The 71723-nt window shown below is 57.9% G+C and overlaps 1 protein-coding gene across 1 annotated transcript; it reads left to right on the top strand.

The window, feature by feature from the left end:
• The first annotated feature begins 6924 nt into the window (after positions 1-6924).
• Positions 6925-55205, top strand: LOC144942881 (nectin-1-like). The gene is made up of 10 exons (XM_078869882.1): positions 6925-7050; positions 8435-8498; positions 8823-9179; positions 12122-12433; positions 15368-15485; positions 17674-17825; positions 19809-19956; positions 30012-30081; positions 31391-31498; positions 50658-55205. The coding sequence occupies exons 1-10, from the start codon at positions 6925-6927 to the stop codon at positions 50904-50906; spliced, it is 1704 nt and encodes a 567-aa protein (XP_078726008.1). The 3' UTR covers positions 50907-55205.
• Positions 55206-71723: the final 16518 nt, after the last annotated feature.

Here is a 71723-nt window from a genome sequence, read left to right on the forward strand (position 1 = left end):
CCGACTCTCACAGAGACTCATCCACTCACCCAGTCACCGCACTGCAGGGCTCTAAGTCGACTCAGCCTTAAACAAGATCCCGGTCCCGCGTGTCTAAAACATCAGCACGGGGAGACAAAGGCAGTCGGGCGTAGTACCCCCCCCTCCCCCCGCGTCGATGGCGCCCGGGAAACCAGATAGGGCAGATCGCTGCGCTTCTTCAGAGGACAGTGGGAGGCGAAACCGCATTATCTGTCTGCCTGTGGGAGCTGTGGGGAGCTGTAGGGGGCTGTGGGGGCAGTGGAGCCTGTGGGGGCTGTGGAGGCTGTGGGGGGACTGGTGGGGGTCGACCCTCGTATCTGGATTGTCCGAGTCGGCGTTTGTTTCCACTTTCTGCCAACTCGGCGATTGTGACGCGGCCGCGGACTATCGTGGTGGTCGTGGTGGCTGTGCGAACCCGGTGACCCGAATTTTATTCCCACTCACAGAGGACACGGGGACTCAGACATCGGGACATGCGAACTTATAGACACAGGGACTCGGAGACACGGGGACTCGGGGACACGGGGACTCGGAGACACGGGGACTCGGAGACACGGGGACTCGGAGACACGGGGACTCAGGGATTCCACGGGCACAGGGGTACGAGGACTCGGACATGGGGACTGTGAGTGAGGGGACAGATTTCCTCCTGCGCCAAGATCACTCGCAATTTTAACACACAACAACAACAACCGCCATTCCTCACTTGGTGGTGGTGACATCACCATGGCGCTCGTGACAGGCGAGGTGCAATTGTAGGCCAAGTGAAGTATCCAGGGTTTACTGGCAAAAGGTCATGGGACAGACCCAGCTGGTTTTGGAGCAACTGCCTCCAACTGTCCAATAAGATCCTTCACGAGCCTCTTCCACAGAGGCCGATCTTGACACCGCTGGTACCGGTCAATTGGCAAGTCCACTCAGCCCCACTGTACTGCATCAGTTCACCTCTTCTCTAGCCCATGCCATGCCCGTTCAGTCCCCTGTTATCCAATCAAAGAGAAGCTCCTTGGGCATGTGGTGGCTTGGACATGCAGGCTACATGACCCAGTCAACACAGCCTCACCTGCCAGAGGAGGTCACTGAATGGGACTGTGTCCAGATCATTCCAGGAACTGTGAGCTGTTCATCTACAAATGTTGAACTTCTTTTTCACAGTACATAGCCAACCACGCTTATCGGAGGTGCGATCCAGCCTGCTTAAACCCAGGATAGGTTGTTGGCAGGCCAGCCTGAATGTTTCCAACTCCTCACGCACACACTGCCACACACACATTTACACATACACAGACTGCACACAGCAAGGCCCACATGAACCCTTTTAGCTCGCCTGAGATCACAAGTGTGAGGCTGCCGTGGGGTAATGGGCCTTGACGTATGATCATCGAACGATGCAATCCACAGATTCGCATTGCTCGCCTCTTCATATCTTTTATATAGATTGCTTTTGTGCCCTGTTTTAAATTGATTTTCTACCGCAGTTTTAACTCTTGATTTTTGTTTGATTTCCAGTTGTTTTTTATTTGCTTCATTGCTGTACTAAGTTTCTATGTGATTATTGTAATTGTGATGACTCTGGTCACTCTTGTAAATTACACCTATCCTGAGTCCCTTGCCGTGAACACAAAATGCACTTGACACGTGAACTCCACTCCATGCAACGTCACGCCATGGGCCCTTTGCAGTGAGTCTCGAGGCCCTCTGATTATTTCCCGGAGAAGGCCAATGGGCTGAGCCATCGGTGGTACGTTCCTTTCTTTTCGGCATCATCATCATCAGCCCTTATTGGGGGGGGGGCTCTCTCAAGCGCCCCTCTAGAGGGGGGTTTCTCTCAGTGGCATGATCACTTGCAGGGCTGCACCTTTAATTTTGCACTCTCCTGGAGACGGGGGCTCTCAGGGAGCGTGGACTGTAGAGGCCGTCGGAGGCCGTTAGAGGCGGTTAATGGGCCCCGCGAGGGCTCGAGCCGATCCCATTTCTGCTGCTTCGGTTGCCTTCATTCACCGAAAGCGTTTGCGTCATAGCGACACTGCACTCTCTGCACTCTCTGCACTCTCTGCACTCTCTGCACTCGCTGCACTCTCTGCACTCGCTGCACTCGCTGCACTCGCTGCACTCGCTGCACTCGCTGCACTCTCTGCACTCGCTGCACTCGCTGCACTCGCTGCACTCTCTGCACTCTCTGCACTCGCTGCACTCTCTGCACTCGCTGCACTCGCTGCACTCGCTGCACTCTCTGCACTCGCTGCACTCGCTGCACTCTCTGCACTCTCTGCACTCGCTGCACTCGCTGCACTCGCTGCACTCGCTGCACTCTCTGCACTCGCTGCACTCGCTGCACTCTCTGCACTCTCTGCACTCGCTGCACTCTCTGCACTCTCTGCACTCGCTGCACTCGCTGCACTCTCTGCACTCGCTGCACTCGCTGCACTCGCTGCACTCTGCACTCGCTGCACTCGCTGCACTCTCTGCACTCTGCACTCTCTGCACTCTCTGCACTCGCTGCACTCGCTGCACTCTGCACTCTCTGCACTCGCTGCACTCTCTGCACTCTCTGCACGCTGCACTCTGCACTCGCTGCACTCGCTGCACTCGCTGCAAACCGCGCGTCGGTGTAACGTGCCGCCATTATGGCCGTAATGGCCATCGCTTGAGTGTGTAACCGCCGCTCGTGTATCGTGCTTTTTAAACAAATGAAACTGTCAGTGATTCTGCACTCCTGCTTCTCCCCCCTTATCTCGCTCCACTCCCGTCCACACGCTCTCATGCCTCTCTCCTCCCGGTGCAGGGTCGCTCCTTCTCCTCTGCTGGCCCCACAGTCTGGAACTGCCTTCTCCCAGCCACGCGTGCTGTTGACTCCCTGCTCCTGTTCAAGCCCAGGCTCAAGGCCTAAGAAGTCCTCCCCTGCTCTGCCTATGGCTATTTACAACTCCTCCTCCCATCCCCAGGAGGCCCACGTCTCACTCCCGCTCTGAAGATACAGTAGCAATTAGGCTCCTGAGTAATCCACACGCGTAGTGCCTGTGCGGTGTTCCTGCTCCTCATGGGGCTGATGGGATCGGACGTGCGTGACCGTGCAGACGACAGCCGAATGCAATTGCGTTTAAATTTCGCAGTGGTGGCTGCTTTAATCTGGCACTCTTTCAGTGAGTCTGGTGTGAATCGACTTAGTTCCAGAGACTCGCACAGAGACCCAGAGACTCACAGACGAATCGACTCGGAGACCCAGAGACTCACACGGAGAGTGTTCCGCACTAATATAGAGAGGACGCAGCAGTGCTGGTCCTGCCTAGGTTCTGTTTGGGGGATGCCATTGCCCCCACGGCTCGCTCCATTGGGTGACGTGTACGCAGGAGAGTGGGGGCGTGCATCCAACACGGGCCTCTCGGTTTCTGATGGGAGAAGGGCAGTGGTGGGGTTTTGAGGTGTGATGTGCGGAGGGGGCAGATTTGGATTTCCAAGATCTCATTGTACTCCCCGAGTGTTGCAGCAGCGTCCCATCGGGTGTCCGTGCGCGACTCGCACGGGAAGTTGACCGAGTAGTGATTTGCATATCACAGGCGGCTGCGAGTAGGAAATCAAGAGACGTCGCGCGTCTGCAGAGCGGAGGGTTCACGACCACACGAAGCCCTTGCATGGCAGCGGAAGAGAGCATCTGGTGCGATGAAGATAGAGGGTGCGTGCGCACGAGTCACGAGTGGCGCCCGTGTTGTTGCTGCGTGCCGAGTTGCACTCTACCTGAGCGCCAGCCACAGAAGCCCCTCCCCCGTGGAGGGCGCTTTCGCGTTCGGAATAGGTCGGGGATGAGGTGGCTGCGGGACGAGATCGGGAAGAGGAGGAGGTTGTGGACACATGGGGGTGGACACGTTCGTAACGATCAGTTCCGTCTCTGCGGTGGGCGTGCTCTCCGGCGTGCTTTCCCTCCTTTGGCTGACGCTCCGTCGTTAGTCTCGACCATCCCTTATTCCCTTGTCGATAACATATTTACCAATTAGTGGGGTTTAGCAACAGTGGTTGTCATATGGATACACTGGGCCCCGCCATAGGTATTTGGAATTTCCACCATGGCTCGGGGCTGTAAATGGGAGATGAACACCAGTGCCTCTCATTGCTCATTTGAGGAGGCAATCACGTTGACTTGTTGAATGCGGATGTAGCACAGAGTGGTTCTGTGCGTGGTTGTGAGCCTTGTGTCGAGTGGCTGACTCATTGCTCTCGGCACACACTGCGAGCAGGTCAATGATTGACCCCCACAAAGCCTGGAGCAACCCCCCGACCCAGTCCCCTCCCCCGTAGAGCCCTGATTCCTACCTCTAGCCAAGGTCTTATTTAATTTATTACAAAATACCTCAGCAGACAATGTATCTCCTTCAGGCGTCATGCATCTGCGCTTCCACATACCAAAATAAGAGTGTGTGCTTTCGTCACCACATCCCGTCAGCAGCAGGTGACCCTCTAGCAGTGCGTAATCACAGCAGCGTTGGAGCAACACGGACATCTTTGGGGACCGGTTTCTAGTTTCGAGTGTTTCATCGGCAGAGGCGCGTCCCAGATTCCCACGGCAGCACTGCCCAGACGCAGCGCGCTCTGTCCGGGCCGCGTGCCTCGCGCGCTCTCTGCTCCGTGTGGCTCCCTTTGTGAGGTCGTCATCATCGTTAGCTGCGTCGTGGAGAATAAAAGTCACAACGTAAATAAGCTGACAGTCCGCTACCTGCTAACAGGGTCCTTGGCTCGACGCATCTCACAGTTCACCAGCATTTCTGAGACGCTCGAATGTCGAAACTGGTTTTTGCTTGCATTGAACCAATGCTGCTGACATGCAAATGCCAGGTGTAGGGCCGTGTGGCTGATGGGATATGCTAAACCAACATACTTGGATTGTTTTTTTTTATATTCAGTGACAGGTACGAGAAGTGGTTGAAAGTTTCCAGTTGATTTGGTCAGCCGGGGTGAGAAGTCGAGGCGCCAGGTCGCCCAAGTGGTGGTACACGCAAAGCCACGAGAGCACGGCGGCGGCAAGCGGCCGTCGTCGTGCCCTGTGGCCGTGCCCTGTGGCCGTGCCCTGTGGGGCTCCAGCAGCAGCAGCGGCGGCCTGGCCACGAGTGGCTGCTGCCGCGCGGCCTCCCACCCCGTGGCGTCTCCGTCTCGCGTTGCGTAATGCGCCTTGACGGCGCACGCGCCTTGCGTAACTTCCGTGCCGCCGTGTTCGCCTGTGTGATGACGGCACACACACACGTGTGTGTACGTGTTTGCGTGATGCCACCTGCACATGACACACTGGCACATTACACACTAGGGTCGTTACAATTGTTTGTTTTGCATTGGATAAAAACGATTACCAGTTATTGTTGTTTACCAACCCTAATACGGACCAACCACACACAACAGGCTATGGAGACACGGACAGCACGTATGGACCCTATCCATACACACCCCATGACCACGCACACAAATCACACACACACAGTCAAGATGCTCATGCCCCTTCCTCCCTCCCCCTCTATCCTCGCGTTCCCTCCCCCACGCCGCCGTGCCGTCTCGACGGCACCCGATTGTGTCCGTCGGACTTTGTTCTCTGATGAAACTTGGACTCTGGATCACGTCGTGAGACTTGGCTCATTGCCCTGGTAGTCACAGCTCGGCTTGAGATCAAGTGACGACCCGAGGTCTAAACTCTCGGTGTTTAGACTCTCGGTGTTTAGACTCTCGGTGTTTAGACTCTCGGTGTTTAGACTCTCGCGGTCGAGATTTTCGGGTTCTGGAGGCTCGGGTTCTAGACTGAGAGCCTGGAGAGTTGCGAGTGGCTGTGATAGTGGCTGACCTGTGCTGTGTGGCCGGGCTGCCGCTGTGTGTGATGCCGTTGTGTGTGATGCCGCTGTGTGTGATGCGTACGTGTAAGCGCGGCGCACGCAGTAGCTGCGATGTCGCGCCGGCGCTCTGCTCCAGCGCCCGAGTCTTAATGACTCTGACCTGCAGCGTCCGCAGCGCCTGCCGCGCAGACCGCAGCCACGCGCCGTAAATCACTCCTCGCTTTACCCCCAATAAACACCCACGCACACGAAGACAAATATTCACCGTGTAGCCGACACAGGCTGTTGGGGCGAGTGCTGTTATCGAACACAGCACAGCTTTGAATGTGTGGTGTGGCCGAAACCAAGTCCGACCACCTTTGTCTCCCCTGTGCTGATGTTTACAAATTGCACCAGGTAGTAATTTAAGGCTGAGTCGACATCGGGGAGGCCCAGGATTGGTTCAGATATTCGTCTACTGCTGTTGAACTCTGGTCGTGCAGTACGCTGACCACTGTGCCACCGCTCTCTACACACACAGAGACACAAACACACGCGCCCAGTGACGCCCAGAGCGACCTCTTATCCCCTCCCCCTCTTTCGCGTCGTCCGAGAGAGCGAATCACCGGAGTCTCGGTGAATTGAGCTGCTGCTGCTGCTGCTTTCACAAACATTTGTCTGGGCTGGGCAGCGACTCCTAGAACAGCAGCCAGGGTCAAGGGAGAGTCCCGGGGGATGCGGGAGGTGGGGGAGGTCATTTTCCGCCTCCTCCTCGGGGGAGCGTGAGGAGGAGGAGATGGAGGTGGTTGAGGGACGATGACCGCGGGTGAATCCGTTTCTTCCGGTGAGAGGGAGCAAAATCTGAGAAGTGCGCAAAGGGCGCGCGCTGGGGGTATTGCTGAGAGACGAGCAGCAGGGAATGCACGCACGTAGGTCGCAGTCATTAAGAAAACTTTAATGCACTTGGGCAGAACGCCAGGAGGGTGTCCGTCGCAGAGACGCGGCGATGAAATCGGTTCGTGTGTGCGCACGCCTGCAATGCACGAGCCGTGTCGTGAGCAGCGGGGAGGGGAAGCATGCCCAGCAGGACCCTTTGTGTCCTTAGTTTCGTCTGCAAATGGCGTGTCCCGCGGGCGCTCCGCGTCCGTCCAATACGCACGGCCCCCCTCCTCCTCCGCGCCACCCGCCGCACGGTCGGCCCCTTTTCGCCGAGCGCTCCGATCCGAGCGGCGCTGACGGCTTCGTGGCTTCCCGGCGCCTCCCCTCGCCTCCCGGGCGGAGGCGCCGGCGGCGGCGGCGTCGCGGTCGGGCCATGGCTGCCGTACGCATCGCGAGACCAGAGCGGGAGATTTAAATCCGAATCTCATCTCCCCGAGCGTGCTGCTAGTCGGGGTCGTCCACTGACCGGGTTTGACCCGGTCAGTGACTGGGTGGGTGACTGGGTGGGTGAGTTGGTGAGTGACTGGGTGAGTTGGTGAGTGACTGGGTGGGTGAGTTGGTGGGTGACTGGGTGGGTGACTGGGTGGGTGACTGGGTGGGTGACTGGGTGGGTGAGTTGGTGAGTGAGTGATTGCATAAGCGAGTGAGAGGATTGCTGTGACCGACAGTGTGGTGGATTAAAAAACAGTGGCGAGATGTGAATTACCTCACATGGTATACAGCAGTTTGTGGGTTCAGTCCCGACCCCGACACCTGTATATTTGTAGCTTACATGTTCTCCTCGTGGCCATGTGGATTTGCCTCCAGGTCCTCCGGTTCTTCACTCCAGATTTAGAATCAACACGCATTTAGAATATTTGGCTGCTATAAATTTCCACGTGATATGCCACTTCGTTGAGCTATCATTTGGGGCCAGGTCCCTTCTAAAAAGAGCTACGTAGCTGGTCAAGTAAGCACAGCGGAGGTTAAACGCACTGTGGATGAGACCAGCGCAGTTACTGGGCTACCAGAGTACTCCGCATGGGAGGAGGAGGAGGAATCAGTGAGTGAGTGTGCACGCTCTCGTGCGCTTTTCACCCTTCTCGCTCCATCATCGGCATCGACGGCGCGCGGACAAACAACCTCCCTCGCTCGCCCGCTCAGTCGCCCGCTCATGCGCTCGCTCCGTCCCGGGGAAATTGAGAAAAATGGCTGCAATGTCCGTACAGGCGTTGGGGAAGCCCGTCACGTACTGCAAAAAATATCGATCTCTCTCACACTCACGCACACAGCGGAGAGAGAGGAGCTGCTCCCTTACTCCCCTGTGCCACCACAAAAAATGAAGACCCCCTTGATTAAAGGCAAATGCAATATGAGTGCACAACTTGGCAAACGCACATACACGCACACGAACATACACACGCACGCACACACAATCAAAGACATACACAGATGCACGAGAGAGAGGGATCTGGCCCCGTGCTTCCAGCGAGTTCCGTAGCTCCTCTCCTCGCGTCGTCGGTACAACCGCCAGGTTGCCCTGGCTACTCGTTAATTACTGCCAATTAAGCGTGTGGGTGGGTGTACTAGGAGAGTTGTGTGGGGGGAGGGGAATGGTGGAGTTGGTGGGTTAGAGGGTGGGTGGCGTGGTCGGATGCTGAGGTGGGGGGTTGACAGGGTCTGCGCTGCGTCTCTCACCCTGTCACCAGCTGCACCTCGTGTTTGACCGGGGTGCACATTCCGTGCTGTTCCAGCGTCCGTTTCTCGTGCACGGTTCCTGTCGAGTTTTTTTTATTGTTGTTGTTGTTCTCTTGTTCACCCAGGAAAATATTAATGAGGATCATGGCTCTTTTTTTCAATAAAGGTCCATGATCTTTGTCTTTGTGTGTTCACCTGCGTGGTTAAGCGTCGCGAAATCACTCGCCACGACCGCCGTGCACGATTGGACGCAGGGCCGTTATCCATCGTCGCGTGACCACCGCTGCCCTGTTCAGCGCCAATGCCATCTCCGCTCGGGGAGAGGGGCACTCCCATCGACGCCTCCGCCAACCCTAACCTCCAACCTTCCGTCTCCCCCCGACTCTCCCGTCTCCCCAGGCTCGCTGGCAGAGATCGTGACGGACGAGCAGGTGACGGTGCTGCGTGGCGAGAAGGTGGCGCTGCTGCGCTGCACCCTGCGGGGCACGGAGAAGCTGTCGCAAGTGAGCTGGCTCAAGGCTGCCAGCAGCGCCAGCCGGGACAGGACCAACCTGGCCGTGTACAACCCGCAGTTTGGAACCTCGTACCCAAACTCGCCCTTCGTGGACCGCGTGCGCTTCCGCAACAAGGACCCGCGCATCGACGCCTCGCTGGAGCTGCTCGACGTGCTCACCAGCGACGAGGGCGTCTTCTTCTGCCAGATCTCCACCTTCCCCACCGGCAGCTTCGAGGGGAGCGTCAACCTCTCCGTGATCGGTGAGGTTCGCTCGCTTGATTTGGAACCGGGGTGATGGGTCGACCGCAGCTGGAGTAGGCGGCGAGAGCTGCGGGCGGTCTCCTCCTGTCAGCTCCTCTGACTGCCACTCGATGGAGCTGCTTTCACTTCCCTCCTCCCCACTGCCCCTTACCAAGGAGGCTCCCTCATTGGCGACGAATCGGATTCGAGAGTCGCGGCGGCAGCGATGGCAGGAGCTCACCTGTCCCTAAACCTCCCAAGTGGCTCCCGCTGCGCAAGGCGCTGCTGGCTCCGATTCCTCTCGCGCTCGGCCCCATTAATGGCCAGTAAGCCGAAGCAGCCTCTAGTTGCCGAGGCTAGCGCTGGCGTCAAATCCAGTGTTTAGGGTCGTCCACCGCACCGGATTTGACCGGAGAAGTCCGGTGGTTGGGGTGCTAGAGATGGATTAGCGCCAAGATCTGGGGGTGGCATTGATCTGGCACTTGATCGCGCGATTTCGCACAGTTTTGGTTTCATGTCTCGGCTTCGAGATATACCCGTTTGGCTTTTGCTCGGTGGATACATGGGCGGTGATGCCCAGATCCTTGGTCCCACGAATCGGGAGCTGAACCTTCTCAAGTCGTGCTCACCGTTTAATTTGTGCAATTAAATATATTTAACCTGGCGAGGGCTCCTCTGCACATGCGTAGCTGCCCATTACATCACTCCACTGCTGGACAGGGGCCTCCCCTCGTCTGTGCGTGGTCGTCGGGGATGTTGTGACCAACATCTACGCACCGCAGGCTCAACCCCCTTGCGCAGCTTCTGAGACGTGACGAGATTGGGCGCTCTCCGGGAGATGCGGTCGTGGGCTGGACACGGAGGCTACAGCAAAATAAATTAGCACGCTATGCACTCATAGACGGCTGTGTGGCTGATGGGATGTGTTAAACGACTATTTTTCTATGGAGGGACAGATCATATGTGAAGGAGGCTTACTGCCTGCTTCCATTCTCCTCCAGGCACCACTGCCAGCCACTCCCTTGCTATCTTGTGGGTGCACATGGATGACATCACATCCCCTATTTGAGGCCCAAGTCTGGAGGATGGTCTCACAATTCTGGCAGCTTGCCTGATGATGCTGCTTGTAAGGATCAGCGTAACGTACTTAGCCAATCGTTACACACGCATGGATCACTCTCCAGCAGCACTAACCATGGTGCTGTTGTAGTTGTAATAAATTGGCACGTTTGTTCACCACGTGATAACTTTATTCATTGGCCGTGTCAGGTGGAGGAGGGTTTACGACACATTCTACTCGCATGATGTGACCCCAACATCAATTATGAAAGTGTCTGCTTGGTTACTCTGTTGCGCATATGCTCTGCGACGATGCGGGTGATTCTTCCATGTTGAATTTACACCGCATCCTTGGCTGTACCGGTCAGAATCCAGTGACACAATCATAGGGCAATCTGATCCAGCACTCACCGATTTGCCCGTCACTCGTTCGCTCGCCGGCGGTCAGTCACCGCCTTATCACTCTTCTATCGCGACTACCATGGTTACTGTTCCACTGAACTACCAGACTGACGATTTTGTTTCATCCACACTGTTCAACCACCACACTGCAGGTCACAACTCGCTCACGAACTCGCCCACCCACTCGCCCACCCACTCGCCCACCCACTCGCCCACCCACTCACTCGCACACCCACACACTCACTCCTGCAGCGGCCCACTCTCCCACTCACTCCCCACACTGCAGGTCACCTCACTTTTCTCTGATTCTTTCCTCGCACCGCTCTACTTTGGAATCCCCTCCTCCCATCATTCCTTTTCCCGCAGCTCTGACAATATTAAGCTTGCTCGGTTCAACAAATGCGTAACACGCTTATCTATTATACCTTTGAGAGTGCTGCTTGTTCCTGGCTGTTTAACGTTTCGGGGCCTTTGGGCCGCTGACCAGAAACTGTAAGAATTTTAAATCTGGCAACAAATTGGCCGAGTTGGCGCGACACGGCTGCTCGCGCCTGTGGGAGCTATGGACGACACGGGCGGCGCTCGTGTGAGGAGATCTCTCGCCCAGACCTCAATCCAGCTGGGCCCCGGGGGGGGGGGGGGGGCTGAGAGAGAGCGAGCGGTGCGGCACCGCTGTCTGCGCGTGTTTGTTTAATATTCCGCACTCGCGAGCTGTTTAAGGTGTGACACGACATCCGTGCTTAGCCCCATAAATATTTAACGCTGCCTCCGAACGTGGAAGCGGTTCATGAATTTCAGATTCAAGCCTGGGCGGAAGAAAGAGCGACGGGGAAACGGTTAGGATGTTTAAAGAAGATAAATCTAATGAAACTGAAGATCCCTTCTTTATTTATTTTCTATGTTTAATATGAGTCGACCGCTGGCAGTAGCCGGAGCTGTCTGTGGGCGCCGTTTGATAATTAATGCGACAGCTCTGGAGCTCGCGCACTTCACTCGCTCGCGGAATAATGACTACAACGCTCACGTGTGTGTGTGCGCACGTGTGTGTGCGCGCACGTGTGTGTGCGCGCACGTGTGTGTGCGCGCACGTGTGTGTGCGCGCACGTGTGTGTGTGCGCACGTGTGTGTGTGTGTGTGCGCACGTGTGTGTGCGCACGTGTGTGTGCGCGCACGTGTGTGCGCGCACGTGTGTGCGCGCACATGTGTGTGTGTGCGCACATGTGTGTGTGTGTGCGCACATGTGTGTGTGTGCGCACATGTGTGTGTGTGCGCACATGTGTGTGTGTGCGCACGTGTGTGTGTGCGCACGTGTGTGTGTGCGTTAGTGCGCCGTGCTATTATCTCATGATGAACGACAGTGGCGAATATTTGAACCGGTCCTGGGCCTTGCCTAGGTCAACTCCGCCTTAAATGAGTACCCTCCCCCGTCCCGTTGTGCGCGCCGCGAGGCACCATCCCTCACCGTTCTTTCTGCGCTCCCCCTCCCCCCGCGGCGCCGCAGTGAAGCCAGTGCTGACCCTGGAGGCGACCCCGGGTCTCGCGGCGTCGGACGATGAGACGGAGGTCGCCGTGGCGACGTGCCGAGCGGCGGGCGGGAGGCCCCCGGCCGCGCTGACGTGGGATGCCCCGCCAGCGCTGCACGGCAACCGCACGGAGCGGCGCGAGCAGCAGGCGGACGGCACCGTCACCGTGACCAGCGAGTTCCGGCTGGCGCCTTCGCGCGCCGCCGACGGGCAGCGGCTGCAGTGCACGGCCAGACACCCCTCGCTGGCCGCAGCTGGGGAGACGATGGCCACCACGCTCAGCGTCCAGTGTGAGTGTCCGAGAGAGGGAGGGGGGCGAGAGGAGAGGGGTGAGAGTGAATGTGAGAGTGGGTGAGGGTGAGTGGCTGAGAGTGAGAGAGGTGTGGGTGGCTGGGGGGGTGGGGAGCAGTGGCATTGTCATTATCGCACTGCGACGAACTCATTCGCCCGAATTCGCATCCCCCTCATGGCCAATGTCAGTGGCGACGATGAGAGCCGCTTATGGATTTTCACGAAAGTAAACCTAAAATTAATACCTGGCATGGTATGTAAACATAATGACTTGGCTACTCGTGGTTCTGGCCACACCACCCTCTGACGCACTGTGCCAGCATTAACAGGTGCTCACTGACAGCACTATCCCCAGTAATCTGTTATGGCTACATGGGGTCTTTGTGTGTGTGGGGTGGTTAATGAGCTGCACCCCACACCCGGTAACCTGAGTCTGCTTATACATCAGTGTAGCCACCTCTATGCGTGTGTGTGCGCGTGTCTGTGCCAGCGTGCTTTGGTGTGTGTGTGTATGTATGTGTGCGCATCTGTGCCTGCGTGTGTCTGCATGCATCGGTGTGTGTGTATGTATGTATGTGTGTATGTGTGCACATCTGTGCCTGCGTGCGTCTGCATGCATCGGTGTGTGTGCGTGCTGTTGACGAGCGCTCGTCCCAGTGCGCTCCAGTGCATGTCCACGGCGCGGTGCCGGACCCGTGGTCTTCACGCTCCGCCAGTTTGAGCTCTCGGCGCATTCCCTCGTCAAACCCATTCACCCGAGGGGCATCGGCGGTGCTACTGCTGTGTCTGTTGCGCGCGTGTGGCATTAACAGCAATATATATTCATACGCGCGTCATTCACACGCACCGGGTCTCATACGCGCGCGCGCATCGAGTGGTCGCGATTGTTCTCCCCGCGCCGGGCGTTGGTGCGATGCCAGGCGTTGGGTACGGCTCGTCGCGGAGGTCCGCAGTTCGGACCTAGCGGCCGCCCTGATCGACGCTGGCGGGCGCGATTATTTTGAGAGCAGAGTATTCTTTGACCGCGCCCCCTACGCCTGCCTTTTGAACCCACGTACGGTCCGGGTTCAGATCGCCACAGGACCGAGAGAGAGCGACGGCTCGGGGGAACTGTTTGTCCAGCCATGGATTGGTCACGGCTGGTGAAGGTGAACCAGACTAACCCTGCAGCAGAGATCCTTCGAACCCTGGGGGTGGATCAAACTATACCGAGTGGATCAGACTCGGATCACACAAGGTTCATAATGCGAGGTTCATCACGTGGACCCTCCGTGTGGCTGAAGCTCGTCCCAATCGCTCCGCTGATGAGGCCCCCCCCATCCGTTACCATTATCCACACCATGATCCACCCGTGGTCAAGTGAATTAGCAGCCAAATTGAGAATTCGGGGTGCAGAGCTTAATCGATTAATCTATTCCGGACTAAGTCTCCTTCCCTGCCCCTCTCTCATTCTCCCCTCTCTTACCTCTCCCATCTCTTCATTCCCCCCTCTCTCTCCCTTCTCCAATCTTTCCTCGCACTCGCTCTCCTCTCCCCTCTCTCCCTCCCTCTGCTCCCCTCTCCTCCCTGCCCACGGCGTGTTGTGGACAGTGGAGGCTTAGGGAGCGCTCCTGTGACGTCTCCATGCTTCATTTGTCTTCCTTACATTTGCTTCGCTTTGCCCGATTAATTTTATTAATTGTATTAATTGTAGTCGTTTGAGTGGCGAGCGTGTGGCGGTGGTGGTTGTTGCGACGGTGGTGGCAGTGGTGATGCTGGTGGCAGTGGTGATGCTGGTGGCAGTGGTGATGCTGGTGGCAGTGGTGATGCTGGTGGCAGTGGTGATGCTGGTGGCAGTGGTGATGCTGGTGGCAGTGGTGATGCTGGTGGCAGTGGTGATGCTGGTGGCAGTGGTGATGCTGGTGGCAGTGGCTGCATGGGAAGAGGAATTTAACCGCCCGGGCCCGGCACACTGTAGCTTGACGTGATCTCACTCCACGCCAGAATAATTAAAATCTCACCATAAACCGGCTTCATGGCAGTCGTGCCAGGCTTGGTGAACTTTGAGACTATCACGTGGAAGGGTTCGGCTGATAGGTCAGGGTCCCGGTCAGGAGAATAAACACCGCTACTCCACCGCACCGTGGCGGACGCTCGACGCGTTGCTTTTTTTGGGGGGGGGCCCTGTTGCACTTTGGGGGGGCCCAGGTCTCGGCCGAGCCGATGAACTTGTGGCCTAGGTTCATTATTTCAAGGCTGGGGTTTTAATTCCACGTCGTCTGTAGCCGCGATAATTGGGCCTCGTGGCAAAAGCGGTAAGGCACACTCGTTGCTGCTGCGCAAACAGAAGTACGAGCGATCACACTGGCGCACAGAACTCAGTGTGTGCGCGTGTGGAGGATCGGTGGCACAGGCTGCTCTACAAACTCAACGACCCGAGTTCGATTCCTTTTTGCAGCACCACTTTGCTGATGGAAATCTGAGCCATTGCTGGGACTCCCCAAAGTCGGCTCGGCCTTAAATGTCTAGGCAGGGTCTAAGGTTTGGAGGAGGGCTCAGGGGAAGGGTTCAATGAGATGGTGATGGGGAGGGAGGTAGAGAAAGGGCAGTATGGTGATGAAGTGCAGATGAGGTGGTGATGAAATGAAGAGGAGGGATATGGTGGAGATGAGGCTGTGTTGGAAGTGGTGGTGGTGGAGTAGAGACACGGCGGAGATGTGGTGGAGACGAGGTAGAGGAGCAGGAGGAGCAGGAGGCGCCCCGCTGGGTCAACGTTGACCCAGCGGCACCACGAGCCACACGACCTCTGCTCCCCTCCCACCGCCACGTCAGCCCCACGGACGACGCTCTCTCGCTCCACGTTCACTCTCTCCTCTCTCACGTCTCCCTCTCCTCACACATCCCTCCCTCTGCTCGCTCACGCCCTCTCTCCCTGCGGCCGTGTGGCTTCGCAGACGTCCCGGAGGTCACGGCTATCGAAGGCTTCGACAACAACTGGTACGTGGGTCGCATAGGCGCCGAGCTGCTGTGCCAGACCGTCGGCAACCCGCCCGCCACCATCACCTGGAAGAAGTACGTACGCGTGGGTTCTGGTGCGCGCTTGCACACCTTGCGTGTGCTTGCGTGTGCTTGCGTGTGCTTGCGTGTGCTTGCGCGTGCTTGCGTGCGCTTGCGTGTACATGGGCACGTGCATGTGTGTGCCAGTATGCCGTGCTTGCTCAACAGCACTTGCCCCAAGAGTTTGTTATGGTTGTAGGGTGTATCTTTGTCTGTTGTTCTACATTATTGTGTAACACGGGGTCACTTGACCTCTCCTAGGAACAATCCGATGGACTAAACTCAGTCTAACATTGAGTTGCTGTGCCTCTCTTTGAGTCTCGGCCTCTCTGTACGAGTCTGGCTCTGTGAGTCTACGCCTTTCTATGGCTCGATATGCGAGCAAAGAGAATGGGCCACTGATCATAGCATGAACCCAACACATGTGAATCTGTGGGAGTCTAAGGGTCTCTATGAGCCTACGGGTCTTAGGATCTCTGCACGAGTCTCTGCGTGACTCATACGTGAGCAGACCGAGGCCATCGATTCGCTCCGTGCGAGTGCCACCTCGTTCCGTCACGAGCAGCGGCTGAAACCCCGAATTGGAACCCAGCCTCTTAGCAGTGCCAGCTCTGACCTCTACCCTCCAATCCACCCGGACGAGGCAGCGTTCGTCAGCGCGCGTCGTTGGCGCGTCACCTTTCATTGCCATTGATTGTTAATTGTTTCATCATTAAGAGTGGAGCTTGTTGAATTGTCGCCCGTCGGTAATTGCCGCGCTCGGTGGCAGAGCAAGCGGCTCGCAATCAGAAGGTTGCCAGTTTGACTCCCAGTTGGGCCTTGACTCGGCCCATCATCTAGGTGGTCCTGTGGATAGACTCACCCCGACCACGTGAATGCGGAATCTCCACCACTGGCTCAGGGCTGTGTGAACTGGAGATACTGACCTTGGGGAGTGAGAATCGAACCCGGGTTCATAACGTAGTAGACTAATTCCTGCACAAGTGCTGTTAGCGAGCACCTATGAAGGCCGGAACTGCACACGAGGGGGTGGGTGGCCAGCACCGCGCCCGACCGTCTTTGTCTCCCCAGTGGTGATGTTTACACACCGCACCAGGTACTCATTTGACGCTGAGTCGACTTAGGGGAGGACCAGGACCGGTTCAGATAATCGTCACTGGTGTTGGCCGTGAGCGGGAATCGAATCCGGGTTGCCCGGGTTTATAGCGTAGCACGCTAACCGCTACACTAAAGCTCCACAACAACAACCGCCATTCGCCACTAAGTGGCGGTGACGTCACCACGACGCTTGTGCCAGGCCATGTGCACCTTGAGGCCACGTGAAGTCGAACGCCCGCTGGCTCCACACACACACACACGTACGCGCGTCGCTGAGTGATGGCCAGGGTTTGCCCCGTTGGCCCAGAACTCATGAGCAACTTAACCCCCCCTGGGCAGGTGACTGCTAAACACACACGCACATGAACACACACATGCACGAACACACATATAGACGTACAAAAAACGCACGCACACACGCATTCACACACACACCAATGCACATACACACACACACATTCATAAGCGCATCATATTTATTAATGATTTTGCTTCCAGTAATTGATCCCGTGTGCGGCGTGCTGCGTGACATCCCGCGTGTCAAGGTCGGCCGTGTCGCCCCTAATTAATTGAATAATTAATGTTTCAGCCATCGAGGTCATTAATCACCGTGGCCACTGCGAAGCGTAGAGGGGGGGGGGCACGACCCCCCACTCACCTCCACCCACCTCCCCTCCGCTCCCTAGAGCCGCACGGTTTCGATAGGAATAGAACTCTGCGAGGTCTGCGGCTTGCAATAGGAAGGTCACGGGTTCAAATTCTGGTTGGTGGTGATGGGAGCGGAAGAAGGAGTTTGACTCCACCCATCATCCCTTTGGGGTCGATTAAATAAATATCACTGTGTGAAATTCAACAGCGGTTGTATGGAGAGACTCCTGCCATAGGAATGTGGAACTTATTCCACCACGAGCTCTCAAGGGCTGCGAACAGTAAATGAGCACCATCGCCTCACACAATGCCCGTCTGAGCAAAAAGTCACCCTGACAGATTTATTGGAATGTCTCTGTGTAGCCATGTCTCCAGCGGTCCGCTCCCCTCTTCCCGCGTCCACGTGCCTCTAACGGTCTGCTCCCATGTCCTACGTGTCCGCGTGTCGTCGTCCAAGGGTGAACGCGTCGCTGTCCGAGGACGTGCGCCGCCTGGGGAACGCGCTGCGCTTCTCGACGGCGCTGTCGCACCTCCACGCGGGCGTCTACGTGTGCGAGGCCACCAACACGCTGGGCACCCGGCTCGGCGTCGTCGAGGTGGAGATCCGGGGTGAGGCGGCCCCCCCCACGCGGCCCCCCCTACGCGGCCCCCACCACGCGGCCCCCACCACGCGGCCCCCACGCCACACACCCTCCACAAGGCCCACCTGCTAGACACGCTACACGCGCTAGAGCCGCGATGCACACACGCACGCGTTGGACACAGCAGCGTGCGTCGCGTCTCTCCGCACATTGTCGTCGTCCCAGCGCGAGCGCTCAGCTGTGATACCACAGTGAGGGGGGGGCAGGGAACGGTGGGGGGCACGGACAGGCTGGGGGGGTTGCTCTCTGTTTCCATCTCCCCACCGCGTGATTCATCATCAGAGCCTTGTCCAATTACTCGCCATGGTGACGGATTCCAGCGCTCCCTTCCTGCTCTCCCTCTACCCTCCCTCCACTCTCACGGCTCTGTCCTCTCCCTCCCTCCTCTGCGTAGACAGACATATCGCGTGCGCACACATACACACACACACATTAATGCAAAGATCCCCTCTATTGCCTTAACTGACTATTGAGGGAAGTGCTGTTAGCGAGCACCTATTAAGGCCGGTATGGCACACGACAGGCTGGTTGGCCAGCACCACGCCCTGTCGTCTCCCTAGTAGCAAACTTTACACACTGCACAGGGTACTCATTTGAGACTGAGTTGACCTAGGGGAGGGCGGTTCAGATATTCGTCACCGATGTTGACTGTGAGTGGGAATCGAACTCTGTTCACTTGGTTCGTAGCACAGCGCGCTAACCACTATTACTACCGCCCCCCACTAGCCACTAGCCCACACCGTTCCCCACACACGAACACTCACGTGCACGAGCATGCACGTGAGTGCTTGAACCTCTCAGCTGCCCAGGGCGAAATAGTTTCTCCAAATGAAAGCCAGTGCGTCTAGAAAAACACCCCGTAATTCAAGAGAGGAGACAGGGAGGGGGAGAGAGGGGGAGAGTGGGAGAGAGACAGAGAAGGGGAGAGAGGGGGTCGGATACAGGGAGAGAGGGGGGGGAGGCAGAGATGGGAGAGAGATGGGGAGGGGTAAGGAGAGAGAGGGGAGAGATAGGTGAGGGTGAGAGACAGAGGGATAGAGGGTGGGAGTGAAGGGGAGACACAGGGAGGGTGGAGGGAGAGGCAGCGAGGGAGGGAGCTGACTCGTTGCCAAACATGGGGCAGTTGGCTTGAGGCCGAGGGGCAATTCCCCAGCGTCCACACCACGTGGGCAGCTCGCAAATTAGCACTGCCCCTCTCCCCCTCGTCCGTTGTACGTGGCTAGAAACTATTGCGAGAACGGGTCGACTGGATGTGGTGTGCAGGGCATGGAAATATTTTCTGGGTCGCCATTCCAGATACTCGCGGCGGAAATGAAGGTGCGGCGCTCCCCGTTCATTGTGCCACAATCATCGCTCAATCCGTTTCCAATCACTTGTGATTGGATTTCACATTCAGTTGTGTGTCCGTGTGTTCGTACGTGTGTGCCTGCGTGTGTGCCTGCGCGTGTGTCCGTGCGCGCTCGTGTTGGGGGAGCGGTGGCTCGACCTGAATTTTAATCCTGCTCATGGCCTACATTCGTGACGAATATCAGAACCGGTCTTGGGCCTCACCCCCGAGGTCCACTCCACTTAAATGAACAACTGTTGTGGTGTGTATACATCAGCACTGGGGAGACAAAGGCGGCCGGTTGTGGTGTGCCACCTACTCCCTCTTGTACGGTACCAGCAGCCTTCATAGGTGCTTGCTAACAGAACTTGCCCCAACAGTCAATTAAAGGCTATACAGGGGATCTTTGTTTTTTGTGTGTCTCCTTGCAACCATGTTTGTGTTTGCCAATTACTTGAATGGTGGTGCAGCGGTTAGCGCACTGCGCTATGAACCTGGTACCTCTGGTGTGATTCCCACTCATGGCCAACATCGGTGACAAATGTTTGAACCAGTTCTGGTGGTTGTTGTTGTTGTGCTACGGCAGCACGGTAACGCTACGCGGGGTATCGTTGTGTCACACAGACAAGCCGGCGGCGCGCGAGGCCGGGGGGGGCAGCGTCGGCGCCATCCTGGGCGGCATCATCGCCGCCGTCCTCATCATCGCCCTCGTCGTCACGGCCATCATGCTCTACCGCCGGCAACAGCGCCGGCGCAAGCCCGAGGGCGCCATGTGAGTCGCTTACCCGCTCACCTCATCGCTCGCTCGCTCGCCTGCTCGCTTCCTCGCTCGCTCAATCCCCTACTACCTCACCTCCTCGCTTATCTTCTTGCCTCGCTCGCTCTCTCGCCCCCTCGCCGTGCGGAGGATTCTCGCATGGTGAGGGGGTAGGGGCACCGGGGTTGGTTCTCGGTGCCGGGAAATGCGCGAGTGGGCGGACAAGCGAGTGAGCGTGCAAGCCCACAGCAGTGTGTGCACGTGTGTTTGTGCCTGCGTGAGTGCGCCTACTTGTGCACGCGAGTGAGCATGTAAGGAAGTGAGAGAGAGCATGTGAGCTGACCCGGCCTGGAGTAATTGTGGAAGTGAGCAAGATTATAGGCGTGCGAGCGTACGAGCGAGCGAACGAGCGAGCAAGGAAGATGGCAAGCGCGAGAGAACACGTATGACCTTGATAGGTGCTCGCTAACATAATTTGCCCCAACAGTCCGTACGGCTCCATCGGGCATGTTTGTGTTGTGGACGGTGGGTCTGTCTGTATGCGAGTTTGTACGTGTTTATTGTTGGTAAGCGTGTGTAGCATCTGTGTGTGTCTGTGTTTGTGTACATACAGAGACATCAGCACTGGGGAGACAAAGCGGGATCGTTATCTTTGTGTGCATGTGTCAGTGCACACGCATGTGTGTGTGTGTAAGCCAGCCAATGCGTGTGTTCGCTTGTGCGTGCGAAAGTGAGTGTTTGGTGCACTTGTGTGTGAATGGATGTTTACGTGTGTTTGTGGGGAGCGGTAGTGTTGCGCTTGGCGCACTATACTACAATCTCACGACCAACACCAGTTACAATTATCCTGGGCCTCCCCAATGTCCACTGAGCCTCAAATGAGTACCTGGTGCGGTGTGTAAAACATCGCCACTATAGAGACAAAGGCGGCCGGGCATGGGGCTGGCCACCCACCCCATATTGTGCCGGCCTTCATAGTTTCTATTTGCTAACAGCACTGACCTCAAAAGTCTGTTGAGGCTATACGGGGGATCTTTGTCTTTTGTCATACGCACGTGCGTGCGTGCGTGCGGGCGGGCGTGCGTGCGTGCGGGCGGGCGTGTGGGCGGGCGGGCGAGCGAGCGTGCGAGCATAGACGCTGAGTGTGGTGGACTGGGGGAAGCCGTGCGGAAACAGCAGCAGCAGCTTCATCTATAATTCACCTTTCTTACCTCCTCTCTGGGCCGACCCTTGTCCATGACCCATGACTGTTGACCTGTGACCTGTGACCGACAAAGTCGAGAAGCAGCGACCGCCGTCAAAGCGAAGGGACCGCGACGTGTTGGGGAGACGCATCGCCACACCGCGCTTTGCGCGTCTCTCCGCTTGTCCACACGGCGCTCTGCATCGGAAAAGGAGTGTCTCTCACAGATATGCTCCTTGTCTAAAAGGAGGTCTGGCAGGTTGCCAGCATTGGTTCGAATGAGCCTGACTGCTGATCAGAGACTGGATGTTAAAACCGGTCCAGAGTTTGCTTTTGTTGAATCAATACCGCTGAAAACATTCACTCCATGTACATTAAGCCGCGGGGTGTGGGGAGGCGCGGGGTGTGGGGGGTGGTGTGGGGAGGCGTGGGGTGTGGGGTGTGGGGGGTGGTGTGGGGAGGCGAGGGGGGTGGTGTGGGGTTTGGGGAGGCGCGGGGGGTGGGGGGTGGTGTGGGGAGGCGAGGGGGGTGGTGTGGGGTGTGAGGTGTGGGGAGGCGCGGGGTGTGGGGAGGCGCGGCGTGTGGGGTGTGGGGGGTGGTGTGGGGAGGCGCGGGGTGTGGAGAGGCGCGGCGTGTGGGTGTGGGGGGTGGTGTGGGGAGGCGTGGGGTGTGGGGAGGCGCGGGGGTGGGGAGGCGCGGGGTGTGGTGTGGGGAGGCGCAGGGTGTGGGGAGGCGCGGCGTGTGGGGTGTGGGGGGTGGTGTGGGGAGGCGCGGGGTGTGGGGGGTGGTGTGGGGAGGCGCGGGGTGTGGGGAGGCGCGGGGTGTGGTGTGGGGAGGCGCAGGGTGTGGGGAGGCGTGGGGTGTGGAGGGTGGTGTGGGGTGTGGGGGGTGGTGTGGGGAGGCGCGGGGTGTGGGGAGGCACGGGGTGTGGTGTGGGGAGGCGCAGGGTGTGGGGAGGCGTGGGGTGTGGAGGGTGGTGTGGGGAGGCGCAGGGTGTGGGGAGGCGTGGGGTGTGGAGGGTGGTGTGGGGTGTGGGGGGTGGTGTGGGGAGGTGCGGGGTGTGGTGTGGGGAGGCGCGGGGTGTGGGGAGGCGTGGGGTGTGGGGGGTGGTGTGGGGAGGCGCAGGGTGTGGGGAGGCGTGGGGTGTGGAGGGTGGTGTGGGGTGTGGGGGGTGGTGTGGGGTGTGGGGAGGCGCGGGGTGGGGAGGCGTGGGGTGCGGGGGGTGGTGTGGGGAGGCGACGGGTGTGGGGGGTGGTGTGGGGAGGCGTGGAGTGTGGGGGGTGGTGTGGGGAGGCGACGGGTGTGGGGGGTGGTGTGGGGAGGCGTGGGGTGTGGGGGGTGGTGTGGGGAGGCGTGCCTCGTTAGTCTTAATTGACTCTGGGCTCCAGAGGGATTGTGGGAGAAGTGGTCGATTTGTTCCAGGGTCTTATGACACCTCGGGGCTTCTCCCAGACTCCTCGTCCACACAGACATGGAGACACGTGCAGACACACATAGACATGCTGACATAGACAGACAGAGCCAAGACACTTAGACACCATCCTTTTCCACCCATTCTTGTATCCACCCATCAACACAAAACCCAGTCGCCCAGTCACATCGCCACCACCACCCCCTCCATCTCGGTGAACTGCTCCCCCGAATTTACAATTGGGAGGCAGCCCCCTCCTCTCCACCTCAGCCCTGTTTATTTTATTTATTTGTATTTGAGTCTAAGCGGAATAAGAGGATGAATCTCCACAGCAAATATTGACGAAACAGTTTTTTGGCTGGTCAAGGGCTGGAGGGTGCGTTTGGAGGGAGGAGGGGAGAGAGGGAAGAGGGAGGAGAGGGGGGAGCCCTGAAGAGGCTTCGCGCAGGAGGCAGCGTCGTGCCGCCAGTTGCAGTCATTCACTTGACAGGGACGGCCACACGGCGACCCATGCGTACGCGCCCGTGTCCAAGCCACGGTCATCTCAGTCGACCCAGCATGGCAGCTGCTGGCAGCGAGCATTTCAGACTTCATGGGGTGACCTGAAAGTGCACCTCGCATGGCACGCACTGTGGTGATGTTACTGCCTCTTGGTGGAGAATGGTGACTGCTCGTCAACACACGCACATGACAACAGTGAAGACAAAGATTTCCCATATAGCCTACACAGGCTCTTGGGTCAAGTGCTAATTTAGCGAGCACATTATAAAGGGTGGTGTGACCACCGCCACACCTGGCTGCCTTTGTCTCCCCAATGCTGGTCTTTACACACCGCAGCATGTAATGATTTAAGGGTGAGTTGACCTAGGATAGTCCCATGAGCAGTGGCGAACCACTGCTCTACCACTCCCCACTAAACAGACGTACGCACACAGACACGCGTACATGGTGCACTCGCGATGCCAGCAGCGATGATTCACTATCCACGGGGGTGAGGGGGGGGTGGGGGCTGGGGTGTGATGTCCCCTCCCCCCCCGCGCCGCGTACGTCGATTGTCGCGCCGTGCGAATCGTCGAGATTGCCCAGGCGGTAATTTCTATTGATTCCCGCGCCTCGCGATATAGCGCTGGCCTCGAACAGCCCCCCGGGCCTCCCCCCCGCCCCCCCCTCCTGCGTCGGGGTTCATTACGGGGCGGGAGGGGGCGGGGGGGGTCTCCGGAGAGCCGAGCTTTAGGGTTTTACAACCGCGCCACTCGCGGCGCGGAACAGCGGCGGCGACGTTCGTCGGCGCTGTGCGTTTATGGCGTCCCGGTCGCTCGGCGCGGTGCCGCCGGGCTTTCTTTATTTACTCGTTTGTGGCATCGATCGGCTCCGCACGGCCACCGGTCTCCTCCTCCTAGGAGGCTCTCCCCGTCCAGGAGAGCGCTGCCGCCGCGATGGCGCCATCCCAGGGTCCACCACCTGCTCCTCGCCGGCTGCAGCGGCGGCGATCGCGGTCGCCGGGCCACCGTCGGGAACGTCCCTCTTGGACGTTGCCCCGAGCCGGGCTTCCCGAATGGGCACGGCCCGCGACCCGCGAGCGGCGCCGGGTCGAGTGCCATGGCCGTCCCCGAGGTCCGACGGGGCCCACGCTCGCCCGGGTCTCGTCGCGCGTCCGTACGCGCCGTCGCGCCGCGTGGCGAGCCGGAACATCCGGCCGAAGACGAGCCGCGTGCCCCGACTCGGCCCCGATCGGCGCGGCGGGTTTAGGATGGAGGTTTTGGCACCGTGGCTTTTGCGTGGTGATTTTGGGACGGCGGTTTTTAAAGCGCTCGTCGGCACGGTGGCCGCCGAGCCGCACGTTTGGGGCAGCGGTGACGGCGCGGTGCGGTTTCGAGGTAAAGTTAAATCGTGGCGCACGTCCTCCCGCGGGGGGTGGTGGGGGCGCCAGGCCTCGCCGTGCCGGGGCCCGCGCACCGCATCCCGCCGCTCGCGGACACCGCCGTTCCCGCGTCGACGCCGTAACGAGGGAGTTATTAACGCCGCCGCCGCCTGCCACGGGCACGGTGGTCCCTCCTCCCCGCCGGGTGGAACCCCGGGAGGGCATCCGTCGCGCCGCCCCCACCGCCGCGCGCCTCTCGGCGGCAGGTGTGCCGTGAATTATTAACCGCAACGATTCGCTCCCTTCGTCAAATCTGCGTTCATTACCTCCGCCACCACCGGTTGATTAACGGCAAACCCCGTTTTGATTTTGGGCAGGACGCGCGCGATGATTGAAGATTGCCGAGCGACCGCGTTGCGCTCGCGTAAATTTGTTATTGCGCTCAAACGTTTCCGTCCCAGCCGTAACGAACGCCGCGGTAAATCACCGGCGCCGTGCCGCGCCAGGACTCGACGGGGGCGGAGGGGGCGGCGTCTCGTTACCGCTCGCCGGGCGCCGAGGCTTCATTAGCGGCGCCGCGATCGATGCTGCCGAATCGCGATAAAATCAACCCCGAGAGCGTTTGATTCGCATCGGTCACCCCGCGTGGAGAGGGAGTCCCCGGCGACGGCTCCCGGCTCGCGGCGCGGCATTGGGAGCGCCGATCGGTGGAGAGAGCGGCGCGGAGCTGCCGGGAGCGCCATTCGTCACCTTGCGGACGGTATCCTGAGGCACTCCTACTCCCCCTCTCCATGTTTTGCGCTCGGCACACCGCATCCAGTATACCTTCTCTCGCAATGGCTGCGACTATTTGTCACGTGCCATCGGCTCTGATCCCCCCCCCCTCCCCCGTGCGGCACGGGTTGATCATCGCGCTTGCGATGATTAACCCGTGGGGCACGGTAATTAAAGAGCGTGCTCCGAAAGTGGCGTCTTCCCGGTTAAACGTATCGTAAACGTATCCGCCAAACAATTAGCGATCGGGATGGCGCCGAGCGCGGCGCTTTGCGATCACTTTAATTATTGATGCACTTTGCGCCGCGCCGCCCGTCAGCGCCATCCCGGGTGGATTATGCCTCCCGCTAATGTGCCGATCAGTCACCGCGCGAACACCTCGACCCGGACAACCAACTCACCCCCCCCCCCCCCCGCTCGTTAACCGCCCTGGCTACCCGGCGAGCCCCTAATGGATCCAATTAAAAGATCTGGCGCCGTGGCACTCGCCGCAAACGCGTGGGTGGCCGGGTTCCGCGGGAGAGATAAATCTGTGAGCGGTGGAGTCGCGGTGGAGGCCGCGGTGGAGCCGCGGACAGTCCCCGGTGTGGAGTGGGGGGGGCGGCAGGCAAAGGGGATCAAGGGGAGGGGCAGGTCGAGCGACTTGTCGGCTTGTAGCAGGATAGCGGCGTGGGTGGGATTGCAGAGAGGGAGGTTGCGATGGGTGGGACACGACATGCGCAGGGCGGAGGAGCAGGAGTGTGGGGTGAGCGACACGCGGACATTGGGTATTGACCGTGGGGGGGGGCGGCCCGCTCGCAGCGGCCCGGTCTCCGGTGGCGGCACAACAACGTGGTGCTCGATGTTGCACTGTGGCCATCCTTGCAGCAGTGCACAGGGAACACGTATCCTGGGCCCACTCAGAAGTAGTTCTGAGGTATACACTTCTGCGGGCCATTCTCTTCAATGGACTCACCCGCATCACTCGCCTGCATTTCTCACCCACATCACTCGCCCACATCACTCACAGCAACAAGAGCAGTTCAGTTCCCACAGCATCTGCATGTGATTGTATCTCAAGGCACTTGACACAAATACAACAATAAGCTGCATTGGGAAGGTGGAGTGGAGCTGCACCGCGTCCCGAGAGAGGAGAGAGAGAGAGTAGCGGCACAGCACCGGCTGGAGAACGCGGTGGCGCTCGCAATTCTTCCCCCGCAAACAGCAAACACAAAGAGCCAGTTGTTGTTTTTTTTGCCTTCGAACACGCCACCTCTAGATTTCCAGAATGAAGGGAGGCACGGGGTTCATAGCGGTTACAGCTGTGGCTGCGTGGGATTCGTGGAGGATCGAGCAGGGGGGGAGAGGGGCGGAGGGCGGCTGCCTGCGCCAAGCCTCACTGCCGGGCGGGCACGTCTGAGGAGCTTGATATGAACACAAACAGGTAAATACAGAGCCATGGGGTGAGCAAGACAGGTGCGAACAGCGCAGGGAGGGAGTTGGATCGTGAGCTCTGACTCCACACACGAGGGGAGAGGGGCCTCCTCCCTCTCTCCGTGGGGCAAACCCAGAGGGATCTCGGATCTCTAATCATCACGGCCTCGGTCCGCGATGATGAGAGCCGTGCAGTGCACTGTTTGGTGCAATGCCACCATCTCGGTGGGTGGGTGGGAGGGTGGGTGATTAAGACAGGTTGAGATTGTGCTAGGGGAGAAGAGAGGGTGGGGGTGAGTAGGGTGGGGTTGGTGGGTGGTGAGTAGGGGTGGGGTTGGTGGGTGAGTAGGGTGGGAGGGTGGGGTTTGGTGGGGGTGAGTAGGGTGGGAGGGTGGGGTGGGTGAGTGAGTAGGGTGGGAGGGTGGGCTGGGTGGGAGGGTGGGGTTCGTGGGTGAGTAGAGTGGGAGGGTGGGGTTGGTGGGTGGGTGAGTAGGGTGGGAGGGGGGGAGCAGGACGTGACTGTGAGGCGCAGGCTGTGTCCCGGGGCTGCGCTATCTCGCCCGGCCGCTCTGTCGCGAGGCCGCAGCTGTGCGCGGTGTGGCCGGGCCCTCGCCCCGGGCCCGGCACGCGGGGGGAGTTCGCTCGTTCGTCTCTCGCCGGGAGGGGACTGCGCTCGTCGTGTGTTCTCCGCTTTCCTTCTCTTCATTTTTGAGATTCGTGCAAGTACACACGCGTGTGTGCGCGTACGCTAATGCACACGAGTGCACGCGCCCACGTGGGCTTTCACCTCCGGCGTGACACGGTCTCGTCATTGGAGCCCCGGCTCGGGATGTGACGCCTCGCTTCCCCCTCCCCCGCGGCCGAGAGTTCTATTTTCTGCTCGCGGTTTTAGCCTCGAGGATGACACTTTGTATTATCCTGCCCCCCACATCCTCCCCGCCACATCCCCTCCACACCCCCACTGCCCCCACCGCCATCGCCGCCAATGCCACCGCCCCCGCCACCACTACCGCAACCACCACTGCCGCTACCACCACCGTCAGCGCCACCTGCATAGCCACCAGCGCCGCTTTGAAGGACGAGCTCATTGATCCGTTTTACGAGGGCGCGGGAAACTGCCGCTGGCGGAGGCACAGACGCATCTTCGTCTCTAGCCCGATACGTTCTCTCTGAATATCGGCGTCATCATCATCATCAGCATTGCCAACGTGGTCATCCCCGTCGCCAGGTCTTAATTCCTCACTAGATATTTATCTGATGGCTGCTGGACTGGAGCAGGTGGCACCAGCAGCAGCAGTGATTACAACAGCGATAGGCGTAGGGGCCACAGGCTGCTGGAGCAAGGGCTGTTTGCGAGCACCTATTTGCAGTAATGTGCACGAGGGGATGAAGCTCCACTTCCGGCCGCCTTTGTATCTTATGTTATTAGATTTATATTACACCTTTACTTGAGGCGCTAACATAGTTTGATGTAATAGAATGATTTAGATGGCAGGGGCGTGCGGGAGCTGAGGACTGATTGACCTTGATGGAGGGTTCTTAGGGGTCACGAAAGGGGAGGACAGGGATGGGAAGGAGTGCTCATTTTAGGCTGAGTCGACCTAGGGGAGGCCCAGAATTGGTTCAGATATCACTGGTGTCGGGCTTTGGACACAGGTCGACAGGATCACGGCGCTGCGCGCTCACCACTGCGGCACCGCTCCCCATGCGTGCGCACGGCCATCGATGCGTGTGCACGCACCGCGGTGCCGACGTCCCTTGCTTGCCAGACACGTACCTGCCTCGTAACGGATAGGCACGTGACGTGGAACCTGACACCTACCTCACAAGTACCTCGCACGTAAGCTGACATACAGTACCGACACACGCCCTGAATTGCGCCGATTAGGGCGTTGGGCCCCCCCTCTCCGAATCGTCCCCCCCACCCCCCTCCACCTCCAATATTTCAAATGTATCTTCCTCCTCCTCTACTTATCTCTCCTCCCTCCTCCTCTCTGCTCTCCTCTCTCTCCCCTGCTCTCCTACCTCCTCTCTCCCCCTCCGCTCTCCACATTGCCGCACCAGATGGACCGGCGGCATTGTTAGTCTCCCATTCTCCCCGGCACACTCGGCACTCAGCAATTTTTATTTTGTTTTGCCGAATCGACGAGTTTTGTCGCTTGCCATTTTCACCGCCGCGCCGGCGCCCCCACGCCGAACCCCGAGGGCGCCACTGCCGGCGATGGAGGCCGCGGCACCAGCGGCTCATCACGTGGCACAGCTCGTTAAGCACGCCCCGTGGAGGCCGCATAGATAAATAAATAAATAACTGGAGAACCCCGGTTCTTCACCGACGCTGTGCCGATGGGCGGCGTCCTGGCGAGCAACGGCCCACACCTGCATCAGAGGCCGAGGGGTCAACATGCCCGTCGCCCCGAGCGGCGGTTTATCTGTGATGGGGTAAAGTGTGGGTACTCCAACCTCCCTCTTGCTGTTGAGATCTTAGCTGTTGAGATCTTAGCTGTTGAGATCTTAGCTGTTGAGATCTTAGCTGTTGAGATCTTAGCTGTTGAGATCTTAGCTGTTGAGATCTTAGCTGTTGAGATCTTAGCTGTTGAGATCTTAGCTGTTGAGATCTTAGCTGTTGAGATCTTAGCTGTTGAGATCTTAGCTGTTGAGATCCAGCTATTCTCCCTTGCCTATCCTGCTCCTGCTATTCCATGCCCCCGCCCCCAGCTACAACCACCCCCATCACTACCCCAACCCCTATCACCACCCCTATCCACTACCCCTATCACCACCCATATCACTACCCCAAGCCCTATCACCACCCCTATCACTACCCCAACCCCTATCACTACCCCTATCACTACCCCAAGCCCTATCACCACCCCTATCACTACCCCAACCCCTATCACCACCCCTATCACTACCCCAACCCCTATCACCACCCCTATCACGACCCCAACCCCTATCACGACCCCAACCCCTATCACTACCCCTATCACCACCCCTATCACTATCCATCCCCCTACCCCTCCTTAGCCACTCCCACCTGTCCTGTCACCATAATTACACCACCACTTTTAATAACCCCAATCTTTATCTCCACCACTATCATCTCACGTAAAATTTCACAATTGCTGTGAAGCTCCATAGAATAAGGCGCTATATGAGTCTATATAAGATCATATTGTGGCGTTGCAAGTCGCGTGGCCGCGAGTGGCCTGCTTCTGCGTGGCGCTCGCGGTTTTGCCGCGTGTCGTTTACCACGTCGCCTGCTGGAGAGCCGTCCGGCGTGAGCCGTGCGATCGCACCGCGGCCGGTCGTGTGTAGCCGCTCCTGCTACCGTCGCGCGAACGTCTCGAGATTGTCCGCCGTGCCCACGCGGGATTGTCTGTGTGACGAGCCGCCGCTGTGCCCCCCCCCCTCTCGTCCCGTGCATGCAGGGAGGAGCCTCCCCCCTCCCACAAGCCACCGCCCCCCAGCAAGAAGGGAGACCACGGCAGCAACATCCGCGTGAGTGGGGCACGGGCACCGAGAGACTGAGCGGCAGGGGCCACGTTGTCTGTGTCTCTGTCCGTCTCCCAGTCCGTCTGTTCCCCCAGCCATCGGCCCAGTCGCCCGTCCGTCCGCATGTCAGTCTGGGTGTCTCTTTTGACTGAGATGACTGGCAGATGCACAACCTGTGCCCCCTGCTGTGCCAACTTGCCGTGTTTTAGCCGCCCGGAACTTCGCTCGTTGTTGGAGCGTTGCTTCTCTGCCGTCCTCTTGTTGGAGTGCGACTGCCTTCAATTGCCGAGTAGCATCACGAGCCTCCTCTAGAGAGGCCCATCTTGACGCCGCTGCTACCGGTTATTGCTCCACATCCTCTTGAACCACATCAGCTTCACCTCTTCACCTCTTCTGTAGCCCTTGCAGCACCAGCTTAGCCCCCTCGATCCAGCCAGATGGGCACGCGGGCGACGTGACCCAGCCAACGCAGCTTCGCCTACCGGCAGAGTTCACCTATGATGGGACTGTGTCCAGATCTGCCAAGGATCTGCGAGCTCCTCGCACAATCTAGTGTGCAGGTAAAACCCAGCATGGATCGAAAGTAGGCAGGGCCAGCCTAAATATTTCAAACCTGCGCAGATGTTCCTCCTTGTAAAAAGCTCCACACCCCAACACAGACACGTGTATCGCCTGTCGCTCTAGCCGGCTCTCCCACAATGTCGCCGTCTCTCTCTCCCTCCTGTCACAGCACGCCGCTCGGTGCTGGCGATGCGACATCGCACTGCATGGCGTTGCATTCCCAATGCGCGCTCGCTCCACCAATCGCCTGTCGGTCGGAGAGGTCCTCCGTGGGGAATCGCGCACCGCTCTATGGAGCCAGTCCCTCTGATGACAGTCTACTGCTGATGCTACTCGTAGTAGACTGTCTGCTACTCGTAGCAGCAGTAGTAGCAGACTGTCTAATACTTCTCATAACAGCAGTAGTAGCAGACTGTCTACTACTGCTTCTCGTAGCAGTAGTAGTAGACTGTCTACTACTACTACTACTCATAACAGCAGTAGTAGCAGACGGTCTGCTACTCGTAGTAGCAGTAGCAGTAGACTTTTAAGACACTGACGCCTTCACGACTACCAACGTCGGCATGTTTCCACAGCTGGAACACCACGTCCTGTAGACCTCCTCCCACTATAACTGCGAGTCACGTGGCACCTATGCCAGGAAAAGTCCTGATGACGCCGATAATGGTGATTATGTTGGCGATTATGATGGCGATAATTTTACTGATTATGATGACGTTGTTGATGCTGGCGATGCGGATAACCCCGTGTGTAGATGATGCCGCTGGAGAACGACAACAAGGATGAGGAGCTGCAGAAGATGCCACTGCAGTCGCAGTACTACGACACCGGAGCGCCCAACTCCAACTACCCGGACCACACGGTGAGGGGGAGCGGTGGGGAGCGGTGGGGAGCGGTGGTGAGCGGTGGGGAGCGGTGGGAGGAGATTGAGGGGCACGGGGAGGGGGGCTGGCGAGGAGACGCGGGCGAGTACCGGTGTGTGACGACGTAGCGAGTCGGCCGTCAGAATCGTCTTTCTCTCCGTCTCCACTCGTGAGTGTTTGCGATCGTGATGATGATGGCGGCCCGTGTCGCGACGAGCGACATTGTCGGTGCCGCGCTCCGCGAGCCGACCGTACGAACGAGGTGGAGCGAGCCGACGGAGGCAGCCTCCGCCGGAATGAGCCACTCGCCCCCCCCTCCCACCCGGCAACCCACGGCCACCGGTCCCGTCGCTCCGCCGTGGCGCTATTTGAAGACTCAAATTCTGAAACGCCGTGGAGGGTTACTGGACAAATGCCCCCGCCACCGCCCTCCCACCCCCATCGCCGTGTCATCAGGTTAAACCCCCGCGTCGCACTGCCCAGCGGGTTGACTCGTTCAGGGGGAAAAGGGGGACGAGAGGGGGGGGGTGAGGGTGGAGCGAGGGAGAGAGGAGGGTGATGCTGCTGCAAGGTCACCGCTTCTGCCTCCTACACCTGCATGTGTAGGAGGCAGGAACTGATCGGTACAGAGATCTGGTGCAGGCGGGGCTGTGTGGGGCTGTGTGGGGCTGTGTGGGGCTGTGTGGGGCTGTGTGTGGGCTATGTGGGGCTGTGTGGGGCTGTGAGCTGTGTGTGGGCTGTGTGTGGGGCTGTGTGTGGGGCTGTGTGTGGGGCTGTGTGTGGGCTGTGTGTGGGGCTGTGTGGGGCTGTGTGTGGGGCTGTGTGTGGGCTGTGTGGGGCTGTGTGTGGGCTGTGTGTGGGGCTGTGTGGGGCTGTGTGTGCTCTGTGTGGGGCTGGGCTGTGTGGGCTGTGTGCTCTGTGCGGGGCTGTGTGGGGCTGTGTGGGGCTGGGCTGTGTGGGCTGTCTGGGGCTGTGTGTGGGCTGTGTGGGGCTGTGTGGGGCTGTCACAGCCACTGATGTTCGGCCCAGGCTGAGTGAGAGATCTGTCCAGGATTGCCGTGTGTAGAAGATGGCCACCCTCGACGGGAGAGAGGGGAGTGGGAGTCACGGGAGCAGCCGGGCCTGTCCCCCACACCCCGCCCCCTTCCCCCCCCGCCCCCTTCCCCCCCCGCCCCCCTCCCGCCATTCCCTCTTCCTGCCACATTGACAAATCGGTGATGGCGATAGCCGCGATCGCCACTCATCGATCAAACACGGGACGATCAAATTGTTCCCAGCCTCTCCTTCCCTCGCTTCTAATCGCTCACTCATTCACTCACTCACTTGCTCACTCACCATTTCGTTCACTCACAAATTCACTCACTAACTCACGCATTCCACCAGCACAAGTCAATGGTTTTTCATTACGTTGGAATATTTGTTTGTTTCGCAAATTCCAGCTCCGACGACTTTGCCCGTCGTGCATGAATCCGTTTCCCTCTTTGCGTCGCGTTCGTGACGAGCGTGTCGACGCCTGGCTAGCTGTGCGCAGCGGGGATGGCGAGGCCAGTCGGAGCGCGACTCGAGGGAGTCGTTTCTTGAAGTCGTCTCCCGGGGCCACGGGACGGTGCGCCGCTCACTGCCGAGTCTCGCAACGACGCGGCGGTCGCTCCCCGGCGAGACGGATGATCGATTGTGGCCGCGATCGCAACCCCGGCGGGCGAGTCGCATGGCCGGCGTGCGTGGCGTGGGGAGAGACGTGGGCGGGGAGGGAGACGTGGCGTGGGGAGAGACGTGGGCGGGGAGGGAGACGTGGAGTGGGGAGAGACGTGGGTGGGGAGAGACGTGGCGTGGGGAGGGACGTGGCGTGGGGAGGGACGTGGGTGGGGAGAGACGTGGCGTGGGGAGGGACGTGGCGTGGGGCGGGACGTGGGCGCGGAGGGAGACGGAAGAGAGGGTGGGCAGCGATGGAAGAGAAAAATGAAGGAGCGGAAGATGGAGGAGAACGATGTCGAGGAAGATGAAATGGGAGAGAGGGGAGAGAAATATTGAGGAGGGAGAGTAAGAGAGATGGTGGAGGGGAGAGGGAGGGAAGGGCCGTTTCTGGGGCACAGGCTGCGGCGGCTGCGAGCTGCCTCCATTACGGCGGCAGTCATCATTTTAAGAGACCAGATGAGACGTCTCCAAGCGCGCTCCACAAACCCTCAGCCCGCGAGACGCGGGCACGGGAGGTGGGGAGGATGGGGGAGGGAAGGGGGAGCAGATAATGCGGGAGGGAGCCGCGGCCACATCGTTGGCGAGCGTGGCGATGAGGGTGTTTGCCGGCGAAGTCTCGGTCGAGTCGACGATGACCAAGCCGACGGAATCGCCGAGCTGCGACGATAACGAAGGCTCCGGCCGTTGCCACCGCAGACGCAGTTCGCCCGCCGTGCCGAGATGGGAGCGGCGTGTTTTGGTTGACGCGCTGTGGGGTGCCAGAGCTTTGGTTCCGGCTCGGCGGGAGGCTCAAGAGCGGTCGTTCTTCCGTTTGGCGGTGACGGTGACCGGCGTGGCGTTCAACACGGACATTGAATTCGATTGCCCACGTCCGGTCGTGGGGAGGAACTTGCAACATAATTTTTTTTTATTTTGGTTTCAATCTTTCGTGACTGCAGCAATTCATATTCTTTGGTTCTTTTGTTCACAACACAAGCGAGCGTCATCCAGAGGATGACGCTTGTATTGTGATCGAAACGTAATTTTTATTTTATTTACTTTTATTATTATTTTTTCTTCTATCTACATGACTTTACCAAAACAACCAAAGAATATGCATTTTGCCAAAACAATATCTTGCGAATCGCCGGGTGATTTGGTGGCATGAGAGGATCGGAGCGTGCCCACGAGGGTGCCTGCCTCGGAGATGGCTCGGCGATGTCGTCTCCCGTGTGGGCGCCGCATGGGTTATCGCATTGCAGAGCCATGAGGGGTCTGAGGCTTTGATCCAACAGTGGATTGATCACGGCTGGTGGAGTTGCCGCTGAGAGCGAACAAGCGAGGGTTGACGTGTCACGAGGAGCCGCGGGGGCAGCGAGCGCCATCACGTGCGTCACGCTCGCTCCCCCTCGCTCTCCCCCGCTCTCCCTCGCTCTCCCTCGCCCTCCCCCGCTCTCCCCTGCTCTCCCTCGCTCTCCCTCGCCCTCCCCCGCTCTCCCTCGCTCTCCCTCGCTCCCCCCCCCCGCTCTCCCTCCCTCTCGCTCTCCCCCATGCTCGTTATCCCTAATTGGTAAATTGGTGGAGCTGGTTCTTCATGCCGCGACGTTGATCAGACTCCAACTGGCGGCCGTGATGGCACTTCGGTGACGCCAGCGCTAATAGCTGCTCGTGTGACGCGTTGGTGAGCGGTGTGAGGGTGAGCGGGTGGGTGTGAGGGTGAGCGGGTGGGTGGGAGGGTGAGCGGGTGGGTGCGAGGGTGAGCGGGTGGGTGCGAGGGTGAGCGGGTGGGTGCGCGGGTGGGTGAGCGGGTGGGTGTGTGGTTGGGGGGCTGTATAAGTGGGTGGGTGCGTGGGTGTCATACGGTGGTAAGCTTCTATTCTCAGCCACGGCTAAAATCGGCGGTGATTACGAACCAGTTGTGGAACTTCCCTAGGTCGACTCGGCCTTAAATGAGTATCTGGCACTTGTAATATATCAGCATTGGGGAGACAAAGGCGGCTGTGCGTGCCGCTGGTTTTACCGCCCTCCCTGCTGCGCCGTGCCAGCCTTCATCGGTGCTTGCTAACGGCACTTGGACCGTCCAGGAGATGACCTGAGAGATGTTTGTCTTGTTCTCACACACGCGGGGTGGGGCGAATTGTGGGAGTGGAGTCTTCAACAGTGGGGGGGGGTCTCTGAGGGGGGCAGCTCTTCACAGCTGGGGGCTCGCAGCGCCAACACGCGTCGCGCCAATTAAACACGCGGCTCCACGCCAGGCACGCACGTGCGCCACGCACACTCGGTGCTCCCGGGAAGGTCGCTCTCCGCTCGCTCTCCGCTCGCTCGCCGCTCTCCCGCTCCATCGCTCTCCACTCACTCGCTCGCCGCTCTCCCCCTTTCGACGCCCCTCATTTTCCACGAACCGTTGACGATCGCCGCGCCGAGATGCTCGCGCGCCGAGATGCTCGCGCGCCGTTGCCGGGGGTGAGCGCCCGAGCCACGGAGCTGCGTTGTAGCCGCACGGCGGCGCGACCCCCGAGGAAAGGAGTCTCCCCCATCGTGCCGGCCGACGGCGGCCGTCCGTCTCAGGTGCCCGGTGGCACCGCCGACCGCGCCGCGGCCCCGCAACTCGCTCGCGAGTCCGGCGTGAGCCCCTGACCCCTCGCCCGGTGCGGCGGCTCGCGTGGGGCGGCTCGTAGCCGGACCGCTTCGCGCTCGCACCGGCGGAATGGTGTGGTCCGGCGATCGATGTCGGTTTGCAGACCTGCGGAGCCCGTGGTGGAAACTCCCTGTTCCTGTGGTGGGGCCGAGTCTATCCTTCGGACAAACGCACTTGATTTTCCCCACAAAATGGAATTTGTTTTATCGACCCCGGAGGGAGGGATGATGGGCTGAGTCAACCCCCCAACCAGAATCTGAACTCGCAACCTTTCGACCGCTGCGAGCCACTCGCTCTGCGGCTGAGCCACCTCGCGACATTGTCCTTAACGAGGGTCACACCACACAACCACACAATCACACCACCACACAATCACACAACCACACCATCACACAATCACACCATCACGCAACCACACCACCACACCACCACACCATCACACCACCACATAATCACACAATCACACCATCACACAACCACACCACCACACCACCACACAATCACACAACCACACAACCACACCACCACACAACCACACAACCACACAACCACACAACCACACAACCACACCATCACACAACCACACAACTACACAACCACACCATTACACAACCACACAACCACACAACTACACAACCACACCATTACACAACCACACAACCACACCATCACACCACCACACCACCACACCACCACACAATCACACAACCACACAACCACACCATCACACAACCACACAACCACACCACCACACCACCACACCATCACACACATGACGAGGAACTTCGGGGGCAGCGCGCATCACCACGTGCGTTATTCCCCCTTGGTGAGCGGCGCGTGATGGGAGTAGGGGAGGTCACGGTCACCGCGGCTGTGGCCGGAAGGTTCCGCTCAGACTGGAGGCGGGGGACACCGGTGGGGGGAGTGGGGGGCGGAGGAGGGGTGGGGGGGGCGATGGTTAATCTGTTGGGCGACGCACGGAAGCAGAGTGATCGTGATGATGATGATGGTGACAACCCACGGCTGGAGAGTGTTGCTGAGTGACTAGTGTTGTGGTGACTAGTGTTGTGGCTGGGTGACTAGTGTTGTGGCTGGGTGACTAGTGTTGTGGCTGGGTGACTAGTGTTGTGGCTGGGTGACTAGTGTTGTGGTGACTAGTGTTGTGGCTGGATGACTAGTGTTGTGGTGACTAGTGTTGTGGCTGGGTGACTAGTGTTGTGGCTGGGTGACTAGTGTTGTGGCTAAGTGACTAGTGTTGTGGCTGGGTGACTAGTGTTGTGGTGACTAGTGTTGTGGCTGGGTGACTAGTGTTGTGGTGACTAGTGTTGTGGCTGGGTGACTAGTGTTGTGGCTGGGTGACTAGTGTTGTGGCTGGGTGACTAGTGTTGTGGCTGCACTATAGTTGAGAAACCTCAACTTTGACAGCGTCAGCATCGAAGGGAATTTCTTCTCCGTACTCCTTTGGGGGAGCCGTGTGGTTGAATTCCTCGTTTTGCTCGGGAGCGATCGATGCATCCCCGTGGCGCGCCGCGAGCCCGGACAGAGCCCCGCTATTACGAGCGCCACTCTAATGGGATCTGTGCCGTGTTGCTAACAGCCTGGCTGAAGCCCGATGGGAAATGTTAATGTGCGTAATTTTGTTCGCTGAATGTGAAGAATAGCGTAAGCGGGTTCAGTCGCGAGAGAGACCCGGAGCGAACGCGGTCGGAGCCCCTCGTCTAGCCTGCGGGGTGGGGGGTGGCGGGGGGTTGTGAGAGGGGATATCGGAAACATTCGGCAAGATGGATCGTCGCTCCGGCTAGAACAAACCGTGTGCCGGGTGGAGGAGGAAGGGATAAGCAACTCGAAGGTTGGGAATAGAACGTGGCGGCGCAGCGTTGCGGCAGGGCAAGTGGAGGAGGTTGTGCTGGGCGGTGCCGGGCGGGAGCAGGGAGGGCCGGGAGGGGCGTTGGTCTCCACGAGGCCGGCACCGCGGGGAGGGAGAGCGGTGGAGAGACGGCGGCGGCGGCGCACGACTCTCGCGGGGGAGCTGCAAGGACGCTGCTCCTGCTGTGTGTTTCTCGCTCGCTGCGATGGCATCGACCCTGGGGAAATTACTCGGGATCGAACCGGTGACTCACGTTGCGGCCGGAACCTGTGAACGCCAGGCAGAGCAGCTGCTGCTTGAGAGCGTGCGGCGCGTGTGTGTGTGCGGCGCGTGTGTGTGTGTGCGTGTGCGGCGCGTGTGTGTGTGTGCATGTGCGGCGCGTGTGTGTGCGTGTGCGGCGCGTGTGTGTGTGTGTGTGTGCGGCGCGTGTGTGTGTGTGTGTGTGCGGCGCGTGTGTGTGTGTGTGCGTGCGGCGCGCGTGTGTGTGTGCGCGTGCGGCGCGCGTGTGTGTGTGCGTGTGCGGCGCGTGTGTGTGCGTGTGCGGCGCGTGTGTGTGTGTGCGTGTGTGGCGTGTGTGTGCGTGTGCGGCGCGTGTGTGCGTGTGCGGCGCGTGTGTGCGTGTGCGGCGTGTGTGTGCGTGTGCGGCGCGTGTGTGTGTGTGTGTGCATGTGCGGTGCGTGTGTGTGTGTGTGCGGCGCGTGTGTGTGCGTGTGCGGCGCGTGTGTGGCAGCGTTATGGTCCAGACTTGGCAAATTTGAAAATGACTTTGAACACAGAGTAACATCGCCCCTCTACTGGCAGACGAATGCCCATTTGAAGACCAGTGGTGCTCTGTCACCTTGTGCTCCATAGAGACAGCTGCCACTGGGATGCCTCTTGGCTAGCCTGCTACAGCTCATTGCATGGTTGAGGTGAGAAGTGATTTGCTGAGGCATCTCAAAGTGACAATTGATGATGGTGACGACGATAATGATGACGGTGATGGTGACATGGTGACGATGGTGATCGTGTCAGTGTTGTGATGAAGACGATGACGGTGGTGACGATGACGGTGGTGACGATGACGGTGGTGACGATGACGGTGGTGACGGTGTCACTAGTGTCGATGATGACGATGGTGATGATGACGATGGTGACGATGACGTTGGTGATGATGGTGTCACTAGTGTCGATGATGACGGTGGTGACAATGACGGTGGTGACGATGACGTTCGTGATGATGGTGTCACTAGTGTCGATGATGACGGTGGTGACGATGACGATGGTGACGATGACGTTCGTGATGATGGTGTCACTAGTGTCGATGATGACGGTGGTGATGATGACGGTGGTGACGATGACGATGGTGATGATGACGCGAGATTTGATTGACCCCAAATAATGGAAGTCACTGCCCCCCGTGGAGCCACCGATGTGCGATGATGCCTCTGTGTAAACGGCACTCGCGTTCGTCCGTGGGGGGAGGGAGCAGGGGGATGAGGAGGGGTCTGGTGGAAGCCCCGAGGCGGCGCTATTGAAAAATCACAGAGGCTTTATTTACACGGGCGTGTGCGTGCGTGCGTGCCGGGGCAGGCGGGCGAGCGATCGAGTGCCGTTCTCTCCTCTGTGATGAGGTCGTTTGGTGGAGGCTCCCGCGAGGCCGGGAGGGGAAAATGAAATGTTTGTGGAAAGCGGCTGTCTTGGGGAAACGCCTCGCGTGCACACGTTTGGTTGCGGGCATGAGGTTTGCCTCGTGGCCTGGGGCTCGCCCGCCTCTGTGCCCGTTCCCCGGCTCTCCGCGTCAATTCGGCTTCATTATCAGAGGCATTCACTAAGCCCTTCTCCTGCTGTCTGTTGATGATGATGATGCAGTTGATGATGCAGTTGATGTTATCGTGCTGCTGCTGTTCAATGGCGCTGTAGCTGTGCCGATGCTCTTTGTGTCTGTCCACACAATTAGGGAATGATCACAAATCTCCATCACCAGGGGGGGCCTGAGACCTCGGTGAGGGAGGGGACAACTCCGTTCCTTCTCGCACACACAGACAAAGATCCCCCGTGTAGCAGCTGTTGGGCGAGTACTGATAGCGGGCGCCTGTGAAGGCCGAACACGGTGGACCAGACGGCGGTGTAGCCGGCACCTTCACCTCATTTAAGGCTGAATTGACGTAGCGGAGGCCCAGGACCGGTTCAGATAATAAACCTCTGCCGTGTTCATAGCGCAGTGCGCTGACTATCTACCGCGCCACAGTTCCACACGCACGTCCGCCTGCACGCGCCCGTACGCACCCGTACACACGCGCACACACACGCGGGGAGTGATTGACAGGTCGTTAGTGTCGAGAGCCTCGCGCCGCGGCCGCCCTTTGCGCTGCGGAGAAAATAAACGGGAGAGGACGGCACCCCCAGCCAGAGCGGGGCGGGCCGCCTCAACCCCGCACGCGACCCCGCACGCGACCCCCCGCGTCCCACTGGGCGGACGCAAAACATTCGCCTCGTAAACAGAGCTCAGCCCCCACCCCTACCCCTCCCGTGCCCCCCACCCCCCTCGCCTCTCCCCCCACCCCCGTGCCCCTGAACTTGCCGGAGTCGCGGCAGCGGAGCGGGGTTTTTCCGCGCGTGCGTTTTTTCAGATTTCCCTGATGGATCGTGGCTGCGCGGGTGAAAGGCTGAGAGATACTTTTCATTTGAGTCTCCGTGCCCCGTCTGCCGAGGGTTGTAATGTTATTATTGTCGGTGTTATTATATTTTTAACGAGGTGCGCGGAGCCTGGGCGGAGATGAAAAGTGAGCGGCGCCGTTATTGCCGACGTCCGCTCGCTTTTGTGCCGGCCTCGGCCAAATCCGCCGCGCTCGCTCGCTCGCTCTTTGTTGCCGAGTCTCTTATCTGCGTCTGTCAGGGTGGCGCCGAGCGAGGTCCCTCACCGGGAGCTTCCCGTCCGGCAAAGGCGGCCGACGCCGGACTCGCGGCGGCTCCCCTCGTTATCTCCGGCGGCAGCGGCGACTGTGGTGGCGGCGTTCGCCGAGTTTGAGGTTTAGTTCGCAATTTCTGTGTTCGCTGCCACGTGGCCGGGGATTTGTCAACGATAGAGGAGGGAGAGGAGGTGGGGGAGGGGTATTCCTCCGTGCCGTGGCCCAGGCGACGGCGTGCTCCCGGCGGCACCGAGGCCCTGGTGGCGAGAGCGAGTTGTGGGCGTCGCGCTCGCTCCGGCGCTCCGCTCCGTCTCGATCGTCTTTGTCCGCTCGGTCACCGTCGACTCAAATCTAAAAGAAACGCCTTGTTGATTCACGAGAAAATTCATTCTCATGGCGTTCTGGATCCCACTGCAGAACTGGCAGTGGGGAGCTGTCGAGGGAGGGAGCTTCTGTTGGGTGATGCGGGGGGGGGGTGCTGGGAGGTCGCGCTCGTGATGACTGATAACGACGACGACGGCGGCGGCGATCGTGACGAGATGGACGAGGGACGTGGGCAGAGTGAGCCGAGCGAGACCACGCAGCCCCCCCCCCATGCCCCCCTCCATGACAAATGTTTGGTGGGCAGGAATCTGCCCCGTGCTGTACAAACTCTCCCTTACGCTGTAAAGCGGTTGTTGTTGTTGGGCCGGGATTTTGTGTTCCGTTGAAACATTCACTGCAGCAGCTCGTGACGCTTCACAAAACGACGCTTAAAACAGAAACATTGATATTGAAATTCACGGCATGAATTTTACTTTTACTTCCTAAAATCCGTCTGGATAATCTCTGGAGCTGAAGCATCTGGTTTGTAATGATATCCAGGGCATCGATGAGGACGCGCGCACCTAGAGAAGAACGTGTGATGACGCTCGCATGTACGCATGCACGCATGCACGCACGCATGTGCGCACGTCGTCGAAGACGCGCCGTAGCGACGCGACGCACCCAGCGCCGAGCAAACTCTCCGTCCAGCTCCTCCACCCTCCCTGCACCGTACAATGCGTCCCCGGGGTTCACGCGACGTGCCGCAAATTAGCCCTGGAAAAGTGTTGCTAATTGCGCATTCACGTGCAGGAGTCGTCAAATGAGAATGTACAGGGTGAGCGACAGCAGGGAGAGAGATCGGGGGAGTGAGGGTGGGGGGGCTGGGGGGTCGTCGGAGGCGTTTGTCGATGCGGCTTCGTACGCGGTCGTCCATAATTGCCGGCGGCAGCGGTAACGGTGGTGGGCGGTAATCTCCTCTTCCTGCTCCTCCATCACGAGGCGTCGTCAGCCGCCCGGGTGATCGACTCTGGCACAATTTCTGCCGCCGCGCGTCGTTGAGCGAGCGTGCGCGCGTGGGGCGCTGTTATCCGATTTGAGACGGAAAACGAAGGACAATTGAAAAAACAACAATCGTGATGACAACGGCAACAACAACAAAACGAGATAGCTGCTGAGTGGGAATGCAGATGTCTCTGTTTTGCACTAACGTCGTTTTCTTTCACTTGACTTGCCGATCGGTGATGGTCCCAATGTCCTCGTTCCTCATCGTTGTCTCTCTCTGTCGTCTCCTTTTTTTCCTCTGGCCCGTGTCTGCCTCTTTGTGTCGGTCTGTCTGTGTGTGTCTATCTGTGTCTGTCTGGCCATGTGTATTCCTGTCCCCTGTGTCTGTCTGTCTGCTACTCTGTGTCCGTCTGCCTGCGATTGTGTCCTGGTCTGCCAGCTCATGGCCTGTCTTGTGTCTGCTCGTCCACGTGCCTATCGCTTCACGTCCATCTCGACCTGTCTGTCGCTCTGCTCCTGTTGGTCTGGCCGTGTCTGTGTCTGCCCGTCGGTCTGCGTCTCCGTCCCTTTCCGCCCGTGCACGTCCGTACCGCGCTGTTCCTCGTCTCCCTGCGTGCGTGCCGTGCGTCTGTGCCCGCTTCCTCCTTGCCGACGCGCGTTCACACACTCGCGCGCGTAACTCCTCCACTCGTACCTCCATCGTGCGCTCCCTACCGTGTGCCCACCTCACCACCACGATGACGCCGTGCGCTACGCACCCATGGCCTGATGCGTACGCACGCTCCGACGCCATTCATGCGTGCTGCGCGCGTGTGCCCGTGGACCTGCGTGCCCATGCGCTTGTACTCCTGTACGCTCCGTGCGCCCGCGTGCCTACCTGCTTGTGTGGCAGTGTGCCCATGCATGTGTGATTCTGTACCCATACGCCTGTGTATTTGCGTATGCCTGCGTACCTGTGTGCCCGTGTGCCCGTACGCCCGTACGCCTGTACGCCTGTACGCCTGTACGCTTGTATGCGTGCGTGCGTGCGTGCATCCCCTCCGTCGTGGCCCTGCTGACCCCGCGCAGGGCTCGGACAAAGAGTATAACATCCAGTATGCCGAGCTGGACACGGCGGCTCTCTCCGCCAGCGCCAGCGCCACTGCCCCGACACCACACTCTGCGGTGCTGGGGGGCCGCGACCTAGTCGAGTACGCCACCATCCAGCCAAACTAGCCGCCCGCCCCCCCCGCTCGCCACCACCACCACCCCCGCAGGTACCCGGCGCGACGGTCACGCGCAGAGGCGGAGTGGGGAGAGGGCGCGGGGAGAGGCGGCGTGGGGAGAGGGCGTGGGGAGAGGCTGAGCGGGGAGAGGCGACGTGGGGAGAGGCGGCGTGGGGAGAGGGTGCGGGGAGAGGCGGAGTGGGGAGAGGGCGCGGGGAGAGACGGAGCGGGGAGAGGCGACGTGGGGAGAGGCGGCGTGGGGAGAGGGCGTGGGGAGAGGCGGAGCAGGGAGAGGGCGCGGGGAGAGGCGGCGCGGGGAGAGGCGACGTGGGGAGAGGGCGCAGGGAGAGGCGGCGTGGGGAGAGGGCGCGGGGAGAGGCGACGCGGGGAGAGGCGGCGTGGGGAGAGGCGGCGTGGGGAGAGGGCGCGGGGAGAGGCGGCGCGGGGAGAGGGCGCGGGGAGAGGCGGAGCAGGGAGAGGCGGCTCCGTAGGGTGGGGTGGGAGACTTTGTAGGGCTATGGGTGAGTGTACAGGTGTTGAGGGTGCGGGTAGGGCTAGTAGTGTCTGGTTGGCTAGGGTGGTTGGGGTTATGGGTAGTGCTTGTCGTTAGTATTGTCTGAGCTTGGGGAAACGAGACGATGATGATAGGAGGGAGTTCCAAAGTGGAGCGTTGCGAGGGAAGAAGCGGAAAGAGCAGCGGGGTGACCTGCAGTGTGGTGAGTGGGCGAGTGGGCGAGTGAGTGTACGTGTCATTCGGCCTTTGCCGAATCTCTACTCTCCATTCTGGCTACGCAGCTGTGGTCGGGAGATTGGGTCTACGGCTCTCGGCTGAATCCCGATGAAGGCGGTGGCCGTGGTGGTCGCGGCCGCTAGCGGTGACCATTGGGGCGGAGCGAGAGAGACGCGGGGAGAGACACGGTGGGCGATGGAGGAGAGAGACGGAGGGACAGAGATGCACAACGTGTGGAAAATACCAATTTGCCCTCCGGTTGTGTGCTCTGAGCGGTGCATGATGGCGATGTGTCCTGTCCCTGGTGACAGATGTGCACCGACGCACGCGGCGGGGTGTCTGTGTACGCAGTGTTGTACACTGCAGTGTGTGTGTACGTGTGAGTCTGTCGGACGACGTCTATCTGTGTGTTTCTGTAAGAGTGAGTGACCTTGGGAGTGGTGAGTGGCAGGGTGACTGGTTGAGTGAGTTTGTGGATGTGGGTTCATGAGCGGGAGGGTGCGTAGGGAAATGAGTGAGTGGGTGAGTGGGTGAATAAGTGATTGGGCGAGTGGGCGCCCCCATCTTTCACTCTCCTCTGGGCCATCACGGCCTCTAATGTGCATCAGTAGGGGAATGGAGGGGCTCTGTGATCTGGAGAGATGTGGGGAGTGGGTGGAGAGAGTTTACAGCGCCATCATCCCGTGCATCAGCCTGGTGCAGCAGAATCACCCAGACACGCCCCAACAGACTGCTGATAGCAAGCCACCCCTATGAAGGCCGGCACAGCGCACGAGGGGGTAGGTGGCCAGCACCACGCCCGGTCACCTTTGTCTTCCCAGTGGCGATGTTTACACACCGCCCCAGGTATTCATTTGAGGCTGAGTCGACCCAGGGGAGGCTCAGGACTGGTTCAGATAATCATTACTGGTGTTGGCCATGAACGGGAATTGAATCGCACACAGTCCCAGTCACGCACAGTCACAGACAGTCATGCACAGTCACGCACAGTCACAGACAGTCATGCACAGTCACGCACAGTCACAGACAGTCATGCACAGTCACGCACAGTCACAGACAGTCATGCACAGTCACGCACAGTCGCAGACAGTCATGCACAGTCACGCACAGTCACAGACAGTCACGCACAGTCACAGACAGTCACGCACAGTAACGCACAGTCGCAGACAGTCGCAGACAGTCACGCACAGTCGCAGACAGTCGCAGACAGTCACGCACAGTCGCAGACAGTCACAGACAGTCACGCACAGTCACAGACAGTCACAGACAGTCAAGCACAGTCGCAGACAGTCGCAGACAGTCACGCACAGTCACAGACAGTCACATACAGTCACGCACATTCACAGACAGTCGCAGACAGTCGCAGACAGTCACGCACAGTCGCAGACAGTCACGCACAGTCGCAGACAGTCGCAGACAGTCGCAGACAGTCGCAGACAGTCACGCACAGTCACAGACAGTCACATACAGTCACAGACAGTCGCAGACAGTCACGCACAGTCACGCACAGTCAGAGACAGTCACGCACAGTCACAGACAGTCGCAGACAGTCACGCACAGTCATGCACAGTCACAGACAGTCACAGACAAGTCACGCACAGTCACAGACAGTCGCAGACAGTCACGCACAGTCATGCACAGTCACAGACAGTCACAGACAAGTCACGCACAGTCACAGACAGTCGCAGACAGTCACGCACAGTCATGCACAGTCACAGACAGTCACAGACAAGTCACGCACAGTCACAGACAGTCGCAGACAGTCACGCACAGTCATGCACAGTCACAGACAGTCACAGACAAGTCACGCACAGTCACAGACAGTCGCAGACAGTCACGCACAGTCATGCACAGTCACAGACAGTCACAGACAAGTCACGCACAGTCACAGACAGTCGCAGACAGTCACAGACAAGTCACGCACAGTCGCAGACAGTCGCAGACAGTAGCGCACGGCTGTTGCCTCGCCATAGCTGGACGTCTCTGCGACGTTGGGATGAGCGGTGGAGCTCTGCGCTGCCCGGGGCCTGCAGCTCAGGACTCACCGAGGTTTCTGCTCCGCTGCGCGTGACTCATTTATCCGCTCGGACAAAAAAAAAAGATTTGTGTATCTCCACTTGAGCGCTGCTCCTGATTAAAAAACGAAACGGAGCGAAGCGGCTCGCAGGGCGGGCTGGCGGCGGCGTTAACGACTCCCCACCGAACGCCAGGCAGCCGCGGGGTCGGCGGGCATGGGTCCAGGCTGTGTGGGGGTATCGGTGAAGACGTGTGGGGTTAGAGGTCGATACTGTGTGGGGTCAGGGTAGAGAGGATTCAGGGCTGTGTAGGGTCAAGGGTCAGGAGGGCAGGGGTCAGAGTTCAATTGGGTCACAGACGATTGACTGGTGCACCTTAGTCGGTCATGAAAATTCCACATTCCCATGGCAAAGACCAGACCTGGGTTCAATTATAATTACGGTTATGGCAGCATTATTGGCTGAAATGATATTTTGATTCTAAATGATAATAAATTGCACAATTGTAATTATATCCAAGTCTGCCAGAGATCACGAGTCTCTCCATAGGATAACCACTGTCAATGTCCCACAAAGCGGTTCTGCTCATTTTATTGACCCCAAAGGGATGATTGCCTCAGTCAAATGCTCGTACCATGGCTCAAGGATGAGAGGGGGAGATGCTCGCCTGCTCAGAGCAGCCCCCAAAGTAAATGCAGCCCTGCGACTGCTCCCTCACGCTTCCCCCCCACTGGCTCTGTCCACCCAGCCGCTCGCCGCCGCCGGTGCAGGAAGCGTGGCCCCGTCGCTTCAACCGCCGCCACGCAGGGAGATCAAACCGGCGGCCTCCGCACCGCGTGCCCAGCGAGCCGGCGGCGTCGCCACCCTCTAGGCATAACAGCCGTTAAATAAAACTCGTTTTGAGAACGCCACCGCTAATGGAGCCTAATCGTGGCTCTCCGCTAATAATGTTTCGGCGCAAACGAACGTGAGGAGAGAGAGAGACGCCGCCATTAATGAACGCCGCCCGGGCGCCGTCCTCGTGGCTCGCGCCACCGGGAGGCGCACGGACGCCGCGGCCACCTCCAGGGTCTCTCCCGGCAAAGAACCACCGCGTCGCAGCTGAGTGCTCTGTGGCAGCACTAACACGAGGGTCGCGTTGATGGCTTTTTTTTATTTCTTTGGTTCATGCCGCACGCCCCGAGCGCGAGTTCGTTTTGGCATCTCGCGCTGCGCATCTCATCATCTCGGCTTGTCTCAAAGGGACCCCCCCCCCCGTGGCAGCTGTCCCCGTGCGGCACGGGGTGACTTGGCACCTGCCCTGCAAGCGGCCATCGGTCTGCTGCCAGTAGGGGGGGGCGATGACTTTTAGCCGCGTGCATGACCCCGAGCGAGTCGTTTGCGGCGTGACTTTTAATTTGGCAATCGTGGACCGCGACGGTGGCACGGCGTGGCCCGCTCTCGCCAACGGCGTCGGGGGGGGAGGTCGCTCACGCCGGCCGTGCGATGGACGCGGGCGGGGCGGGGGGGGGGGAGTTCGGTGCGGGGGAGGGGGCAATCCGCCCCTCGGTGTCGCAACCTTTCCGCCGCCTTGTCGTGCCTCCAACTCTCAACCCATCGTGTGCGGTGTTCAACATCCACGCGTTTGAGACTTAACGCCCCACCCCCCCGCCACTCTCTTCCTCCCCAAAGCCACCTCTCCTCATTACTCTCTCCTACCCCCCTAACGATGATGATAACGAACTGAACAAAAAGAATGATCGTGAGAGACCACGTCTCTGAAGTGGTTATCTGCAAGTCTGACTGCCTGGAATGTCTGACAATTCATTGCCACCATTATAATGTTTGGCCAATTATTGGCAATGACGTTTCTGCTTTGCGTGGGAGGGTGACCGAAGAGCCCGGAGAACACCCAATCAGTGTGACGGCGGTGACGCTCACAAGCCCTGGTGCAGGTCGCCCATCCCCGTACTAACCAGGCTCAAACCTGCTGAGCTTCCGGGCTGGAGCAGATCGAGCTCCTCTAACTTGGTGCCTAGACAGACACGCGTGGTTCATCACTCAGTCCGGCGTTGAAAATCATCCCACCCCTCGTCTGCCACGCGCTGAGCGCTCACGCGCCGTGTGCGGACAGAGAGACGTCCACCGGAGTGAACTCTGCAGTCGGTAGTCCCGTGACGACACAAGCAGGTGCACTGCTAGCTGCACTGAAATTCCTTCATTGCGTCGCGTGGCGCAGGTTGCGCGATCGCGACCCAACTGGGGGGGTGGGGCGAGGTTGTGAGAGAGGTGGGCCTAGAAACCAAACGGGGGTGGTGGGGCCCTGCGTTAATAATCACGAGTACATCCATGTTTTGTCTCCACTCTCAGATTTGCCACAGGCAGACAGATCCATTGTGGTGTCACCTTGCAGACATTTTGCGAGTCCACCGCCGCAGTTAGAGATGCAAAGTTGCGCGGCAACGAACGTTCGCTTGAGATCCGTTGTGAACACGCGCGCTAAGCGCTCGCCAGGCACAGCGCTGTGATCTGCAAATGAAAGTCGTTGCCTCCGTTTGAGGTTTAAGATTAAATTTGAATCTGGCGTTGGCTTGCCTCCCACCCCTGCGGCCACTCCACTGCCCCCCCCCATCTCCACTGCCCCCCCCCATCTCCACTGCCCCCCCCATCTCCACTGCCCCCCCCCATCTCCACTGCCCCCCCCATCTCCACTGCCCCCCCCATCTCCACTGCCCCCCCCATCTCCACTGCCCCCCCCCATCTCCACTGCCCCCCCCCCATCTGCACTGCCCCCCCATCTCCACTGCCCCCCCATCTCCACTGCCCCCCCATCTCTACTGCACCCCCATTGCAATATAACACAAGAGTGGGTGCATGTGCAAATGCACATCTATGTGCACGTGTGTGCGTGTGTACACTTGGCACGGTATGTCAACATCACCTCTGGGGAGACAAAGGTGGCCGGGCATGGTGTTGGCCACCAACTACCTAGCCATGCTTAATAGGTGCTCACTAACCCCACTTAAAGAGGAGATATGGGGATCTTTGTTATGATGCATGCGTGCTCATGCGTGCGTACCTGTGTGTTCACGTGCGTGTGCTCAGGGCTATTAGGAATCCTGCCGCATTTCAACCCCTACCTGGACCCATTACATTCCTATTTGCATCTGTCCTCCTAAAGACCCCGATGCATCTCGAGCGCATAGTTGTGGTGTGGGGAAGGGGTGGTGCTGGTTGTAGTGGTGATGACAGTGGGGGGTAGTGTATCGTGGCTGGCTGGGTGGCTGGCTGGGTGAGTGGCTGGGTGAGTGATTGGCTGGGTGGCTGGCTGGGTGAGTGGCTGGCTGAGTGGCTGGCTGAGTGGCTGGGTGAGTGGCTGGGTGAGTGGCTGGCTGAGTGGCTGGGTGAGTGGCTGGGTGAGTGGCTGGGTGAGTGGCTGGCTGAGTGGCTGGCTGAGTGGCTGGGTGAGTGGCTGGCTGAGTGATTGGCTGGGTGGCTGGCTGGCTGGGTGGCTGGCTGGGTGGCTGGGTGAGTGGCTGGCTGGCTGAGTGGCTGGGTGAGTGGCTGGCTGAGTGGCTGGGTGAGTGGCTGGCTGAGTGGCTGGCTGAGTGGCTGGGTGAGTGGCTGGCTGAGTGATTGGCTGGCTGAGTTATTGGCTGGCTGAGTGAGTGGCTGGGTGAGTGGCTGGCTGAGTGGCTGGGTGAGTGGCTGGGTGAGTGGCTGGCTGAGTGGCTGGCTGAGTGGCTGGCTGAGTGGCTGGCTGAGTGGCTGGCTGAGTGGCTGGGTGAGTGGCTGGCTGAGTGATTGGCTGGGTGGCTGGCTGGCTGGGTGGCTGGCTGGGTGGCTGGGTGAGTGGCTGGCTGGCTGGGTGAGTGGCTGGGTGAGTGGCTGGCTGAGTGGCTGGGTGAGTGGCTGGCTGAGTGGCTGGCTGAGTGGCTGGGTGAGTGGCTGGGTGAGTGGCTGGCTGAGTGATTGGCTGGCTGAGTTATTGGCTGGCTGAGTGAGTGGCTGGGTGAGTGGCTGGCTGAGTGGCTGGGTGAGTGGCTGGCTGAGTGGCTGGCTGAGTGGCTGGCTGAGTGGCTGGCTGAGTGGCTGGGTGAGTGGCTGGGTGAGTGATTGGCTGGCTGGCTGGGTGAGTTGGGAGTATAGGCAGATGGATGGTATTGCTCCTCAAGCCACCGCATTTCATTTCCTTTCACCGAGGCTGTCACTTGGAGTAAATGAAACACGAAGTCGATTAAGCAGTCGCCGCCGCTTCTCGGTTCTGCCGCGCGATGAGAGGCGATGGCCACACCGAGGCGCCCGTATGGAGTGGTGGCGGCGTCAGCAGGTGAAGCAGCAGTGGCCTAGGGGGGAAGGGGGGAAGTCATCCGCTTGTTGACCATCGTAACGATCAGCAACCTCTCCCCGCCGTTGCCATCTCTCACGGCCCTGCAGTGCAATAATCCGCGGTCGTGACCACCCACGGGCTGATTTCATCACTCCATCTTCACGGTGAACGTGCTCTTGGGTGCGTTCCCCTACCTCGGCCGCCGTGTGTGTTCACGTGTGTCTCTGTGTGTACGTGTGGGGAGCGCAGCAGCGGTTACCGCTGCACTGTTCTACGAACCCAGCGACCCAAGTTCGATTCCCGCTCGCAACAAATAACAGCGGCGGACATTTGAACCGGTCCCGATCCTCCGCTAGGACGACTCGGCCCTGGGGCCACTCGTCAGCGCTTGGGATACACAAGCAGCCGGGCGAGGCACTGTCCGCCCTATCCCTTCTCGCGCCGTTCCGGCCTTCGCAGACGTTCGCCAACGGTCTGTTAAATACAACCCTGGGGATTTTCGTCTTTGTCCGACCCCGCAGGTTTACGACAACGATGAGGACGGAGACGAGAAGCAGTACATGACGTTCCCCGAGCGAGAGCGGTACCCGGGCACGCGCCACGACTACGGTTACCAGGGCGAGCAGGACGACGACTACGAGGGGCTCGAGGAGCAGATGAACCCCGTGTACAACGCGCTGTCCTACGGCGACCAGCCGGGGCCCTACGGCAGCCCCGAGCCCAGTGACACCCGCGGGCCCTACATCAGCCCCAACGTGCACTATGTATAGCAGCAGCACACACACAGCAGCACACACACACACAGCACACACACACACGCAGCACACACATACAGCACACACACAGCACACACACAGCACACACACACATAGCACACACACAGCACACACATAGTACACACACAGCACACACACAGCACACACACAGCACACACACAGCACACACACAGCACACACAGCACACATACACAGCACACATACACAGCACACACAGCACACGCACACACAGCACACACACACAGCACACACAACACACACAGCACACACACACAGCACACACACACACAACAACACACAGCACACACACACAGCACACACACAGCACACAAACACAGCACCACGCCGTGATGATGCTCGCCTTGTCACGAGGAGGGAAAGAGGCACGGGGTGGCTCAGGAGGTGAGCGGGGGGGGGGTGAGTCCCGGGGCTGACTTGAGTGTAACAACTTGCTGGGCGATTCATTTATGAATACCCCACTGATGTCTAATGACCCTCTTACTTTCGTCTCAACCACTGATTGAGTCGAGTGAATGCCACAGTGGCTCGTCTTAAAGGAGAATGGAGTTAAGCGATTTAATATTTTTGTGAGTTGAGATTGCTGGGAAACGTGTCGAGGTTTTGAAGAACTAAATGGGTTTTTTCCTCCATTACCCCCCACCGCCCGTTCTTTTAGTGGGGTATCTGTAAATGGATCACACTGTAGATTCCTCCCCCCCCCTCTACTCACGTCAAACCCTAATCGATGCCCGATCTTGGCGAATATGTCATTTTTAAAAACTCTTAAGACGTGAAATAAATAAAAATGTTGATGGCGTGGGCGGCCGTCACGACGATCTTCGTAGCGACGATGGAGCGGCCATTTCCTCCGTGCAGCCATCGTCACGTCGGGGGGGGGGGGTCCTAGCGGTGGGATGTGGCTGTCACCTTGGTATTACATTTTTACGTTTTCCTGTAGCTGTGCTCGGTCAAGGTTTTGAGGGGGAGCCCAGGGCAACGATGATTCGAGGCCCTGAACACGTCCATCCCTGTGGTTGGTGGGGGTGGAGGTCTTCACGCATTGCCGTGTCCCCGGTATCCCAATTGACGGGTTGCATCCCAGCTCGGTTCCCGATGGCTTCACGCACCTCGCCTCCGATTCGTCCCATTAACTGCCTGCTTGGCTACCCTCTCAGCTGCTCCACACGGACCCACCTGGCTACCCGATCACCCACGACTCCCAAATCGTCCCCACCACATTCCCCAGGAGTTGTGTAACACGGGGTTCGTCGTTCTCGGAGGATTGCATGGGCTGGTATTGAACCCCCACTAGATAGTTGCGTGGCACACAGCACGTGGGCACCACCACCGTTCACAGTCGGTACATGACACAAGCTCATTGTTTAAAATTGATTTTTTTTGTAACGCTCACAATACCAGCGTCGGATCGTGCGCGTGGGGATCTGTTTAATTGTTGTCGTCTCGCGTAGTAGCGCATGCAGGCGCGACCCCCAGGGGGGCGCGACCCCGAGATGGGCGCGACCCCCAGGAGGGCGCGACCCCCAGGGTGGTGGGGACTTTTACCCATGCCGACGTTGACGAGGCCCTCTCTCGAACGAGGATGGACGTTTTGGAGAAACGCACACACAAAGGTGTGTTGCGTGTGCAAGAACTCTCAGCCTTATGCAGACAGCAAAACCAGCAGTTCAGAAGAAATGCGTTATGATGATGATTTTGTCATTGACAGCCATAAATTGGTCGGCCACATTTTCTTAAACATACGAATGAGCTCTCAAGACAAATTTCCACAATAGTTCTTCTGAAGAGGCGGTTTTGCTTCACACGTGAGGCTGCACGCTGCAGTCGACGCAGTGCTGCACACCTGTGTGTGTGTGTCTTGCTTAATCTTTGTTTTTCTGGCCTGCACTGATTCTATTTCCATGGCTTTACTATCAATTAACGACGTAAATAGAATAGTTGTAAGCACGATTACATGCACACGTATGTAGTCGTTACTCTGTCCAGGGAAGGCTCGCCGAGTCTGAAGGCTTGCATGCAGGAGGGTCCTGCTGACCTGCGATGTTTCACACATCCATTTGACATCCCGGAGTGTGCGGCCCCCGTCCCTCGCCGCCGTCCGTGAGCGTCGCCGCGTCGCGCGGCTTTGGGATGAAATCTGCGTTGGGGGCTCGGCGCGCCCACACCCTGCGTCGGCATGTGCGGACTGCGGTAATTAGGAAGAAATAGTGCCCCCCCCCTTAACCCCCCCCCCCCCCCAGCCTCAACACCGCACCCCCATCCTACCCACCCACCACCCTTCCCCCACGGCCCCCATGTCCACAACAATCCCCTAAAACATTTAAATGAGGCCATCCAATATTAATGCGTCCGTATCTCGCAATTCCGCGACTCTCGGGGTTCATTAGCGAGATAACAGAGACGATGCTCATAATAATCGTCGCGCTGCACAATGGTGCGTTTAAATACTCGGGGCCGCCTGTAATGGCGGATTGTGCCTGGACAGAGCCAATTAGACGAAGGGGATTGGCAGGCGAACGGCGTCGTTGCGATTGCGCCGTGACTCGAGAAGGGATCTCTGTGCGGGCGTGCGTGTGTCGCGTAACGATGATGGGCTGCGTGATTTTAAATGGGGATGATGTTGCTCTGAGATTAGCCCGTCTCGACGACATCGTCGGTCGCGGTCAATCCACTGCTGGATGATGGCCTCCCGTCACCATTGCTCACGATCCCGTGATGACGGCAATAACCCATCAAGCACCGGCACACGAGAGAGCTGCTTCCGTCGCTCCGTCTCTGCGCCGGGACGCGCGTCAACTCCGTCGTCAGTTTTTGACCGCCGTCCCTTGTGACCGTGACCTGCCCAGTGCCACGTGTCCTGGTCTCAACACCGCTCGTCCTGAGTAGAGCGATACCCGGCGCGCGCGCACACGCGGCTTGTCATCTGTAAGATTCTTCCACTCTGGTGGTGGGTGTCTATCTCGGTCCCCGAACTAAATGATGAAAGTTGCAAGCGGTGGTGCAGTGGGTGGGGAGCGTGCTGCACTACAGACGCGGCAGTCGGAGTTCGATTCGCTCTCATGGCCAACATTGTTGAAGATTATCCAAGCCGGTACCGAGCCTCCCCTAGGTCGACTCAGCCTCAAATGAGTGCCTGGTGCGGTGTAAACATCGCCACTAGGGAAACAATGGTGGCCGGGAGTGGTGTTGGTCACCCACCCTCTAATTTGCCGCGCCGGCCTTCATAGGTGCTTGCTAACAGCACTTGGCCCAACAGTCTGTTAAAGGCTATACGGGGGTGGAGGGACCTTTGTGTTTGTAAGTGCGCGTGTGCTTCACGGGCTGCGCCAGACAGATCCAATGCCATTGAGGATGCATCAGCTGACTACGAACACGCATGCCGGACAAAGGCGCGTCTTAACTGTACCGCAGTCGTGTGAAATAATCGCGGTGAAATACTTTAACTACAATTCCCACGAGTGTAGTGGTGGCGTTATCAGAATGGCGATGCCTGGCCAGCAATGACGAGTCGGCCAACATTGCCCTCTCGTGGGGGGAGGAGGTTCTCTCTCTCCCGCCACCACTGCTGCCCCCCCGAGCCAGCCGCAGGGCAGTGTGGGTACGATGCGCCGTGCTGCTGCTGCTGTCGAGGAGGAGGTGGAGGCGAGTCGGGGCTCCTTCTGTTGTCGTTGCGCACCTCCCTCTCCTTGTGTCGTGAGTGGGGGCCGCCCCTTGAGCTACTTGGGGGGGACCCTAAAATGTTGCTTGCTTTGCTTGTTCCCAGCACCATCACTATTGTACACAAAATATGAACATTTAAATATAAAAAACGAGAACTATTTCTTTTTGTAAATGAATGGCTAGCGTCACGTGATGTAACGAGGATGGCTGTAGCAGACGATAGCTGAATCACGTGCGCGCGAGAGAGCGCGGGATCTTTTATACGGGCGTCCGTGCGCGCGCGGTGTACCCATGAACTGTGATCAAGCCCGGTGATGGTTCGTGTTGTGATTGAGGGGTTGGGGGTGGTGGGTGGTGGCTATGGGGGCTGTGTGACTCGCGCTCTGAATCTAACGCTGTTCATCTGTCCCACGTGTCCGGGGTGTTTGGCTTTCAGTACTTTTTCGTTACCGTTCGTCGTGGTGATGATGATGATTGTTGCTGTTATGATTTTTCCATTGTCTGACACTCGTATTCCCTCCACCCGCTTTTTAACAACTGCTGTACATATATATTCACGGTTATTCCGGGAACGTTTAGCCAACAGGCGGTGTCTGAATAAAGTCTGTAGTCGGATACGTTGATTTGCTTCATCTGATTATTTCTGGTGTTATTCTGCTTGTTTATGCAGCCAAGTCTCAAGACTCAGGAGGGTTCCGTTCTTCGCACGTGGAGGGCCATGTTGTTGTTGCTGCTGCTGTTGCATGATAACAACTGAGTGCAGGTATATTTTTCAGCATTGGAGATGTTCGGTCAATGTCACTCACAATCTGTGCCACGGTTTAGATTGTAACTTTTTGGGAAATGTACGTCGAGATGTGTGTTACTGGATGTAGTTTTATCGATAACCTCGCTTCCTGTGTGAGCCATTGGCGAGTGGACCGAGACCATCGACTCGCTGAGCCCGAGTCCCACTCCGCGACATCGCGGAGTGGGACCCAGGCTCGGGGCTCCGCATCTCACGATGATCGGTGAATACAAACAAAAACAACATTTAAATGATTCATAAGAAACTTGAGAGTTGTTGTTGCTTGACAAATGAGCAGCTTTGCATGGTTAATGCATGAGAGCATTAGCGAGCTAAGACGTGTGTGTGTGTGTGCAAAAACCGATTTGAATTAAAAGTAACCTTACCTAAGTGTGACTGAAGAAGTGATTCATCCGAAATACATCTCTGCCTTAACGAGGCAGTGGTAACGGCCAACGCGGCGAGGGTGAGTGATGTTCACGCGCCGCTGGCGGAGCGGTCCTATAATTGAAACGTGATTAAACGGTTCCACTTAATTGGGATGGAGAGCGGTGGCGCCGTGGTTAGTGCACCGCGCTGCGACAGTAGGTTATGTTTTGGAGACCTCCCGTACGGACTTTGATTGGGGCTTGGGCAGGCTACGTGACGACGAGAGGCGGTGGTGGTGATGGCCGGCGGTCGAGACTCAAGACGAGTGGCAGTTAAAGGAGCGGGACGTGCCCGGCAGCCCCTCCAAATGGGAAATGGAGCGATGAAATTGTCTCTCGTGCGGGATCTCGGATGGAATGTTGCAGTTTGGGATTGAGGAAAGGCGGTGACGTGGAGGGGGAAGCTTTCATCCAGCAGTGCATCGATCATGGCTCATGATGAGACCGTAGGCATGCAAAACCGATGCACCGAATCATCGCGATTCCATTCTGAAATCCGTGCCTCGTTCGTGCCCTCTCCTTCGCCATGTCTCCCGTGCTCCCTCCAGGCGTCGTCTGGGCCCGGTGGTTATTCCTCTCCACGCAGCCAACTCGCGCGCGTGAACCGCCGCCGTCGTCGCTCCACTGCTGGATGACGGCAGCCCCATTTACCGAACCATTTGGATGAATGTTAGTGTACAGGATGATGCTCGTGACAAATGCGATCACTGAGCAGCAGGGGTCGACAACCTGCGGCTCTAAGGACCGCTTCGTGCCGTTATTTATTAAGCACCGTCTCGTATTGTGGCTCTTGAAATATTGAGTTTTTTAAACCGATTTTGATCAAATGTCTCTTTTTGTTATTTTGGTTGCTGGCTCCTGCTGAGCCAGGAGCGATTGAAGGCGCCACGGGAATCCGCGTCTCGCAGGAAGAAGACCCCGAGTTCGAGTCACGTGGGTTCCCTCCGGGTTGTCCAGTTTCCTCCCATTGCAAAAACAAACATACAATGTAGCTGGAATTGGCAAAACATCCCAATGCTGAAAAATTATCGACAGATTATTCAGTTGGGATCAATACCAAAACCCGCCATTCACCACTAAGCGACGGCGACATCGCCATGGTGCCCGTGCCAGGCCAGGTGCACTTTGAGGCCACCACGTGAAGTGTCGAAGGCTCGCTGGAAGGAGGAGGTCACGGGACAGACTCGGCAGGTGCCATGGGTTCACTCACTGAGATGACTGCCCGATGCACCACCAGCTGTGCCCTCCTACTGTGCCAGGCTAGGTGCAGGAGGTTACGGGACAGACCCAGGTGCCATGGGTTGACTCACTGAGATGACTGGCAGATGCACCACCCGTGCCCCCCACTGCGCCAACAGTCGGGGTCACGCAGCAGCAGTAGCAACATCACCTGCGGAATCTCGGCAGGACCCTCCCGAGTCTTGAAACTCGATGAGGCTTTCGTGGCTAAACGAGCGGAACGATGATCATCATAACACAAAAAACGGGTGAATGATTATCGAGTTACAGATGGGATCCCCTGGAGAGAGATGGAACCATACATCTCGAGGTGAATCCGAACGCTGCCATTGTTTCATCCCTGCAGCCACTCGAGGCGCTGTATGGATATCCGTGTTCATTTGAAGGAATCTTGAAGGGATCGATGCGACGTGGTGAGGGCGAGAGCCGATTGCGACGATTCACAAGGAATGGGACAGCGGAGCGCTCCCACCGCCTAGATCCCCAATCAGCCTGAAGCTGTTCGCGCGGGCGTTGTTAGCGAGCGCCTATTGAGGCCACATCAGGGGTGGGGTGGCCAGCTCCCCACTGTCCGACGGTTTACACCCCGCACCAGGGGTACTCATTCAAGGCCGAGTCGACCTCGCGAGAGGTCTCAGACCGGTTCAGATAACAACTTGTCAATGTTTAACACGTGGCGGGCTTTCGCGACCATTGGGTTAGATCGCGTCAATATATAAATGTGTCGTTAAAACCCGCCGACTTGCCAATGATGTTAGCCGTGGCCAGGAATCGATCTCAGGTTGCTGGGTTTGCAGTGCAGTGTGCTGCTGAACCACTGCGGCGCCCACGCATGAACACGCATGAACACGCATGAACACGCATGAACACGATGCAAAGACAAAGGTACTCCCGATAGTTTGGCACACTGCTATTAGCTACACACACTCACTACACACACACTCACTACACACACTCACTACACACACACTCACTACACACACTCACTACACACTCTCACTACACACACTCACTACACACACTCACTACACACACTCACTACACACACTCTCACTACACACACACTCACTACACACACTCACTACACACTCTCACTACACACACACTCACTACACGCACACTCACTACACACACACTCACTACACACACTCACTACACACACTCACTACACACACACTCACTACACACACTCACTACACACACACTCACTACACACACACTCACTACACACACACTCACTACACACACTCACTACACACACACTCACTACACACACTCACTACACACACACTCACTACACACACACTCACTACACACACTCACTACACACACTCAATACACACACTCACTACACACACTCACCACACACACTCACTACACACACTCACTACACACACACTCACTACACACACACTCATTACACACACACCACAGATCATACACACACTCACTACACACACACCACACACACACACTCACTACACACACACCACAGACCATACACACACTCACTACACACACACTCACTACACACACACACTCACTACACACACACCACAGACCATACACACACTCACTACACACACACCACAGACCATACACACACTCACTACACGCACAACACACACACACTCACTACACACACACTCACTACACACACACCACAGACCAGAGGTGGGACAAAGTCATTGTTATGCAAGTCCAAGTCGAGTCGCAAGTCATCAAATTCATGACTCGAGTCTGACTCGAGTCCAAGTCACATGACTCGAGTCCACACCTCTGCCACAGACCATACACACACTCACTACACACTCACTACACACACACCACAGACCATACACACTCACTACACACACACCACACACACACTCACTACACACAGACCATACACACACACTACACACACACCACAGACCATACACACACTCACTACACACACACCACAGACCACACACACACTACACACACACCACAGACCATACACACACTCACTACACACAGACCATACACACACTCGCTACACACACACTCACTACACACACACCACACACACACTCACTCCACACACACCACAGACCATACACACTCACTACACACACACCACAGACCATACACACACTCACTACACACAGAACATATACACACACTACACACACACTCACTACACACAGACCATACACACACACTACACACACACCACAGACCATACACACACTCACTACACACACACCACACACACACTTTCTACACACAGACCATACACACACACTACACACACACCACAGACCATACACACACTCACTACACACACACCACAGACCACACACACACTACACACACACCACAGACCATACACACACTCACTACACACAGACCATACACACACTCGCTACACACACACTCACTACACACACACACACCACACACACACTCACTCCACACACACCACAGACCATACACACACTCACTACACACACACCACAGACCATACACACACTCACTACACACACACCACACACACACTTTCTACACACAGACCATACACACACACTACACACACACCACAGACCATACACACACTCACTACACACACACCACAGACTACACACACACTACACACACACCACAGACTACACACACACTACACACACACCACAGACCATACACACACTCACTACACACAGACCATACACACACTCGCTACACACACACTCACTACACACACACCACACACACACTCACTACACACACACCACAGACCATACACACACTCACTACACACAAACCATATACACACACTACACACACACTCACTACACACAGACCATACACACACACTACACGCACACCACAGACCATACACACACTCACTACACACCCACCACAGACCACACACACACTACACACACACCACAGACCATACACACACTCACTACACACACACCACACACACACTCACTACACAGACCATACACACACTCACTACACACACACCACAGACCACACACCATATACCCCCACCGTATACCCTAATGTACTGCTATATGTCATATACAACACATGCAACCCAACAAAACTCCCCCCTCCGCCCCTGCCGTTAAACACAATCAGTGCCGCCTGTAATGGGATATTCATGATTTAGCCACAATCACGGCCCCCCCGCCCGCACCCCGCCCCCCCCCCCACCGTGTCTGCAGCGCACGCGGAGCGGACATTAGCGCGGCACTCAGCCGAGCGGCCCTTGATTAAAGCAGCCTCCACTTAATTACCCCCCCACCACAACAACCTCCCCCCACCACAACAACCTCCCCCACCACCACAACCTCCCCCCACCACCACCACAACCTCCCCCACCACCACAACCTCCCCCCACCACCACCACAACCTCCCCCACCACCACAACCTCCCCCCACCACCACCACAACCTCCCCCACCACCACAACCTCCCCCACCACCACCACAACCTCCCCTCCACACGACGCTTCCCCAGACTCCAGTGCCCCCGACCCCTACCGCGCTGCGTATATCCACGTTCACCAAATTCACTTCCCGTTTAAATAGAAATCGACTCGTTTCACGCTATACGCGCCCGATGGTTGTTAAACACGTCCCACGTGACGCGCTAAACAATTAACGCTGCCTGCGTGAATAGAGCCGATTCGCATTAATATTGAGATGTCAGTGTGCGCGTACACGTGTGCCATCCACGTGTGCCCGTACGTGTGCCCATCCACGTGTGCCATCCACGTGTGCCCGTACGTGTTCCACGTGTCGCAGACCCACAATAGGCTGGTCTCGGCTCGCTCATAATATCTTCTTGGTTCTTTCGGTAAAGTCACGTAGAAGGGAAGTAATAAAATAATAAAAATAAAACCTGAGGACGGCTGCTTGCGTTGTGGCCGAAACGTCGTGAGAATTATTTGATTATGTTTTATTTGTATTATTTTATTATTTCCCTTCTACGTGACTTTACCGAAAGAACCAAGAAGATGAATCCCTGCAGTCACGAAAGCTTTAAATCGAAATTTCGCTCATAATAGTTGCGAGAATGTCATCATCGCTTGCAGCTTGGGGTTGGCGCCGTCTGCTCCCCCTGCTCCCGATGCTGAGGGGAGGGGATGAGGTTGAGGACTGTGGCTGCGATGCCTGCATTAGGTACGCGGTCCACAACTCTCCAGAGATCCTGGCTGACGGAGGAGATATCCTCTGGCCCCTACATGATTTAACATCTGTTTTGTCCATGTAGATCAAGAAGCGTTCCATAGCTGTACCAGAGTAATCTCCATCTGGTACAGCTTATACAATGGGAGGCTGTAGATCGATGCCCGGGTGCTGTCAAGGAATGTGTGGTTAGTGCAGACATGGTTCCTTGCAAAAGGTTTCAGTTTGGTGTTTTAACATCTGAACACACCTGTTTTTATTGCCAGAAAGGGTCAAACGTATTCTTATATGAACGGCTCACTATTGTTCAACCATGTTATTTGTGTCTGCTGGTCTGATGGTTGCTGCTCACTGAGAAGTGCTGAACCTACAGCGTGCCACTCAGGAATGGGGCCTTACCATCAGCCCCTCAAAAACAAAGCATCTGACTGGGTATTCTGTGTTTTCCAACATTCCACCCTATCAACTCCCGATGAGTGATAGGCCAGTTGTGGAGAGAGTGGAAAAGTCCCCATACATGGGCATTTAACTGAGACCAGCTTCGCTTTGGCAGCAGTGGTCTCACTCCGAATCAGTCGAGCGGCATTATATTTTCATCAGCTGCGTAACCCTGTGGGTATTAGCTACGTGGCCTGTCCTGTACAGGCGATGCAGACGGAGCAAGTGGAGGAGACCTTGCGCCACGTGAATGGCTTGCTCCTCGACCCCATGGGAAGGGAATTTCACAGCCATTGCGTGATCCACCAATCATTGCTGCCTCCACAGTCGTCAAGCCACGCCCATCACCTCCCGTCCAGCGGCACACTTGGGAACAGAAGTGAGACTTCCCCCCCAAACTATTGTCGTGTTATCCGATTATCGTAGTTGAGAAACCGATAATCGGTGCGATAGCCAATGAGTTAAACAATCTCACAATGAATGCGTCGCTGCGCTGGCAGTGACGCACACATTACTTAACACATTCATCAATACTCTAACACTGCGGCCTTGCAAAGAAAACAAATCAATAGGCAACGTTTCGGGCACAAGTGTAAATGAAGGAGAGCACACTTTCCCACCACGTCGCCTCTGTACTGTGTATCCGCTATGAACGCCGCGGTGTTGCTGACCAATGTCCGACATCACCCGCCTCGAGCTGATGCCGGGAACCGGCAATCTGAGACCTGGAACGTGAATCGCTGAGTCAAGCAGAGCCCCCCCCCCTCTTCTTATCCCCCCCTCTTCTTACCCCCCCCGCCCCGCGTTTGTCGCGGGCGCGTGTAGGGACCCAGTGGGGGGCGGGGGGGGGCGATGTCTGACAGGGGGGGGCGATGTCTCCTGAGCCTAACGGGGGGGGACCCTCGCTGTGTTTATGCAAATAGCGAGGGGGTCGTTAGTGCCGAGTCAGCGTTCCCCCTCCCCCCACTCACCCCTCCCCCCACTCACCCCTCCCCCACTCACCCCCCCCCACTCACCCCCCACCCCCGTGAGCTCAGCGCTCAGAGAGCCGCTGCTCCGCTTGTTTCTCTCTTCGCGAGGCAAGCCCGGGATTTGTCAACACGATCAATAATCAAACAACGCGCATTCTAATCCCCTTGCCCGTCCCCCCCCCACATGCACCACCAAGCGTGCTCCTTGCGCATTCCACGAGGCGTCAGGCGCACTTGTGGAGGAGCTGCATCGTCTCCGCAGCGTCACCGCAAGGCCAGCAACACTCTGGAGCCGGTTCGCTGCAGGCACCGGCGGGGCACTGCCCATGGGGTCGACACGGGAACATCCCCTCACGCTACGGGGGTCCCAGTTCCATGGCAATCATACAGTACACTCGTACAGTACACTCATACAGTACACTCGTACAGTACAAACATACACTCATACAGTACACTCATACAGTACACTCGTACAGTACAAGCATGCTCATACAGTACACTCATATAGTACACTCGTACAGTACACTCATACAGTACACTCACACAGTACACTCATACCGTACAATTATACAGTACAATCATGCAGTACACTCGTACAGTACAATAATACAGTACAGTGACACAGTACAATCATACAGTACACTCGTATAGTACAATGGTGCCGTACAATGATACAGTACGTTTATACAGTACACTTATGCAGTAAAATGATACAGTACAATTATACAGGACAATGATACAGTACAATGAGCCATAACTCAACACGCGGCGCTCCCAGAAGGCCGTGCGAGCGGCTGATGTGATTCTCATCTGCAATGCTGCGATTGTTGTTTCATGTGGAGAGACCGAGACTGAGGCATTGCTTATTTATTGTGTTCTTTCTATTCCGCACAACGCGGCTAATGCTTAATGTGGGTTGTATGTGACCAGAGAAGAAGGCGTCGAACTCCGATGGGCAGCAGCTCGCGAGGACCGTCTTCAATACCTGAGCCCAGAACGGCACAAAATGAGCCCGCAACCCCCCGGGCAGCCGAGATGAGGCCGGTGTGTCTGAAGCCGTCCAGAGTGTCCGCATGTTGCAGTCTCTGATGCGGGGCAGGATGTGTAATAAAACACGTTTTATATATTAAACATAAAGCTGGGCAGCAGCTGACCAGCACGCACTCACGCATTTCTCTGCTGGTGCTGGTGGTCTCCTTAACAACAACAACAAACACATTCACATTCTACACGCATCAGCTCGTTAACTCAGTATTACGCAAACCTATCCACGTATTAACAGAACGCACTATTAACACATAAACCCAAACGTCTTAACAGGTAAGGTCATAAACCTTTTAATAATAAAACCGAATAAGTAATTAACACACAACCGCCTAACTCGTTAATGCACGCACCCACTAACTCATAAAATCGATAACTCAATAACCCATCATAAAAGCGAGGCACGGGCCGGCACTGGTCTGCGACTCGCGGCTCCGAGTCGCCTGGGGCACGGGGGGAGAGAGACCCCATCCAGAGGCAGAGGAGCTAATTGCTCAGGGGCCCAGGAAACTCGATGGGGGCGCTGATTCAGGGGATACAATTGGGGTCACTGAATATTACTTTTTCTATTTGTTTGCTCTTTTTCTCTCTCACTCTGTGTGAATCCAACCGATTAATGAATGTTAAAAACACTATTGAAGGCAGATCGGTGCTTTTTTTAATTAACTTCGGCTGTAATGAAGCGTTAATGAGTTCACCCACACTGCGAGCTCGTGACGGTACCCAACGAGCTCAGCATGAATCCCATTCTCCACTGACACACCCGAGCCGAGCCAGCGCTGGGCCTGCACGGTACGGGTGGTTTTGCACGAGCCATTTGGCGAAGTCTGAATCTGACTCAGGGGCCAAGCAGAGCCAGAGTTGGGGTTAATGACGCGTTCATTGCGTGCAACGTCAGCGAGTACGCTGTGAGGACGCAACATCATTACCACGTCTTCTAAATACGACTCGACTCATTCAATGCACTAAACGTTAGCGACACGGCTCGGTTTCTGATTCAGGGGAATCAGAACCCAAGCCGAGCACACTGGGACTCGGGGGACACGGGGGTTCAGGGGACACGGGGACAGGACTACATGGGGGACACGGGGACACTGAAAAATATAAACTGAGATAAGTGAACATAGCGACACGTGGACATGGGGATACTCAGACACTGAGACAAATTCGATTGTATCATGAGAGAACACGGAGACAGAAATTGAGACAAAAACATGAAGACACGGAGATGTGGAAATGGAGACACTGAGACACGTGACCACAGAAACAGGAACACTGGGACAGATCGCGGTGAATACTCAGACATGTACACGTGAACACAGAGACACGTGAACACAGGGACACGGACACGGAGACACAGGGACACTGAGACACAGGGACACTGAGACACAGAGACACGGACACTGAGACACAGAGACACAGGGACACTGAGACACTGAGACACAGGGACACTGAGACACAGGGACACGTAAACACAGCGACACTGAGACACAGGGACACGTGGTCGCGGTGGTGCTAATGGGAACGGACAGCTCGTTGGGCCGTGCAGTAATGCGACATTTCCCGCAAGCCTGGGGGGTTTGGTGGACCGAGCCCACGTCGCGGGAAGTCGTGGTGGGGGGTAAACCCATTATCTAGCCAAGTTAGAGCAGTTGAGACAGACTCCCCAATGATTTTGCGGCGGAGCGCTGTGGACACAGAGTTGGTAGACCACGCCGTGACGTTGTCTACCAAAACTCGAGGAGATGCAGCACAGCAGTAAGTCGAGTTGCTGAGCTCTCGGTCTGCGGACATGCCAACTCAAATGCGATCCCCTCGGACGTTGTGGGGTTGTCTCCGCGTTCTCCAGTGGCCACCCACTGCACTCCCTCGACAAGCGCCGTGGTAGGAAGGGTTGGTGGATCACGTTGTAGAGATGTGTGAGACTCCCAAACCTCGCTCGGCTAAGAGGAAGTGACCAGAAGGTGGCAGAGCAGCAAGTAGGTTCACGAACCCGGCTTCAGTGCCGACCTGGGGCGTGGTGTCCCCCGGGGCTCCCTGGACCCCCCCCGACATGAAAGAGGAATTAGCCAAACATCCCATTGTGGCAGGACCTTCCTGAAAACGAATCTTGAGACTCAGGCTTTCGTGTATAAAGAAATAACTTGATAATCGTGATATTGGATTGTCAGACATGCCAAGCGGTCAGACTTGCAGATGACCACTTGAAATTAGCGGTCTTTCATGAGGGCCACTCTTCAGTTCCTTATCATCGGTGGGGGTAGGAGGGGGTGGCGAAGAGAGGGGGGTGGGGGGTGGCGAGTGGGGGGCTCTCTGTTTGCGACGGCACAATTAAAGAGTTGGCACGAGGGGGGGGGGGGAAGGGAGGTGGTGTGACGTTAGCCCCCCAGTTAATTTTGTTTGAACGGCTTCCACCCCGCGCGCTTAAAGCGAGTGGTCGGGAGGTGGCCCCTGATTCCAACTCATTAGGGAGTGAACCGTGAACAACTCATTAGGGAGCAAAGTGCGCGCAGGCGGAAAACTAACGAGGGTTGGGGACATTTCTGCCTTCGTTTCTCACCAAGGGTTCCCCAGTCGCTCATAGGCTGCAGTCGATGGCGCGTGGATTGTATCCAGAGCCCACAGCGAGAGGTATCCCGGAAGTGTTGTTTCGGGTGCGGAAAACAATTGCCCGAAAATACCTCCCTGGAGCGCTGTGTAGCAGAGACCCTTTCAGCAGCAGTGGCGTGAACGAGCCATTGGGGGGCTGCGCCTTCACCATAAACATTGTTTACTCATTTACGTCGAGTGTTATTGACCATTACGCCTGCCGCCGTGCGGTTTGTACGTCCGTGCGCCTGCTAGTCAGTCCACGTATGACTAAAACTCTACTTGGAGTCGGTTACGGGTTCCTAAATTTCTGAATCGGCAATCGATTCTGGCAACCGTTTACGGGTTTTAACCGGTTTACTGTAACCACTACGCGCCGTCCTCTTCACCGGGGACATTAAAGAGCGTGCGCCGTCATTCAAAACCCACGAGGCTGCGTGCGAACCAGCGCCACGGTTCAAATGTGGAAAACTGTGAAATAAATTAATTCGCGAATTACTTAATTTGGTCATATCCACGGAGTGTTTTCCCTCTACCACCCTGGCAGGCTGTCAAAGCCGTCCCTCGGGTAGGGAAAATCGGGGCGACTGCCCCGAGCCCCGCACTTTGGGGGATCCCGCGCTTCGACGGTGTCAGGCGTAACAGCGTCCGCTTAGTTTGAAGGCGTCAGCGAGGCCACGCGGAGGGGTTTGGCCCGGGGCCTGCACCGCCCCTGTGGACGGCCCTGCGGGACTGTGCCCGTCTGTGAGGCATCGTCCTCCGTGCGAGTCCTGCCGCGATCGTTCATGGCGCCAACGATCGCTTAAAGAAATGATGCTGCACTCTTCTGAAAAGGAAATCAGCAAAATATCGACCGCCGTGTCCCAGGTGTGGTATTCTGGCCGTGGTAACATCTCTCTCTCTCTCTCCCCCCACACTGCCAGCGTGCAGGAGGAGTGTCCAGCCTCTCGATCCCGTAGCAACTGTCCAGCCGCTAGCTACCTTGATGTGTGCAACGGAATCGCGCTAACCACTGCGCCACCGCTCCCCAAACAGACCACAGTTTTGACCCATCGTGAGGCGAGGCCCCCCCACCCAGGCCCCTCCCCCCCGCCCACTGATCCCTCCCCCAACTCACACATAGCGAATGATTTGAATCTCAGAGCTGTCAAAATTGTACGCGATGTAATTTCTCTCGATTTCTCACAATTTCTGCCGTCCTTATCTCCCTCCGCGCACCTTCACTGCCGCTGTTCAACGTCTACCTGCAGCGGAGAAGGGGGGGGGGGAATTCAAGTGGGGGGGTGGTGGGGGGGATCGAGGCTCACCCCGGGGCCGCCCCTCCCCCTACAGGGGTCCGAAACCGATCCCAACAATGGGGAGGGGGATATTTTTGAGGTCCAATATCGAGCGGTGTCATTTAGGGCATCATTGGCGAGCGATCCTGTGACCAGGGCTCCCGGAAGGCCCCCGATCTCAGAATCTAAGCAGGATCGAGCTTGTCATTGTGCTGGGACGGGCGACAGCCGTGCGTAATAGGTGCTATCGGCTACTGCGGGGCCACAATGGCAAGCCGCGGTCTGTGCAGCAAACGTCATTTGTTGTACCGTCTCTTCTACGCCCCTTCCCGACCTTTACCAAAACCCGCACTAACCAGCGTGGGAGGCCCTCATCCAGCGGTGGATTGAGATTCGAGCTGTATGTGATGAAGATGATCGGCAGTAGATGAAGAAATGTATCTGTCATTCGTAATTCAATCTTTCCACGTTATGGTTGGCCTCGGCGGAGCTGCTTGGGGATAGGTGCCGAGCTGACAAGGGAGATTGATGCACTCACCTATTCATTCATCTATTCATATATCTATTGAATCATTAACACACTTACCCAGTCATGCACCCATTCGCTCGCTCGCTCACTCACTCACCCAGTCAACCAACTCCATTAGCCAGCCAACAATTCACGCACTTCCTCGAGCATCCACTCATTTATTCACAGAACGATTCCTTCACTCACACAATCGCCAATTCACTCGCTGACCCATTAGTCACTCATTCACTCGACCACACGCCCACTCAATCACCAACTCAATCACCAACTCGCTCGCACGCTCAGTTCCTCACACATCCACTCGATCGCCCACTCATTATGTGCCCACCTACCCAGTCACTCATGCACTCGCTCATCTACGCGCTCAGCCACCCACTCACACAATTAAAAACCATTCATCCAACCCAACAATTGATGGCGAGGGCGTGTGTGTGATGGGACGATGGTGGTGGCATAGTTGTGTGTGATGGGGTGGATGTGTATGGTGGAGGGAGGGGGGTTAACGGGTGGAGGGAGGGGGTTAACGGGTGGGGGGAGGGGGGTTAACGGGTGGGGGGAGGGGGGTAACGGGTGGGGGGAGGGGGGTTAACGGGTGGAGGGAGGGGGTTAACGGGTGGGGGGAGGGGGGTTAACGGGTGGGGGGAGGGGGGTTAACGGGTGGGGGGAGGGGGGTAACGGGTGGGGGGAGGGGGGTTAACGGGTGGGGGGAGGGGGGTTAACGGGTGGGGGGAGGGGGTTAACGGGTGGGGGGAGGGGGGTTAACGGGTGGGGGGAGGGGGTTAACGGGTGGGGGGAGGGGGGTTAACGGGTGGGGGGAGGGGGTTAACGGGTGGGGGGAGGGGGTTAACGGGTGGGGGGAGGGGGTTAACGGGTGGGGGGAGGGGGGTTAACGGGTGGGGGGAGGGGGTTAACGGGTGGGGGGAGGGGGGTTAACGGGTGGGGGGAGGGGGTTAACGGGTGGGGGGAGGGGGGTTAACGGGTGGGGGGAGGGGGTTAACGGGTGGGGGGAGGGGGGTTAACGGGTGGGGGGAGGGGGTTAACGGGTGGGGGGAGGGGGTTAACGGGTGGGGGGAGGGGGGTTAACGGGTGGGGGGAGGGGGGTTAACGGGTGGAGGGAGGGGGGTTAACGGGTGGGGGGAGGGGGGTTAACGGGTGGGGGGAGGGGGGTTAACGGGTGGGGGGAGGGGGTAACGGGTGGGGGGAGGGGGGTTAACGGGTGGGGGGAGGGGGGTTAACGGGTGGAGGGAGGGGGGTTAACGGGTGGGGGGAGGGGGGTTAACGGGTGGGGGGAGGGGGGTTAACGGGTGGGGGGAGGGGGGTTAACGGGTGGGGGGAGGGGGGTTAACGGGTGGGGGGAGGGGGGTTAACGGGTGGGGGGAGGGGGGTAACGGGTGGGGGGAGGGGGGTTAACGGGTGGGGGGAGGGGGGTAACGGGTGGGGGGAGGGGGGTTAACGGGTGGGGGGAGGGGGTTAACGGGTGGGGGGAGGGGGGTTAACGGGTGGGGGGAGGGGGGTAACGGGTGGGGGGAGGGGGGTTAACGGGTGGGGGGAGGGGGTTAACGGGTGGGGGGAGGGGGGTTAACGGGTGGGGGGAGGGGGGTTAACGGGTGGGGGGAGGGGGGTTAACGGGTGGGGGGAGGGGGGTAACGGGTGGGGGGAGGGGGGTTAACGGGTGGGGGGAGGGGGTTAACGGGTGGGGGGAGGGGGGTTAACGGGTGGGGGGAGGGGGGTTAACGGGTGGGGGGAGGGGGGTTAACGGGTGGGGGGAGGGGGGTTAACGGGTGGGGGGAGGGGGGTTAACGGGTGGGGGGAGGGGGGTTAACGGGTGGGGGGAGGGGGGTTAACGGGTGGGGGGAGGGGGGGTAACGGGTGGGGGGCAGTGCAGTAGAATAACACCCGGAGGGGCGATTATAAAGATGATGACGATGATGGCGGTGGTGGTGATGGTGGTCATGATGATGGTGGTGATAATGGCCCCGCGATCCTGGCGCCTGGTCCAGTCGCTTCTGGACGCAGCGGGAGAGGAAGCCACCGGACACCACGACGCGAACCACAACTCAATCAACCGGGGGAGGGGGTGCTATGGTGGTCCGGACGACGTCCGACGTTTCAGCCCATTCCCTGAAGAGAAATCTCCAAGCACGTGGGGCAAACAACCCGCAACGCGCAATGCCAGAGGATTTGAATTTGAATTGGATTTGCATTGTACCACCAAAATACAGTAAATATATACCGTCTACATACCGTATATATATACTTTAGAGACTTCAATCTGCTTGAATGTTACTCTTAGTTCTTTCATTTTTACCTACGTGACTTTACCGAAAGAACTAAGAGTATGAATCCTTGCAGTCACGAAAGCTTCAATTGCTTGAATGTTGCTCTGCTGAGCGATTTGCGGCTTTGTTTCTGCTCTGTGTAGGCGCCGAGACAACGCTCCGTGTGTATCTCGCGGGCTTCATTCCCGTGCCGTCTCCTCGACCCCAGCTCGCCACGTCAATTCCACATTCCCTGCCCTCCGTCATCGCCCGGCGTTCCTCTCTCGCTCGTTACGGCTTCTTACCGACCCACACCTCGCCCGCCCGCCGCTGCCTCGCAACATTTAGAAGTCATTAAAATCACTTGTTTTATTTTTACAATAACCACAAACTTAGCTGAGCCGGAAAGATAAGCCCTGTCATACTCGAGTAATTATAGTGGAGCAGTGGTGCCGTGGTTCGCTCGCTGTTGGATAATAACCATAGATGGCACAGTTCGGATGGGCTACAGTGGGGAAAGTGGCGAGCCGAGTCCCACCCGAGTTTGACGCTTCAATTAGGACACGTTCCACTGTCACTACCCTTCCAGCGTCCGTCTGTCACCCCTTGGATCAATCAGATTGCTCATTTTATAATTCTACGAAAATAAATCCGTGGCCATCAACCAATCGCAGCGAGTGACCGCCAGGTTCCTACTCGATTGAGTGACCGCACACTGCCCACACCAAGACGGGCAGTACCTGTACCATGTACACCGTGTCTCCGCCTCCGTCGCTTGTGCCGAGACCATGGAGATTTGCAAAACAAAGCCAAATGAATGGAGATGTCCCTCGCGACACGCAGATATACTGAAGAGGTAGCAAACACGCGACCGGTCAGCCCGGGGTGGTCGCTCCGATTCAGTTTCAGTATATTTGGTATAGACCTGTGAGCCATTCGGCTCTTGAATCGGGTGCAACCGCAACAAAACAAAAAGATGAACAAGAAAACATCTTAAAGTGACTATGCGCAAACAGAAAAATCCAGGAAAAAACTGCAAAGAGATTCGCCATCCCCTTGAGTCGGCTCTGCTGATGCCACGCGCGCCATCTTCACGTCACCCAGCACGCGGATCCAAAAGCGCAGAGCATCGCCTGTGACGTAGCACAGGGTCACACGCACCTCCACCAATCAGGGGCTCGCTGCGACGCGTGCACGCGCCGCGGCCTTCACTGCACTGGGGGACACGGACAGACGCCTCGGCGATGAACTGTCAGCTCGTCGTGTCCACGCCATTATTATTTACATGGCCAGTGAGAGTGGATTACTCAATAATCACACTCATGTCCAGTGGTTATCGCATCATTCACTGTTTATTGGCCCCACAGAGAAACTGAAACCCCTAAAGGCACGACGACCCCACGTGGTCACCG

The sequence above is a fragment of the Lampetra fluviatilis genome, chromosome 29, assembly GCF_964198595.1.
Source record: "Lampetra fluviatilis chromosome 29, kcLamFluv1.1, whole genome shotgun sequence".
Lineage (NCBI taxonomy): Eukaryota > Metazoa > Chordata > Hyperoartia > Petromyzontiformes > Petromyzontidae > Lampetra > Lampetra fluviatilis.

What these genes read in the sequence shown, in the direction of transcription:
- LOC144942881 (XM_078869882.1), top strand. Translation starts at nt 6,925, where the DNA reads ATGGCGTGTCCCGCGGGCGCTCCGCGTCCGTCCAATACGCACGGCCCC. An exon ending in CGTCAACCTCTCCGTGATCG is followed by an intron (nt 9,180 to 12,121) that starts GTGAGGTTCGCT and finishes GCGGCGCCGCAG; the next exon opens with TGAAGCCAGTGCTGACCCTG. An exon ending in CCAACTACCCGGACCACACG is followed by an intron (nt 31,499 to 50,657) that starts GTGAGGGGGAGC and finishes CCGACCCCGCAG; the next exon opens with GTTTACGACAACGATGAGGA.